The sequence below is a fragment of the Pteropus alecto genome, unplaced genomic scaffold (assembly GCF_000325575.1).
Source record: "Pteropus alecto unplaced genomic scaffold, ASM32557v1 scaffold45, whole genome shotgun sequence".
NCBI classification, from domain to species: domain Eukaryota; kingdom Metazoa; phylum Chordata; class Mammalia; order Chiroptera; family Pteropodidae; genus Pteropus; species Pteropus alecto.
The window spans coordinates 19,750,878-19,818,013 of record NW_006442491.1 but is presented as its reverse complement, the minus strand read 5'-3'; the positions used below and the strand labels follow the sequence as shown (position 1 = coordinate 19,818,013).

Sequence of the window (67,136 nt, the reverse complement as noted above, 5' to 3'; positions counted from 1 at the left end):
CTTTACCCTCAGTGTCATTTTCTGTGGTTAGAGCTGCTGTGGAGGGAACTCCTGCTATTGGACACTCATGTGGCATTCACCCCTCCACGGTCCCCAACCTCTTGAGGGTTCGGTATTCTAGAAAGACACTCACATCGTCCACAAGCATTCTATAATGCTTAAGTGTGTTCCCACCTATCGCCTCATCTCCTCTTCTGGAAGGGCACATCCCCACAGATGAGGTAGCTGCGGCACTGAGAGATGGAGGGAATACCTAAGGCCACACGATGGGTCATGGTGGAGCTGCAACACCAACCGAGGCCTTCCAGGCCCCACAGTGCATGCTCTTCCCACCACCCTCTCCCACAGTGTTTTCTGATTCCAATAGATTTGGGTGGACCGACTGTGGAACCATGACTGGAGGGCGGGATTCCTGGGTTCTGCCCCAGCTGCGCCCTGGGGTGCAGACTGATTGCCCGCTCCCACCATGAGACCACTGAGACCATCACGCAGACCACGCAGAGAAGGCAGAGCCAGTAGGCATTCAGTCCACAGGGAGCCTTGCTCTTCATGATGAGTATCCACTACATATGGCTCATCCCCCTAGGAGGTTATCAGGTTCTCTTTACTCACCACAGATCCCCCTTCATCTGCCCCATATATGTACCTCCCACACCCCACAGCCTCTGTCCTCCAAGGTCAGTAGGCCCAGGGTTAGACACTACAGTTCACAGTGCACTTGAATAGGGGACAGGCCCCCAGAGAAAACCCGTCGAACCCAAGGCCCACATCGGAAACCTATTCAGCCCTGCAGGGGCCTGCTCTAGCCCAGAGGGGCTCATTCCTGGGGCAGCATCCTGCAGGAGAGCAAAGGTTGCCCCTAAGCTTTGCTCCTCCACTCCCATTCCAGGTCCACAATGCACAAGGCTGGCAGCCTGCCCACCATTCGGCCCACCCGCTGGACTGGAGCAGAGAAATAGGCAGGCAGCCAGCCAGGGTGAGAATCAGCAATCCGTGGTGACCAAAACAGAGCCGGAGGTACGGAGTGCCAAACCACCCCCAAGGTCCCCCGGAGTGGCGCCTCCGATAAGCCTAGCTGGAGCCCAAGGATTTGAGCTAATCCGCTAATCCCTGGACACCAAGTAGAGCCAGGGCAGGAGGGCGGGGCCTCAGTTTCTCTGAGACTCAGAGACCCCTGGACCAGTGAGGAGACAGAGCATTAGGCCCCACTCCTGCCCTGTGCTCCCTCACTATGTGATCTGTAGGGAGTTGCCCTCTTAGCCTCAGTTTCCTCATATGCACCCAAGAGATGCTAGTCCTCACCTCTTCCCAGCCAGAAGTGGACTGGGGCCCCCAGGATTCTGGTTTGAAAGGCCCTTGTCACTGTGGTAATGAGTGTAAACCCCTCACATATAAAGTGAAGGAAGTATCACGTTCTTTATTTCCTCAGATTAAATCCGGCGCTGAGCCCCCATGCATGCAGCCCAGTGGGAAGTAGCACAGTGATCATTCGTCAAGTCACTGTCACCCTCCCAGGGCTTCCTAGGAAGAAGCAGCCAAGGTTGTGAGTCATAGTGCATCACTGTCACAGTAGGGCACCTAGACACCCCATCAATCCCTCTTTTCGACAATGGGGTCCAAGGGCTTATGGGCCTGGAAGGCTGGCCCAGACTCCGGTGCCCGCAGAAGCTCCCTCTACCCCTCCCGGGTCTGTGGACACAGAAGCTGCTCCTGCCCTCAACAGCAGCAAAGAAACTCCTGCTCTGTTCACTTCCCAGGCACTGGCCTTGGAGCAGTTCCCTGGGGCTGGGTTCCAGGAGGGGTCTGACCTGAGGAAGGAGAAGCTAGGCCAACTTCCTGCCCAGGGTCAGTGAGCTTCTGTCCCCCAACACAAGTCCACTGAGCCCCTCAGCTTTGGCAGTGGGTCTCGAGTGGGAAAGGGGAGGAGGGGGAAGCCTGGTCCACCTCCAGGGCTCAGTATGGCATTGCTCCCCAGTGACCTCTCCCTTCTTACCTGCCTGCTTGTCTGCCATCAATACCACCAACCAGCCATGTGGCCAAGTGAGGGAACCACTTCCTAAAGTCCCAGGATGGCCCTTTCCAATGAGCACAGATATGTCAGGTGGCCCAGAAGGCTCTGAGGCCCTGGGCTTTGCAAGAGAGATGAGCAATAAAAATGACAAATAACTAGCATCCTTCACAGAGGGCTCACCCTGCTGGGCCTAGGGCTGGGTGTTTGCTGCAGATCCTGTCTATTCTCCCTACAGCCCTGTGAGGGAGGCGCAACGGGGGGAAGTGAGGAGGAAGTTGCCTGCGAGCAGCTCATACAACTTGTGAGCTGCAGAGCTGGAATTCAAGGTGGCTGGCTAGCTCTGGAGTCGCTGCTGGTGGCCTGTCTCGGAAAGGAAGGGCTGGTAGGAATAGGGGTTTGTGGCTGTGGGTCCACAGGGAGTATGAGGCAGAAAGCCTTAGGATCCCTGCAAGCTGGTCTAGCTGGGTCTTTCTTGCAGGCTCTGCGAGAAGCTGTGGGAACAACCCCACTCCATGTTGCTGGGCAGAGCTGAGCCAGAGCAGGAAGCCGAAGTGGATGCCACCCAAGGAAGGACTTTCTAACAGTTCAACTCTGCAGGAGATGTGCAAGCCTGTCCCAGGAGATGTGCAAGTCTGTCTCAGGAGATGTGCAAGCCTGGGTGGGGTGGGGTTACTTGAGAGCTCAAAATTCTGTGGATTCGCTAACCTGGTTTTAGATGTGGCTCCTTCCTGTCGGCCCTGGGCTGTCTATTGAGTGTCACCCATTGGGGCAATGACATTTATTTGAATCACCAGCAGGGAATGCCTCCCTTTCTAGATGAGGTATGAAGAGATTTAGGCACCAGCCCATGGTCACTTAGCCAACACAGGGCAGAACCAGGAGGCACCCAGGACTACTGTGGGAGAGGGGAACCAGGCGCAAATCCTGCTCTGGGCTTCCATACTGGGTGACCCTGGGCAAGCCACTTCTCCTCTCTGAGCCTCTACTCTCTTCTGTAAAATGGGGAACAGACCGCCTACCTCTCTAGGAGTTCAATGCGGATCTCAGTGCACAGGGCCTCAGGTCCAAAACCAGGGAGTTAAGCGAGTGCCTCCCCTCCGCACACTTCTGCTCTGCACATGGGCACATCCCGCCACCTCCACCTCCTGAACGTGCCTCCCCGGCCGTCGCCCTCTACACGGTGCCCGCCATCACCCATAGCAGCCTCCTCCAGTCTGACCATGTCACTCCCCAGCTCCACACCCAGAAATGGCTCCCAACTCACTAGGAGTAAACTACAGATTCTTTTTTATAATGGGCAAGGTCGACCTCCTCTCCTCTGCTGCTCTCCGGCTCACTCAGCACCAGCCACCTTGCTGCTCCTTGAATACTGGCCTCGCATTCATGGCAGGCCATTGTCTCAACCATGCTCCCACCTGGAACTCTCTTCCCCCAAATATTCACCCAGCTGGGTCCTCTGTCCTGCAAGTCTCTGTTCAGATGTCACCTCCTCAGACAGTTCTTATCTGATTACACCCTATCTATTGTGTGTGAGCAACTCCGTCACCTCCCACCCTATTTTCTTTCCCACACTGTTTATTAGCTTTTACATCACACATTACTTGATCATTTTTACTGTTCTTCCTTGTTTACCGCATGTGAGGTACCCGAGGCCAGGCACCATGTTTGTTGGTCTTATTTCCACTGTGTCCACAGAGCTTAGCACAGAGCCTGTCATACACTAGGTGCTCCATAAACACAAGCTGGGTGAGTAGACAGCACACAGGAGGGTTGCTGACACCAGGACTGCCTGGCGGTGCGGACGACACAGGCTCAGACTCTCGGAATCAGGGAACAAACAAAGACGATTATTTGCAACAGGGCACTGATGTAGTGTGAGGCCCATTAAGGGTGGGCAGGGCTGGCTTAACCTGCTCCCCCGCAAGTCCTGAGTGGTCACAACTTGGGCATCCTCACCAAGTCTGGGGTCAGGGTCACAGGAGCAGCATTCTCTGGAGATCATGGTTGCTCAGATGGGAAGGAGGGGGACAAGGGTTGGAAAGCGGGAAGCCTGGGGCCCAGGCAATCCCTCTCTGGCCTCGGTTACCCTGTCTATACAATAGAGAGGCTGTTTCCTGTCCTTTGGCCTCATCTGGTTGACGAGAGGTAGGAAAACCCTTCAGAGAGGCAGAATGCTGCCATTTCTCATCAGGAGAAGTGAGGCACCATGGGCCAGGATCTAAGAGAGAGAGCCCTGAGCTCTTGCGTGCAGGCAGGCTGAGAGTTGGCAGGTGCCCACGTCACGGGCATTTCCTTGGACATTCTTCACAGTGGCGCCACCAGCTTGATACCCAGGATATTGGACTAAAGGATCCTGGCAGCAGGCAGCCAGCAAGGATCAGGCTTTCGTGCAGGCTGGGTGCAGCTGCCTTTCCCAGCTCCTGACAGCTTCTTCCCTACAAGTCCCTGCTTATTTAACCACCATCTCTCTTGCTCCATCAATCCTCCCAGAAGCATCATCACCACATGTCCGAAGGTCTCCCTGTCAACATTTCCTGTCCTCACACCTGTCAAGAAAAGCTGGGTATTACCCAAGCCAGTGCCTTCTCTCGCCAGGGGGTGGAGAGCAGAACAAGGAAGGAGCCATGAGGAACCCCAAGCTCCAGAGTACGACCAACTCTGCCTGTTGAGAAAGAAACACCAACCCCATGAGAATCTCAGTCCACGAGGGGGCGCTCCCTCCCCAGCAGGGATGCCCTAACTGCCTTTTTTCTATTCTAGGATATATTTATCCATGTAATGCCAGCTTTCCAAGGGGAAAAAATTCACTGAATGTGCCCATCGATTGTGAGACACATCCCAATTTCTTAAACCTTTTTTTAAAAATGTAATACAACTTTAAAATTATATCTGAGAACTGAGGAAATCTGATAGTTAAAAAGCTCTAGGGGTCTACGGCCATGCTACCCTGAACAAGCCCGATCCTGTCTGATCTCGGAAGCTAAGCAGGGTCTGGCCTGGTTAGTACTTGGATGGGAAACCTCCTAGGAAGGCCAAGTACTGTAGGCGTAAAAAATTAAAAAATAAGAGATTGTAAACTGACAAGGTCCTTGCAATCTGTGAGGTCAACCAAGGGTTGCCTCGCCTAAAAAAAAAAAAGAAGAAGCTCTAGGGGGGAAGGTTTTTAAGGAAAAGAAGCCCAGAGTAACCCAGAGCTCCTCCCCTGCACACCTCAGAGACTCCCACAGCCAGCTCCTGGCATCAGTATTTGCTACCCTCCTGGTCCTAGCCACACGACCCCCTATCCCCCACCTATCCCAACCCCTGAATCTCCCAGGACCACTCCTGCCTCCACAGTCCATCCCCACTAAGACAGCCAAAGGAAGCTTTTCAAGACACCAGTGAGACTATGTTGCACTTTTTATTGAAATGCCCTAGGGATTCCCAAGAGAAAAAAGCCCTGTGTGACTGGCACCTCTGGGCCTCCCCCACAGCTCCTCCCTCCCTCTGTCACTTCTGTGAGCCACAATGGCCTCTTTGCTGCTCTCTAAAAATGCCAGTTCATTCCGACCTTGGGGCTTCTTCCCTGGATGTTCCCTCTGCTGGAAGACCCCATCCTTAACCACCCCCAAAAAAGACCTGGGGGCATTCATCTGGAAACAGCCTTCACAAAGCCCAGGTACCACTCTTCACCACAAAAGCACCTGTGACTACAGGCTGGGCTGCCTCCAGCAATGAACTCGTGAGGGTGTATGCATGTTCTGGGGGGCAGGTGACCTATTGTTCTGGATCTGCCTCTTGCTCCCAAAGCACAGTCGCTGGTGGTGCTGTCCCCTCCGGGAGCTCAGCCACACAGAACACCCGCTAGCCATCACATCCTCTTGGGCCCCTTGGCTGCCTGGAAGGGCCCTACTTGATATTCAGGCCCTCAGAGCAAGGCAACCCCCAGCCTGCTTCCCAGGTTCCCCTCATTGCTCCGCCCCTTAACCTTTGCCCCTACGGTGTTTTTTGACTAACACCATCCCTTATTCCCCACCACTTGCCAATCCAAGACCTCCCTTCTCTTCCAGACCCTATTCAGGACCCAACCAGCATGGAATCCAGGACAAAGCCCGGATGCCCAGAGCCAGTCAGGTCCACTGCCCCTGCCCAGCATCTCTGCCAAAGGCTTGGGGGTCACAGACAGAGTCTGCAGTTCCCCTGGGGAGGGACACTCCAAAATCCAGCTAAGGCCAGTGAATAGGGACACACAGCCCAGAGAGGAAAATCAAGGTGAGATCAACCTCAGAAGATCTCCCAGTGGAGGTAAACTTTGAATAGTCACGAGTATTTATTGGACAAATAGTTATCCAGCACCTGCAGTGTGCTAAGCACCGTGCCAGGCATGGCAACCATGAACAAGACAGACCTTGTTCTGCCCTGGGGGAAGAGGACACAGGGATAAGGAAACATGCAAGGAAATGCTGTGATGAGATTAAAGCAGGGCAGGGCTTAGAGACAGCAGGTGTGTCGGGCATTGGGGGGATGTTTGAACAGGGCATAAAGGAGGGGCCCTTTGATCTGGGGGAAGAGTGGACAGCCAACACAAAGATCCTGACTGGCTCTGGGCTTAAAGGCTTTCTCCTCCGGAAAGCCACCTCAGATCACTTCTCCTGGTCCCCACTGTGTCTACACGTTGTCCCATGAGCTTCACCTGCCTCCCCCTAGATGCCCAATGCTCATGCTCAATAAGATAAACTGATGAGAAGATGCATCCACATAACAGAATGATGTGTCCCCAATGGGAAAGGGCTGGGTCTTCCTGATTCTGATGTCCCTAGTGCCCAGGACAGCGCTTGGCATATAGCAGGTGCTCAGTAAGTGGTGCCAGAAACATGGAAGGTCAATGATGCCTTCTCTCTGAGGACAAGACTGTCCCCACAATCCCCTCGGTGCCCTCGTGCTCTTGGTGGAGGGGCACACACCCTTAGTCTGCCAGTGGGGTCATGACCCCTCAAGCCCAGCCTGGCCCAGGAAAACTGCTCCCCTGGAGATAAATGGTTGCTCTTTTCTGATTGTTAGCAGTACATGGGCAAGGGGCAAACAGGCGTGTGCCTTCCTGCTCCTCTCAAGAGCAGCATGGCAATGGCCCCAGAACCTGAAGAGGTCACCTGGGGAGGGGCTAAAGGCAGCCATCATGGGCGAGGTCTACAAGTAATTGCAGCGACTGGCCATTCGCATATCATATGAGGATGCTGCCTGTGAAGCTTTAATGCCATGGTTATAGGTTGTGTGGGTGTGAGTGTATGAGGGAATCGATGAGTGTAAGTGTGAGTGTACGTGAATGTGAGGGTATGAGTGTGTGTGTATATGGGTATGTACACAGTGCACATAAAGACAGAAAAAAAAATCTAAGAGAAAATGCACCAAAATATTCTCTGGGATATAGAATCCAGATGGTTTTTATTGGCTTTTATGCTTTTCTTTCTTTTCCTGATTTTCTGTACTCAGCCTGTGCTGCTTTCAGAATCAGAAAATAGTTAAAATACGTCATTTATTAAGGCCATGGATGCAAAAAGCAGAGAAAAGGCAGAGAGGAGACAGGGGTGGCTCCGTGGACACCTAGGCCTGGGGAGAAGGGGGAGGGCGCTGTGGGGGCACCACAGGCAGGGCCTCCCTGCTCTCTCACACCCAACTCCTGCGTGACATTGGCTTCCACTTCCCCACCAGGGTTCTCAGCTCCTTCTGACCCTGATGCTCAGGAGTTATCTGCCCGGTATCCCAGGTGGGAGGGTCAGGAGGGCCTGGGTGTGGGCAGTAGGCGAGACAGAAGTCACTCACATATTAGCTAAGCTCAGCCCTACCTTTTATCCTGGCGCCTGAGATTCTGCATTTTGGGCACCTGCCTGCCACCTGGAAGGACCGCCTGCGAGCTCTGTGGCCAGAGAAAAATCTCCATGGCTAGCTGCAGCTGGGGTAGGAGGTGGGATTCAGACTCTACAATTAAGTGCCTACAACGTGCCAAAACTGAGACATGTGGGCAAATGCAGTAAAAAGTTGTTGTAACAGAGCTGGGTCCATTGAGAGAAGGCTCACTGAGTCCCAGAGTCAGGCAGAGGCTCTCCCAGAGGTTAGCATGTCCTGGCCATGTCAAGATCTCGGGGCCTAAAGGGCACCCTGAATCTCCCTCTGGGTCAGCGCTGTGCAGAGAAGCCTTTAAGAAAATCTTCCGAGGTCTGGTAAATGCCATGTCTCCTCGCCCCACTTCCCTCCAGCTCTGGGTTTCAGAGGGAGTGTGGCCCTGCCAACACCTGGCCTTCTGGCCTTTAGACCTGTGAGGCAATACATCTCTATTATTTAAAGCCACGGGTTTGTGGTATGTTGTTACGGGAGCCTTAGAACGTGGATGATTTGGGGGTATAGCATGCAAATGTATTTTGGCTTCAATAATCCCGTCTCCTGGGTGCCCCCTGACTCCTTACTCCAAGAACCAAGCCTTGGAGAGCTCAGGTCATAGATTCTCGACTGCAGAGACAATACAGTAGCCCTGGGGAGGAGGTACAGTGACATAGGAGACTCTCTGCAAGAGGGTAAAGGAAAGCCTGTGCTTTCAGACTGGGAAATGTGAAAGGGAGAAGCAATGGAGAGAGAAGTGAGAAGCCACACTTTTATCTCTCAGGGCTGAGCTTTGGGCTGGGTGGGAGGGGCCGTGGGAACACAGGAATTAGAGAAACGCTCAAGAAACCAGGCCTGCGGCCCACCTCCCACCACTTCAGCAAGCCCCCACCTAGCATGGCACTGTGGGCACCATGGTGCAGCAGCAGTGGCTGCTCTGCCTCTCCGTAGGCCACAGATCATGTGTCCAGAGTCTCCACGTGCCCCAGAATGGAAGGTGGAGCTACCAAGAGGGCTGGGGGCCTAGCAGAGGCCTGGACGGGTGCCTCTGAGTCAGAGAAGGACAATGAGCCCAGATGATGAAGAACTCCAAAGCCAGATACTGGCAGAGGCAGGCTGGGGTGCCACCCACCACACTTCTGAGGCTCCCTTATACGAGGGCCAGAACAGGTTGTAAACACAGGGTTCCATGCTGGTGAAGGACAGACACACAGCAGGGGCAGGAGAAAAACAGCCCCTACCCCCTCCAGATGGCTGCTGGTCTCCTCTTGCTGGGAGGCTGAACCAAGTTTCACAACATCCCAGTGGCATGACCCAACCGCATCGCCACGGGGCCTGAGAAGCCCCTGCTCTGGGCTCCGGCCTGTCTCGAGCCAGATAGCTTCGCCAGCTGTCCTGCAGGAGGGACTGTCCTTTCTGCACCCATCCAGGGCTTTGCCAGGGGGACATGACCTGATCAGAAATACAACCGGGCACCTAAGGGGGCGAGGGACACAGCTGAACCTCATGGCCTGTGGACTCCAATATCTGTGAATGTTTATTCTCCAGAACTCTGGTAAAGATCAAGTTCATCAAACAGGCAGAGTGAGGACAGCCAGGGGAAAGTCAATATTCTCTGGGCCTGGCAGGGATATGTCAAGAACAGACAGGACCCCATGGGTCTGGTCACCCTGCTGGAAGACAGAAGGATCTGGGGCCATTGCCATGGAGGGCACCCGAGCTGGGAGCTCTTCTTCACAGAGAACAGAAGGTCATCCTTCAGAGGGCTGAAGACCTGCTCCAAGGAGGAGGCGAAGGCATGGGCATTGCTGACCCCTGAAGGATGTACCTGGACGTCTGAACAGGACTGAGGGGGCAGACTGGGCTGTGGAGGCTGATCAGGGCCGCTGGAAGGAAAGGGAGGACTGGAGCCTTGGGGAGGTGGACACGCTGGTCAGGAACCTGGAGCCTGAGGCTGACGTGGAGAACAAGGAGGAGGGGGAGATGGTGGAAGTGGGCATGCTGGCCATGGTGTCCAGCATGGTCTCCCTGTCAGGATCCACGTCCTTCCGGCTATCATGGGTCACCAGGTTGGTAAGCCAGCCCTTCTGGTCTAGGACCTTGTGCACCTTGAAATCAGGCTGGTAGGCAGGCGCCAGTTCATTGAATTGCAGGCTTTGGTAGATTTGAGGTGAGATCTGTGGGGAACAGAGCAGAGGAGTGTGAGGGCAGGAAGGAGGCCACCAGGACCAAGAGCAGGTTCACAAGAAAGATGAGCTCTGGGGTCTTCCCATGCCAAAGAAGTCTTTCGAGTACTATGGTTGTCACTAATGAGCACCGCCTGTGGGCCTGCAAGCCACTGTGCCTTAGGCCCATTACCCAGCCTCTGTCTTGGTGCTGGCAACAACCCCGTGAGGTTGGCCCTGGACTGTCCTCATCTTAGAATGAGGTCTCAGGCTAGACCCCGAGTGGGGCTCAGGTGCTCCCAAACATGCTCTCACATCTCCCATTAGCATTAGCCAAGCTGTGCTTTGAGCCCATCTTCAGAGGAGGGTACGGAAGCCAACTGGTCCCTTTTCACATCGACTTCTCCCCAGCCTGGGACAGAGGAGTTACCTCACTTATTCTGAGTCCTCACCACAGAGGCAAGGAGCTAGGTAATGCCCCTGTGGCAGATGAGGAGGGAAAGACTGGGAGAGGCTGAGATCTGCCCGAGGCAGGATGGGGCTCAAAGTGGGTCTTTCTCAAGCCCTTGCTCCTTTCACTCCCCAAGGAGAGCCCCTCCCATTCCCTCCGCCTCTGACTGTGTGCCTGGCACCATGACACCTGTGTCTGCTCAGGAGCAACCCCACTGTACAGAAACACAAGCAGTAAACACACTACCAAACGAATAACCACAGACTCTGAGAAATGCTCTGACGGCTGTCAGTGGGTGCCAGGCCCACAGAGAACCTCCTCCCATAGATCCAATGAGGTTTGTCCTCAAGGACAAGACCTGTGTCCATGGCTTCAGCCAGAGCCTTGGGGGACAAACCAACCGGACCAGCTTCATTCTGGAACTGTGGCTCGGAATCCTATTAAAGGACGAATGTTCCCTTCACCCCCACCAGAGGACCCCATGGACAAGAGGGTGCCACTGATGGAGCCTCCAGCTCCAGCCGCACCTGGAACTTCATCCAGCCATACTGCACGTTGGTGGGCCAGAGGAGTCCAGGACTCCGTGACCGCTCCTTGGGCTTGTACGCTGATCCAAGAATTTTGCTCACCTGCAGGAGTCAGGGGCAAGAGTGAAGGCTCAGGGCTGAGAGCTGGGGGCCCCTCAACTGCCTGTGTCCGTCACCCAGCTTCACCTGCTTTCCGTTGGACTCCCATTTGCACCAGCTGTTCTCAATTTCTTCTGGGGCGCGCTCTCCAGCCCATGGGGACATCAGGCTTATCTTTTGCAGCTTGGCCCAAGCTTCAGCCTCCGTGTTCTCCTTCCCTTTCAGGAGAGCCATGAGTGCCACCTGCTCCCGCCTCTGGTACACCAAGGCCTCAGCAAAATCCCGCTCCTCCCTGATGTGAGGGGTTTTCCTTCATAAGATGCCCTCCACACCACAAGGTAGCCCTCCCAGGAACCTCAAGAGGGCTTCTCCCCACTGGGCCTGATCCTCACCAACCTTCACATCCCTCCACTGAGGCCAAACTGCCCAGGGCCCATCATCGTCATCGGTAAAGCCAAGGTTAAACTAGCCCCCAACAAGTCCTGTGACCCTTCCCATGAACCTGTGTTCTCCTCCCTGGAGGCCTGACACCCCATCCTGACCTTACCCAGGACTTTCCTTTCTGAAATACTTAAACATTCTCTCCCTCCAGGGAAACCCTGTCTCTCCCTTGTTTGAGATCCCTTGTTTGTTATAAAGATGTATGCCTTGACAGGAGCATAGGAGCCGTAAGGACTCTGTGGGTGCTGGGCAAACTCCTACTGACATGTCAAAACTCAACTCTAAAATCTCTTCTCCTATGAAGCCTTCCTTGCTTGATCTATCCGATCAGGTGATTGTCTTCTGCCATCCCTGTTCTTAATAGTCCCATCACTTATCACATAGAACAGTAGCCAGGAGTTTTCTATTTATCTCCCCAAGTAGCCAGGAGTTTGCTGTTCATCTCACCAAGTAAGCAGGGCTGGTGTCTGGAGTGTTTTGAATCTCTAGAACCTAGCACAGAGCCCGGCAATCAGCAAGACCTCAATAAATAACTTTTTGAATGACCCAAAATTATCTGAGACTTGGTCAGGAATAAGAGTAAAACATGGGTGCAGGAGGAACCTGTAGAGGAAAAAATAAGTAGCAAGCAGTCTGCCTTCCTCATGGCTCAGAGAAAAGATATAGTGTCTGTTCAGGACCAGAGCCCTGGGCATTCTGGCCACATAGAAATGGTCCCTGCAGGGAAGCCAGCCCTGGCAAATCTGAACCTGGCTCTGGGACAGGGTCCTATCTAAGGACTTGGGTTTTTATATTTTCCTCTGGTTTGTACTGCTCAGTCTTTCAGCTGAACTGGGCTAGAACAGAGCCTTAGGCTCTTAGACCACAACTGCCGACTGTAGAGTCATGTTGCCTGCAAGTCACAAGCCTTTGGCCTTCCAGGGCCCCCTGAATGTGCCCAGCATCACCCAACCCAGGTGAGGCTGCTTAGGACCTGGGGAGGCATCCCCCTCCTCAGGCCAGAGGAGACCAAGTGAGCTATGATGACTCACTGCAGCTCTTTATAGGCCTTCTGGGAACCGTCTGTGGAGTCATCCTCTTTCTTTAAGCCTTTTTTGAATTCATGATCACCAAGCATCTCAGCATCCTGCAGCTTCTTCCAAACACTCAGGCCAAATGTCCCTGTGATTTAACCAGACCCAGCTCAGTAACAAGGACTGGCCTAGCCTCCTCCTCTGAACCCTCTGCCCCTTACCTTCCACCCTCAAAAGTCAGCCAGCAACCCCATACCTTTGGCCCACACTTCATGATGTCCACCATACGGCAGGCATTATGCTGGCTACTCAACAAATATCTGGAGGAATCAGACATTAACTTTAGTATATACTTGGAGTGCAAGCCTAAAGCATCTTGCCCCACATGTAGGCTGAGATGGAGAGAGTACTATGGCAATGACTGAGTAATCCTCATTTGGGCTTCAAGAATCTCACGTATAAAATGGCAATGGCACAAAATGATCAGGCGTCCATCGGACATGAGGTTAGGGATGGGGCCGGGGAAGAATGAGCCCGGAGTAGAAAGTAGGTAGTGAGAATAGAGAAATATGAGTCCCACTTCTGGGAGGAGTACAGTAAGTAGTATGCCATTTGCCTGCTGCAGAATTTTTTAAAATTAAGAAAAATAAAACAGACATGTTACAAAATCATATCTTTAAAAATCATTAGAGAGCTGAAGAATCAAAGACAACCAAATTAACTAAAATTACAGAAAGGGAGATGCCTTCTTCTCTGGGAGCATTTTCAAGTCTGGACACAGGCTGAGTGAGAATGAGGGTCGGCTTAGACAGAAAAAAAACTACTGGAAAGAAGAGAAACCAACACAGCTTCTGACAGCCATTCTGGTTGGCATGATGGATTAAGTCTAGTGGAGTTGCAAATACAGAGATAACTCTTTTTCCCACCAGACATTTGCTGAGTAGTAGGGGAGCTGAGGGTCTAAGGGTTGGGCTAGAAAGGCATAATGAGATTATTGGGAGAAAGAGTCCCACTAGAGGAAGAAGCCTATAACAGACACAACAGGCTTCACCCTTGAGACAACTGAAGACAGAAGTAAACTGAGTCTACCTAAAGCTGCAGTCCAGTCCTAGCTCAGTTCTTGATTACATTGAGATGAGCAGCCATATACACAGAAAAGAGCGAATGTGCTGGAGGAAAAGCATATCAACTTTAGTCTCTATGGTTCTTTTATACAAAGTCCAGATAAGTATTATGTTAACATTTTTTTGTTTTTGTTTTTGGATTTTATATTTGCTTTTTTTTTTTAAGTTTTTTTATGCATCTGTCATGTGAAAAGACAGGAAAATATATCCAATAATCCAAATATATCCAAAAGAAAAAATAGGCATTAGAATCAGACTCACAGATAATTCAGACATTGGAGTTAGCAGATAAACACTTTAAAATAACTATTGTAAATAATGTTAAATAAAATAAAGAAAAATATTTTTTAAATGGAAGAAAAAGGGAGAATTTCAAAAAGTGAATTGGAATCTACAGGAAAGGACCACATGGGTATTCCAGAACTAAAAAATACAATATCGGAAATTAAGAATTAATTGGATGGATTTAACATTAGGCTGCATATAGAAGAAGACAGGATTAATAAACTGGAAAGCAGGTCAGTAGAAAATATCCTAACTGGAATGTAGAGATTAAAGAAAAAATGGAAAGAACAGAATAGAGTATGAGAGTTATGGGGTGGAGTCAAATGTTCTAGAGTACATGTAATTGGAACCCCACAATGAGAGGAGGAAGAGAATAGGCAAAAGCAATGTCGAAGAGATAATATCTGAGAATTTTTAAAACTGATGAAAGATAGCAACCCACAGATTGAAAAAAAAAAAAAAAATCAGTGAACTCCGAGCAGATGAATACAAATAAAACCACACTTTGGCATATCATAATTGAAAGCCAAAATCAGTCAGAAGGAAAATTACCTTCAAAGTATCAACTTACAAATGGACTTTTCAAGAGAAAATATAGAAGCCAGAAGACAATGGAATGGTCTTTTTTTAAGTACTGAAAGAAACTAAAGTGCCAGCTGAGAAGTCTATGTCCAGTAAAATAGTCTTAACCTTTCAAGGCCAAATAGAAATGTTTTCAGAAAAATAAAAGCTTAAAGAATGCATCGCTAGCAAATCAACTCTATAAGAAATAATAAACGAAGTTCTTTGGATTAAAGAAAAATGATTGCAGACAGAACCCTAGCACTTCAGGAAAGAATGAAGAGCATCAGAAATGGGAAACGTGTGAGTAAATATAAAATCAATTATTTACAGTAATATTAATAACTATGCCTCGGAAGTCATAACACACGTAGAAGTAAAATATCTGCTAGCAATAGCATGAACAGCGGGAAGGGAAATGTAAGATAGGAAGTGGTATCAGGTCAAGAGTGAATATTATAATCTATAGGGTAACCACTAAAAGAATAATATAAAACATACAATTAAAAACTAACAGAGAAATAAAACAGGATAATTGTTTAAATACTTGATTAATCCAAAAGAAGACAGAAAAAGAAGAAGAAAGGAACAAAGAACAGATGGGATAAACAGAAAACAAATATCATGTAATAGACTTAAATCATATAAGTAATGTCATTAATATTTAAATGGACTAAACATCCAATTAAAAGGCAAAGATTGTCAGACAGGATGAAAAATAAGGCTCAATATAAATAATCAAGAATATTTAAGAATAAAGACTATAAAATGAGGAATTTCATTTTAGAACAGAAACAAATTTAAACTAATTAAAAAAAAATGTAAACCCATAAGAGAGGTGAAAATTCAAGGAAACCTAAGCAAACTTAATTTAGAGAGTAATAAGCCTTTGACAGGAGAAAAGAGACCAGTGGCTGCTTTCAGTCTTGACAGAGGAGGAGGAGGAGGATGAATCCTCCACAGGATTGATGAGATGAGGAGAAATTAGATGAATTTTTAATCAACTTTTAACAACCTCATATGATATGACAGATTACAATTCAGAACATTCGAACCACAGAGCAAATCTGCAGCTTCTACCAGCACACTGAAAGGCTATTCAGCAGTAATTACTGAGACTCAATATATATTTAGCAGTTCCATGACTCTCATGTTCTATTCTGTTCTGTTATATATATATAACAGAAATACACACATTTGTTCACCAAAAAAAATCTGTGTAAGAATGTTCATAGCAGCATTATATTTAATAGGCAAAAATGTCCAGAAACAACCCCAGTACCTACCAACAGTAGCACAGATGAATAAATTATGGTACATCAACAATGAAATATATTCAGCAATAAGAACAAAGAAATTACTACATTCAACAAATGACTGAATTGCACAAACACAATAACATTAAGAGAAAGTAGCCAGGTAACAAAGGAGAACCCATCAAATGGTTCCATTTAGACAAAGTTCAAAACCAGACAAACCTAATCTCTGGATTTAGAAATCAGGATAGTGGTTACTTTTAGAGAGGGGTAAGTAGAGATGGTTGGGTGGGGGGATAAGGAGAGCCCTGAGGGCTGGTAGTGTTCTGTTTCTTGATATAATGGTAACTATATGGGTATATCTTTACTTCATGAAAATTCACCAAATTGAACCCTTTTGGCCTGTGCATTTTTCTTTATATATGTTATAATGCAAGAATTAGGTTTATTTTTAAAAAGAGAAAGGAATATACCTTATCAGATATATGATTTGAAAAAATATACTAAGGCAAATAATAACATTGGGTGAGTGGGTAGATCAGTGGACAGATAGTTGATAGATAAATGGACAGACTGCCAAATGGACAATTGGATAGACTCACATCCTGCAATACTATATGAACAAAGACAGCTGCTGTGGCCTGAAACCCCCACCCCATAAGACATAGGTTTATGCCAGCTTATATTCCAACACAGAGCCAAGCATGGCTGAGCTTCGGCAGAGCCCCATACCAATGGCATCACCGGAGAGTTTCCAAGCCTTAACGTCCCGGTCCTGACCAGCACTGATCACCAGCTGAAAGCTATCCACATACAGGATGTCGACCACACTATCCAAATGGCCCTTCCAGGTAATCAGAAGTGTTGGAGGAGCCAGGGAAATGGTCTGTCCGGCCACAACCTACAGGGGAGAGTACAGGAGAATTACTTAAAGCAAAACCATTATGCAGGCTCATCAGAGGGCACCCAGGACTGGTGGAAGCAGAACCCTCTGGAAGGACCTTAGGCCAGGGGCCAGGGTTCTAGTTCTGGACACATTCTCTCATTAACTTTCTGGTGACCTTAGGTAAGTTCCAGCACTTCTCTGGCCCTCACTGGCCCTTTTGGTAAAATCATAGAAAGCATTTGCATATTGCTATATTTTTTGAAGTCTTTATGTGGACATAAGATTTCATTTTTCTTGGGTAAATATTTAGGAGTGGGATTGTTGGGTCATATGGTAACTCTATGTTTAACTCTTTGAGAAATTGCCAAACTGTTTTCCTAAGTGGCTGCACTATTTTACATTCTCACCAACAGTGTATGAGAGTTGTAATTTGCCCACATCTTAATCAACACCTGGTATTAACTGTAGCCATCTTAATGAGATCTCATTATAGTTTTGATATGCATTTCCCTGATGGCTAATGATGTTCAGCATCTTTTCATATACTTATGAAAAATATACATCATCTTTGAAGAAATATCTATTTGGATCCTTTGTACATTTTTAATTGAGCTATTTGTCTTTTTTATCATTGAGTTATGAGTTCTTCATATATTCTGGATATTAGTCTCTTATCAGATATATGATTTTCAAATATTATCTCCCATTCTATAGGATGCCTTTTCACTTTCTTGATGGTGTACTTTGCAAGACAAAAAATTTTAATTTTGATGAAGTTTAATTTATCTATTTTTTTCTTTTGTTGCTTGTTTTTGGTTGCATACCTAAGAAACATTGCCTAACCCAAAGTCATGAAGATTTCTCCCTATGCTTTTAAGAACTTTATAATTTTAGCTCTTACATTTGGCCTATGATCCTTTAAAGTTATTTTTTGTTTATGTCATAAAGTACATTTTTATGTGTTGTAAGTTTATTCTTTTGAGTGTATTCTTTTGTAGTTTTCCCAGCATCATTTGGTTAAAAAGGCTGCCTTTGATTGTCTTGGCAACCTTGTTGAAAATCAATTGGCCTGAAATGTGAGGTTTCATTTTTCCATTCTTAATTCTATTCCATTGACCTATATGTCTATCCTAATGCTAGTACTACACTACCTTTACTGTAGCTTTGTAGTTAGTTTTAAAATTGAAAAATATGAGTCTTCCAATAATATATTTTTTTTACTATTCTAAGTCCCTTGCATTTCCATATGAATTTTAAGATCAGCTTGTCAATTTCTGCCAGAAAGAGAAAAAAAAGGCAGTTGGGATTTTGATATAGATTTCATTGAATCAGTTTGGAAAATACTGCTATATTAACAAGGTCAAAACTTTCAATCCAGGCATGTGGGATATGTTTTCATTTACTTAAATTTTCTTTCATTTCTTTCAACAATGTTTTGTAGTTTTCAGAGTATAGGTATTATACTACTTTTGTAAATTTATTTCTAAATGTTTTATTCTTTTTGATGCTAAATAAAATTGTTTTCTTAATTTTTTTTTCAGATTGTTCATTGCTAATGTATAGAAATATACTGATTTTTATATATTGATCCTGTCCATGCAATTTTGTTGAACTCATTTGTTAGTTCAAATAGTTTTTCAGTGGATTCTTTAGAATTTTCTATGTACAAGATCGGGTTATCTAAAAATAGAGATAGTTTTCCTTTTTCCTTTCTAGTCTGGATGCCTTTTATCTCATTTTCTTCCCTAATTGTCCTTTATTATAATGTTAGTAGAAGTGGCAAGTGCAGGCATCCTCATCTTGTTACTGATCTTAGAAGGGAAGAATTTAATCTTTCACCATTAAGTATAATATTAGCTGTGAGTTTTTCATAGATATCCTTTATCAAGTTGAAGAAATGTCATTCTATTCTTTGTTAATTGAGTGTTTTTATCAGAAAGGGGTGCTGGATTTTATCAAATGCTTTTTCTGCCTCTATTGAGATGATCATGTGTCTTTTCTTTATTCAATTAATATAGTATATTACATTAGTTGATTTTTAACATTAAACCAAGCTTTCCTTCCTAGGATAAGTCACACTTGATCATAGTATACAATCTTTTTCATATTGTGCTGGATTTAACTTGCTAGTATTTTGTTGAGAATATTTACATGTATATTCATAAGGGATATTGTGGTTTTGGTATCGAAGTAATGCTGGCTTCGTAGAATGAGTTTGGAAGTGTTTCTCTCCCCTCCCTTGATATTTTAGAGTAGATTAAAGAGGATTGGTGTTAATTCTTCTTTAAATATTTGGTAGGATTCACAAGTAAAGCCATCTGTATCTGGGCTTTGTTAGAAATGTTATAACTAATTCATTGCTACATTCAGATTTTCTATTTCATCAGATTTTCTATTTCTTCTTGAGCTGTTTTGATAGTTGATATCTTTCTAAGAATTTGTCTATTTTCTATTATTTTTTGATAGTGAAAAATTAAAAACTGTCCTAATGTCCAACAATAGGTAACAAGTTAAAAGAAAGATTGTACCTCTATAAAGTGAAAGATTATTTAATCATTAGAAAGTCTGATTTTTTAAGAATATTTGATGATGTAGGAAATTCTAGTTACACAGACCATAATCCCTATTTGTTTAAAATATATCATTATAAAACTAAAAGCAGATAGTCAGAGGCACAGATTCTGGAACCAGAAAGACTTAGGTTTACTCCCAGATCCAACACTGGCAGTCATGTGAACTCAGACACATCCCCAGAGGGGATGTATGTGAGCTCTTCAGTTTCATCTTCCTCATCTGGAAAAAAAAAAAACCATCTCCTTCGCAGAGTCATTACAGAGACTCAGTGAAAGGATACATAAAAGCACTTACACAATCCCTGAAACATAGTAAGCAGTAAATAAATGATCCTTGTTATTATGATTGTATTAACATTATAAATTCTTCATATACTGAATCCATGGGTGACCAATTTCCAACATATGCTAATGCAGTGAAATTCTCTTCTTACTAAAACTAGACTAGACATAATATATTTGTGCAGAAATTCAATAAGGCACCTAAGATTGCAAGGTGGCTATCAAAATTGCGAATGAACAGAACTCTTTGACCTAGCAATCCCACTTCCAGAAATTTATCCTACAGACATTTTTTTCACACATGTAAGATGACATATTCATCATCCACTTTTCTTTAACTGAAGATTGAAAATGACTTCAATTTTCCTTCAAAGGGACTTATATCAATAATATATCCTATGGCTTACTACACAACTACAAAAAAAATAACGTACTGATATGCAAAGATCTCTAAGATATATTATGGAGTAAGAAAAGCATGGTGAGTACCACTGTGTATGACCTGCTACTTTCATGTAAAAATAAGGGGGAAATGACTTTGTACATGTGTTTGCGTAACTAAATACTGGAAAAGTAACCAAAAATCAATAGAAGTGGTTCTTTCAGGAAACAAGAATTGTTTGGGGGGAGAACAAGAGTAGGACAAAGATCCCTCACTGTAAGCTTTTTTACATCGCCTGATTTTTAAAATTTTCGCTGATGTGTAATATACATATAGAAAAGTGTACACATCATAAATGTACTACTGAATAAATTTTTTATAAACGGAACATGACTGTACGTTCAGATTCAGATAATGACAGAGCATTGTCAGCCTCTCAGAAGTCCCTCTTACGACTCCTTTCAGCCACTCCACTCCCCCAACGAAGATAATCATTTCTAATAGGTTTGTTTTGTCTGCTTCTATAATTTACATAAATGAAACATACAATATATACTCTCTTATATCTGACTTCTTTCACTTAAATTGTTTGAAAAACTACCCATTTTGTAGCATTTAGTTGTAAACCATTCATTTCCAATGCCAGGTATTATTTTGTTCAGTATATATACCATGCTTTATTCTTCTGATTTACAGTGATGGGCAATTGAGTTGTTTCAAATGTGAAATTATTACAAATAGTAAACCTATCAACATTCTTATTCCTATTTCTCAGAGCATAGATTTTTCTTAGGTATAAACCTAGGACTGGAATTGCTAGGTTACAGAGCAGGCACGTCCAGCTCTGGTAGCCAATGCCAAACAGTTCCCCAGTATGATTGTACCAGTTTACATTCCTATCAGCAGTGGAAATCCCAGTTGATCTGTATCCTTGCCAACACTGATATTGCCTGCCTTTTAGTTTTAGTCCTTCTAGTGGGTGTGTAGTGGTACCAAATTGTGGCTCTAATTTGCATTTTCCTGAAGAACTAATGAAAAGGTTCTCAATTTCATTAGTCATCAGGAAAATATTAAGTGATTTTTGAACTATGTGAATGTATTACCTAAAGAAAATATACAAATATTTTTATTAATTTTAAAAAGAATGCATGACTCCAGGGCCCTCGCTGCAAAGATCAAAGCCTGTGGAAGGTATGTGTGTGTGTGTATGTGTGTATACATGTGCATGTGTATGCATGTGGGTGTATCTGGTGTGTGTATGCTTGTGTTTTACTGGTTAATGACTTCTGACTAACTTTCCCACTCCAACCAGACAATCTTGAACAGGAAACATGATAGACTCAGAGTCTCAGTATGAAAACTGTGGTCCCAGCTCATTAGTGGAGCTCAAAGGGACTTTTTAAGCAACCATCCAGTACTCTTCCTACCTCCTTCTTTTCCAAGGGGATGTAGTGTGGGGTGTTGATCTGGATTGGTTCAGGAATTAAGAACTGGAACTTGTTTGTTCCACTGGGTTGAGAAAACCGCCCTTCAGTAGATATGCAGTAATTCTTGATGTCCCAGACCTAGACACAAAGTGTGGGTTAGTGGCCCAGCACTACTTCACTTCAACACCAACTCACTCCGTGGACCCCTCGCAGATCATCCTTCTTCATTTTAGGCAGGCAATTCTTATACACACCTCTGATATACCCAGATGCTCAGGGCCAGAAGGGGCCCAAGGAATCTTCTAGGTCAGACCCCTTAGCCAGCAGGCAGAGACGGTGAGACTGGCCCAAAGACAAGATACTCTTGCCTCATATCTCACCACAAGGCATGAAATCAGTTCCTGAGACAACTGATCACAAAGTACATGCATGGCCGGGGGACGAGGGAGTTGTAGGGAGACGATGATGGTACACAAAATTCACTGGGAAAGAGGCCTTTTGAACTGAACCATCACTCATTTCACTGGGCACCCAGAGCAGCAGAGGACTTCTCAGGTAACCCACTCTACTGTCCACTGTTCCACAAATGAAACCATACCCAGAGGGAGTAGGGACTAGACTAGGGCTACATGTGGCAAAGAGGTGACCATAGCTTGGCTGACGCCAGCCCCTCAATCTCAACACCAGTTCTTCCTCACCTTGATGTATCCTTTACAATCCCCAGTGATAAGGATCTGGTCATTTTCATCAGTGGCCATGGCACCCACAACCACATCCTCGTTGTCTTTGATGTCTGTGGAGAACTTCCCCAGCAGGCCTCCATTCCCGTGGATGGACCAGGCATAGATGTAGCCGTCAGCGCAGCTGCTCAGCAGGGCAGCCGTGTATGGCAGGCGAGGCCTGCTCTTCAGGAAGATTATCTGTGCAGGAGAGGTGGGCCCTCTCAGCTGGTTGCTGTCACACAATGCTAAGGGGTCCACCCAGGTAAGTCACCACTCTGACTTTGTCTCCCAATTTCCTAGATGCCCAGTGAGAATGGTGATGGGATACCACCTTTCCTACCTGATGACCAGAAACATTTTGCTAGACTATGAGCTTTTTACAGGCAAGATTTGTCTTTTTGTTGTTGTTGTTCACAACTTTATTCTCGGCAACTACAATGGTGCCTGACACATGGTATGCAATCCATGAATGGTTGTTGAATGGAGACATACAAGTTGGATTTGTCCTGAGGCTCAAACAAAATTTTCTAAGACCTATAACTCAACTCACAGTGATTTGGAGGACGAAATCTTTCCCCTTCATATATATCTACAGTGAAATGTCCCTATTTTCCAACCATTCGCCAAGAAATCATTTTAACCAAATTCTTCTTCAAGTCTTATTTGGACCCTGCCCTTTGCTAATCCCCTACTCTGCTCAGTCTTACCTTACCTGTCACTCCTGTGGCTCATGTGGGGATTACAGTGGGGAGTTACTCTGCGTGGTGAGCCTGTGAAGAGAGCTACTCACCTGGCACCCACCACGTGTGAGGCAGAGAAAGCACAGTCAGGGGGCGTAGAACAAATCAGGCTAAAGCAGGGGAAACTGAAGGCTTTCCCACTCATGCTAAGTCAGAAATTACAATGTGGTAGCTTACGTATACCCAAAATATGTCGCTGCCACCACCAAAAAAAAAAAAGAATCTCAATTATCCTTGTTGTCATAGAGGCCCTAAACAAAATGCTCAACTTGCTTCCCATTGGCCCAAGTGCCAGCATCACAAAACCAGTTGTCCCTAAATTAAAGACAAGAGACCAGAATTTCCCTACTTTTGCAAGTGTATTGGCACACTGCATAAAATGTGGACAGCACAGACAGATGAAAAAAAATAAATCGCCCACAGGATCCCAATACCCAGAAATAATCACCATTAAGATTTTACACATTTCCTTCCAGTGTTTTTCTAATTGCATTGTCTATAAAGCCTTTTATCACATCTTTTAAAACTCCAAAATAAACACACAAGAATAGACAACTATTCGATAGAGAAGGTCCACTAGAGGAACAAAAGAGAAGGTCCAGAAATTGATTATAGAAGACTATAATATATAATAATGACAGAATTTCAAGCCAGTAGAGAAAAGATAAACTATTCAATAAATGATATTGAACAACTGGCTGCCAGTTTTAAAAAATTAGATTCGTATATCACACCATATACAAGGTTACTTAGATGAAACAAAACCTGACTAAATATATACAAAATTATAAATATCTAGAAGAAAATACAACAAAACATTCTGTGATCATGGGATAACAAACGTCTTTCTTTATTGTCACAAAGAAATATAACAAAAATGACCACATAAAAATTAAAGCCTCACTGTGATACCACAAGGGCAGATGAGGTGAAAACATTTACAATACACAACAGGAAAAGGATTCATTTCCACAGCATATAAAGAGCTCCAAGAAATCAATACAGTGATAGAACTAAAAAAGGATATGAATAGACATTTATTTCATTAAAGAAATGCAAATGTCTAACAAATATACAAAAGCTCACTATCACAAGTAACCAAAGAAATATGCCCCAAATGCTATTCTCTGTCTACTGGAATGGCAGAAATTAAGAAGAAACTAATGTACACCTCTTCTGTGAAGCCATCCCTGACCACTCCATTAAAACAGCAGCACCCTCTCCACCTTCCATGCTGTACTTTCTACCCTGTTGCCAGTTTTCTTGTTCCCCACCGTAGGTGCTCGCCCTGTGACCCACCATTTATTTTACTAGCTAGTTTATTGTGTGCCTCACTTAACGAGAATGTCAGCTCCATGAGGGCACAGGGTTTTGTCTCTTTTATTCACTGCTGTCTCCCCAGTGCCTGAAACGAGGTAAATGCTCAATGGATAACTGTCTGTGCCCTGACAATGAAATCACCAACCCCAAAAGTGGGGCTTTGAGTTATCTACTTCAGTCAGAGTCACAGATTGAAAGGGATGGGGTCTGTTGGGCAATTCTGCTTCTAGGAATCCATCCCTTTGATATACTCACACAAGTGCACAGAAATATATGTGCAAGGATGTCCAATGAAGTGAGGCTCATAAAAGTTAAAAACTGGAACTAACCTACCTGTCTGTCAACGCAAGCTTGACTGAATAGTTTATGGTACATCTAAACTATAGAGCACCATGCAGTTATTTAAAAGAATAAAATTTAACAAAAGAATAAGCTGAGTCTAAATTACTGATGTGAAAAAATATCCATGATACATAGTTAAAAAGAAAAATAGCAAGTGGCAGGACATAGCTATGATTTAGCATAATTTTACAGTACTGTTCTAAAAATAAAAAGGACAAAGACTAAACCAATCTGTTAGCAGTGACTGTGACCACTACTGTTGGGATGGGATGAGACTGGGGAGGAAGACACATAGGGGACTTTTATTTTTTTTGCTTTACACACGCTTCTTTTTTTTAACAAACTAGCATTATTTAAAATAAAAAAAAAAAAAATTTTTTTAACTTTTAAAAAAATTCTAAGGCATTTTTAAGAGAAGAAAGCACATTCAGAGCCTGGAAGAGAAGATGGCCAGCCACTTGCAGCTCTCAGCTCCAGCCCACAGGACCCGGCTCTTCAGGGCACTGCTCCCGTGATCTTGAGACCCTGGTCCCCTGGGCGAGGGGGCAGCCCTGCCACACCTAACACAACTATGATTTGGATTGTCACTGGGTTCCTAGCAGGGACTTAGGAAACCCATACAGTCTCTAAATTACCCTACCTTTGCAGATTGAAGCTGGAATGGGCCTTAGGGGTCACCCAGTCGGGTTGGGGGAGGTGGGGGCTGGGTGACAGCACAGCAGGGAGTATCCAGGGCCAGAAAGGGGAAAATACAGGAGGAAGTGAGAGCAGAGGTGACCCAATTCTCCTCACGCATCATACAAAACACCCTAGCAGGGCACAGGAAGGCATGTAACAGTGGATTCTGGAAATGTCATTTCCCCTCCCTCCCAGTCCAGCCCCGCAACCAAGAGGTGACACTGCTCCGCTTCCTAGACCACTTCCCCAACCCAGAAGCTGCCCCCAGACACTGTAGTCCCGAAGCCAGAATCCTGAGCAGTACCATTATCATCATGCCTCTGCGGGCCCTGGAGGGAACCAGGCTGCCCCGCCCCAGACCCCCAAACTCAAAAGCACTGCATTTCCCAACCCGGTTCCACTGTTCAGCCCTGGCTCACACCCCAGACCCTGCCTGAGCATGGCTGACCTTCTCCACCGACGTATTAAACTTCAGGAGCATCTCCTTCTGCAATTCTCCTTGTCTTCTTTCGGCCTCCTGGAGGAATGACCTTCTGCCATAGGACATACTTAACGGCTTGACGCTGCCAGCGCTGAGAGGTTTCTGGAAAGCAAAATGGGCCTCCCAGGTCATCATAAGGGGGTCTCTCTGCCCTAGGGGGGCACAGAGACCAGAGGCAGATGTTGAAAGAGTGGCCACCCCAACCCCACTTAGTAGATACACCACCCTGTAAAAGGTATAGCTGGGAGTCTAATGGATCTTGGAGCTAAAGACACACAGAAGCTCTAAGGGCAGAGACCTGAGTTTGTCTTTGGAGAAGATCCTTCCTTTGTCCTAGAAGTGATACCGTTGCTAAAGGTGAGGATAAAAGGGGATATATACCCATTGCTCTAGGAGATTTGAATGCAGTGGTGTAACCCCAATACTTCAGAGATGGCATGAGTGCCTTATAGAAATATCTACTATCTGCACCTTACAGCAGAACTGCATCCTAGCAAGTCATGTGAGATCCAGTTCTAGATTGCCCTGTGCCTGATGGGCATACTGTGTTTGGGCAAGGTGGAATTTCTCATTCAAGCCTCAGGTCCCAGGAATAAGAATCAGACTTCAATTGAGGAGACAATATGACTGGCTCCCAAGCTCCACACAAGAGATCACATCTTCTCTGTAGGGTCTGAGGCCAAACCACCCCTGGTGAGTAGGGAGAGAATAGCGCCCCTGCTCTTTCTCCCTAACCCCCGCCCCTTCTCCCCCCCCAAAAAAATAAGACCATCAGTCAAGCCTGGGAGGGTTAATCACAGGGCAGAGACCAGGGCTCAAAGGAGGAGGGAAGTGTTTTGCCTGCACCTGGGAGTCTGGCCTTCTGGGAGGTAGGCGGCCCCATGGCTCATCTCTGCCAAGGCAACGTGAGCTGGAGGACTGAGAAAGCAGCCCAGGATCTAATCTCTTGCTGTAGGTTCTCTGGATTTGTAGACATCGATTCTGGTATTGGCTGTGCTCTGGGAAGGGACTATGCCCAGGCTTGAGGCAGCAGAGTGCATTAGATACTAGGGGCCTAATCAGGGAGATGCCCTGCCTGGTCCAAAAAGCTCAAGATAAGTGAGTTGACAGACCTAAAGGTGTTCTGGAGAAAGCACCTCTGAATAAGAAAGCAAACACATCAGAGGCAGACTCAGGTGGCTATAGAGTGAGGGTGGCTGCCTGGTTCGGTTCTGGCTCCCACCTTCACAGACGCAGGCCCATCTGGCTCCTTGTCTCTGTGGTGTCTCATCACTGGGGGTGCCGATGTCAGGTTCTTCCTCAGATGGGTGTTGGTCGCAGTCTTGGTGCTGGGGCCCAGGGGCCACCTGGAGGTTTTATGTGCCCACTTCTCCTCACAGGGCTTGCTGGGCCTGTGGCTCTCCGGAGAGCAGTCATCTCTTTCTTGCACCTATGCCAGGGAGAGAGCAGCCCCTGGGGCACAGCAATGTCCCAGAGAAACATGCAAGTTCTCCCCGGCCCAATGCCCATAGCGCAGGGCCCTCCAGGTGCCCAGGGCATGCCTCCCCAAAACCGAGCACCCTTGCTGAACCAGAGCCTCTGACCCTCTCCCTGGGCCAATTGTTAATGCTCTCCGTACCCACACACAGGAAACTGCTCCCCTGAGGGACTCAGTCTCCCTGTTTCTAAAATGGACAGTGGTTTCCAAATTTTTAAGGTTGTTTTTAATCTTAAGGAAAGCTCCAAAGTGTAAAATAGATTTAAAAAACAACAACAACAACAACAACAAAACTGCTGCTCTGGGAGAAGGCTCTGCAATAGTCTCCAAGCTCCTCTCCCCAACATGTATGGAAATTACTGGATGAGGTGACTTCGAAAGCCCTTCCAGTTTTAATCTGCAAAGAGGTAATTCAGAGAGACTCTATGAGTTTCTAAGTCTCTGCCATGAGCCTAGTGAGCCTAGAGTGATAATGTGTAGTAGTGATGGGTAAGATGTGATCCACCTTCAAGGAGAGAATAATCTACTGGAGAGAACGAGATTAGCTCCCCCAGGCCCTGGAGTCAGACTGTCTGGGTTTGATCTATCACTTCTTGGCTGTGTGACCTTAGGCGAGATGCCTAACCTCTCTGTGCCTCAGTTTCCTCATCTGTCAAATGAGGATAATTATAGAAACTACCACCTACCTACCGAGGTCTCAAGCTCCTCCAGAACAAGTCACCAATGTCCCCTCTACTTCTCAAGCTGCTCCCTACCTCCCAGGCCCCACGTGATTCTGGCCCACAACTGAGAGAAAGATGAAAGGGAAGCATGATCCTGTTGACCATACCCTCTTAGGGAGCAAGGGCAAGGGGCTTTCGGAGGCGTTGAATTTGAGGATGGGCTTGAACATGTTGACGTTCCAGAAGATGATGTCCCCGTTGTAAGAAGAAGTCCCAAGGAACTGGTTCTGGTACTTGGCCATGCTCAGGACATCCTCCCTGTGGAAGGTCTGCCAGTGGTAGCACAGGAGCACCGGCTTGGTCTTGTGGAACCTGCACACACGGCCAGAGGCAGGAGGACTGAGAGCTCAGCCTTGATGCCCACATGGGGAGAACACTGACTCACAGGGAGACACTCAGGTGCTGGAACAGGGCTGATGCTCTGCCTCACTGACCTCATTTACTAAGCACCTATAATGTGCCTACTATAAAAGCCCTGTCCTGGGGCTTTATATAAACGAATCTAACAGAATCAGGCACCTGAGTAAGGATTCAGGTTTAGAGAAGGAGAAAGCCTGGCCTTAGAAAGGCCTTCCAAAGAGGAAGGGGCCTTGCACACACGTTTCCCTCTACCTGGAATATTCCTCCTGTCCCAAGCCTTTCACCGCTTCACTGAGACCCCTCCTGTTCATGTTTCAAATCCCATTCCATCCACGAAATCCTCGGATGAGCTTTTCTGACCATGCCTGAGACTAAACCAAATTTCTGTCTCCCCTCCATAGAAACCTACACTCCATAGAATTTATCATGATAAATGAAGTTATTTGATTAGCATCTGCATCCCCCGTAGAAGCTCCAGGAGGCGAGATAGAGACTGGTTTATGCTCATACCCAGCACCTGGCTAGAATATATTAGTCTCAAGGAGTGATGAATAAATGGATGGATGAGCGGATGAAGTATTGGGCATCACCCACCACTAATCTCCTGCTTGATGTTCCAACCACCACCAAAGCTAGGAATGGAAGAACCCATCTGAAGTAGAGAGGATAGTCAGATGCCCTCATCTACCCACACGCACCCTTGCTACGCACATGAAATGAGTGATTCTCTTACTCCACCCCGTCACGTAGAACACTTTGTTCATATGGACGATCCCACTAATCTGTTGAAGGTAAAAGAAAACAGAACACTAAGGCACCTCAGAGATGGCACCGGGTCATGAATGTCTTCCTAATGTAACAAGCAAGAAGTCAAAGCTCTCCATGTGATGGGAATTCCCTAGAGGTGATACCATATATTTCCCAGGGTACTCTCACATCTTATTATCTCACTTAGTGGCTTTGGAAGTAGCAGCTTGGTAAGTATCCATGTCCATTTTATAGGAGATAACTGGAAAACAGACAAGTGACTTGGCTAAGGTCAAATGACTGAGTGATCGGATCTGGATCAGTACTCAAACCACTGGCTTTTTGGCCAGCTGCTCCTTCTGAGTGAGTTAAAGGACTGTGCCATAGGGAGTACTGATGAGCTAAAGTCCCGAAGTAGAACGGCTGGCTTTGCTCAATGCCACACTCACAGATTGCCCCTATAACCACGTTAGGCATTTCTTAAATAGGGGTAAGCATAGGTGGCTCCGAATCACCCGATGCCAGTGCTGGAAATGCTATCCCAAGTTCTCATATGTGGGGTAAGAAGTGATAATGAACTAAAAGCAAGAGTAGCTAACATTTGTCAAATACTTGTTAAGGACAGATGCCACTCCCTATCTATACGCAGGGACACAAAGGCTCAGGGAGGCATGAAGCTAGGCAGTCTCTGTGCACAGCCTTTCAGGGAGGCATAAAAAATAGTGGGTTCCAGGGTCACAGGAGCTGTGCTTTGCTTCTCAAGAGCCCCCCAGCCCCAGCTGATGGACCAGACTGACCTCCAGCTTGTCCGGGTTGGGGAAGGTCAGCAGGCATTCGCCAGTGCTGTAGTTCCACATCTTTATGGTGCCGTCACGCAAACCCGTGAGCAGGCACCGCTCAGATTCATCCAGGGACATGGCAGTCAGCTCCACGTGCTGGTCACCGGTCACTGAGAACTCCATCATCCTCTTGCCTGTCACGATCTCCCACACACTCACCATGCCTCTCATGCAGCCACTCACCACCTGCAGGGGAGCACATGGCTGGGGCTCATGCATAGGAGAGTGCCCCCATTCCCAAAGGCGGTCCCCATCTGTCATGGCTGAGGCTAACCCAGCCACACCTCCATACACTGGGAAGACAGGCATTCAGGGACCCCTGCTGTAGGATTAGCCACTCTTGAAAACGGTTCTTCCTCTACTCTGTAGCACAAGGCAATGCAACATGGCACAACTCTTTTAGAAGGAGTTGGTGCGGTAAACGCTTTAATTCAGAAATGGCATTTATCAGGATCTGAGCAGAGAAAATAATCTCTAACTCAGAAAAAAAAAAAAACATTTGTTAACTAATCTTTACTCATGGAGGAAAAAACACACAAAATAGACTAATTGCAGCCTAAGAAGGGGAGTGTCGAGAGCCAAGATGGTCACTCCACTCAATGTGACATTTGTTGCCTTTACAAGGATTAAGGTGCAACAGTAGCAGGTGAGGCTGTTTCACACCAACCCTCCTGCTGAGGACATCAAAATAGTTGGAGGGTGTGGGTGTTCAAATTGCTTGAAGGCACCGAAGAGCCCTAAGGTAGGCAGGATGACAGTGCCAGGAGCCAGGATGAGCGAGAAGTGCTGAGAGGCGAGCTCTGGTTTCGTGTGGACCAAGGCCACCTCTACAGGAGACACAGCCTGCCCTGCCCAGAGCCCAGGACAGAAACGGGGTCTCAATGGAAGTGGGCAGAAAGCCCGAGGGCCCTTTCTGTCCCCATACCTCAAAAATCATGTGCCCACACCATGTGCCCAGTTGCCCTGCCCAGCCCAGAGGTCTCTACTCAGGACTAGGGTGCTGCCCGCGCCCTGAGCCTCCCTCCCTTCCCACAGTGGACGAAGCTGAAGTAGGGCTTCCCTGGAAAATGATGCCCAGGAACAGCACCCCTACCCCAGGAACCTGCAGAGCAGCCCACCCCTAGTGCTCTATCTCACACCCTGTGTAAAGAAGCCTCACTATCCAGAGCCGACCTGAGGCAGCAGCCAGGGGTGCGCAGGCTCAGAGGAGTGAGACAATCTGCTAACCAAGTGGTAGGGCTCCAGTTTCATCTCGGGCTAGCCCCTCAGACTCCTTGTCCTCACACTGCTGCCCCGACCACCGTCGCAGCTGTGAGAGTTCCACGCCACCCTGCCCCTGAGCTGACCGCCCCTTGAATCTGGACACATCTGGAGGTCTGGGTCCTTCCCCATGTCACCCGGCACTCCCGCTAGCCCCAGAGACCAGCTCCAACCCACTCACCTGCTTAAAAATCTTGCTGTAGTGGACAGCGCACAGGGGCGTGCCATAAGTCGTGCTCCTCTCTCCAGTTTTCTCAGGCCCTTCGGTCTCCATGTACCCTTTAAGGATCCCAATCTGTAGTAAGGAGAGGGGCAGACAGCTGGACAGTCCAAAGGACTCTGCCCTCAGTGACTGGCCCCAGGGAGAAACTTCCAATAAACTGAGACGTCAACACATCCTGACTGTACGCTGGCTCAGCATGGCCCCTCGGCTCCTCAGCATGCCTGCTGAGACCTTTCACCCCTATTTCATGGCTCCCCACTTCCTGAGATCAGGGCTCCTATACCCAAGTGTTCCTAGAACCCCAAAGTCCAAGGTCCCTCTTGTAACTTCTGAGAAACACAAAGCCTCAATCTGGTATCCCCTCTTCCAGGAAGCCTTCCCTGACTACCCCACCCCAGAATAGGCTAAGGATCCTTTCGTTGTGCTCCATGAAGCACCTAGCATACATCTCCATCATAATACATTGCATTTTCTACTGAAATTATCTGTTTTCCTCTCCACCATAGGTTCCTGAAGGGATGGGACAGTGTACAATGAATATATTCTCTGCTCCTAACAAAGAGCAGGGGGCTGATAATGTTTGATGACCAGAAATAAACTTCAAAGATCTACTTAATTCAACGAATGCTGGCAGCCAGTCTGGCATTCATCAGAGATTAAGAAATACACAACCCCCCTTCTCGAGAAATCTGCCATCTTGGGGAGAGCCAGCCAAGGGCACAAGCTGACATATGTGTCCCCTGCCAGTGTGGCCACCCTCCACAGGCAGCCACGACGCCACCTCCTTCCTGCGCAGCACTCACTGAATAGGTACTGCAGATGAGGGTGTTGTCATTCTTGTGGAAATAGGCGCTGGTGATGGGGAAGTTTCCCAAGGCAAAAAGCTTCCCGCAGAAGGACTGGAGGCATATGTAGTCCTGCATGTCCCACACGCGGATATTCTGAGGGGTAGGAAACAGGCAAAGAGGCTGAGATGCAGCTGGCACCGGAGGCCTTGGGATGTGAGCAGGGCCAGGGGCACACGGCGCAAGCACTTCCAAAGAACATTCACTACGCTAAGTGTCTGCCGTGGATCATGACCCTACAACAGAGATGTTCTCACATTCAGATGAGAAAACTGAGGCCCAGCTCTCTTCCCCTCACCCCCAGCCTTCCGCCAGGGCCTCTACCCTGCTCGAGCAGTGGGCGCTCAATGGTGGAGGACCAAGCAAGGCAGCATGTGACCCTACAGACCCTCACAGCTCCCACTCCAACCTCCTCAAGCAAAGCCAGGTAAGATACAGAGAGCACTAAGAATTGATCTACCTTCTGATCCAGCAATCTCACTACTGGGTATTTACCCCAAAGACTTGAAAACCCATATCCAAAAAGATATTTGCACACCGGTGTTCATAGCAGCATCATTCACAGTGGCCAGGACATGGAAGCAACCAAAGTGTCCTACGATAGATGACTGGCTAAAGAAGCTACGGTATATGTATACAATGGACTATTATTACTCAGACATAAGAAGAGATGAAATACTGCCATTTGCGACAACATGGACCTCGAGATAACCTTGCTAAGCGAAATAAACCAGACAGAAAAAGTTGAAAATCACATGCTGATCACTTATGTGTGGGATATAAACCTAAAAGCAACAATTGAACAGGACAAACAGAGACTCAGGGACATGGACAATGGACTAGTGGTTACCAGAGGGTAGGGGGTGCGGGAGGAGGGGAGAGGTGAACAGGGTAAAGGGGGTCAAATATAGGGAAATAGGGGGAGTGTGAAGTGGGTAAAGGAAAAAAAAAAGACACAGAGAGCGGTTACCAATATTGTTCCCCAAAGGCCAACCAAGCCCCCTCAAGCTCATTCCAAGTTGAGGAATTATCCCTAGAAAGGCCTCAGGGAAGCCCTACCATGATGCTCATGGCTCAAAGGCATGGGCAGCCAGATGGAAAGGCATGGACTTGGAGTCCACACCCTGGCTCTGCCCATCGCTGACCGTGAGGATTTCAGCAAGCTAGTCCCTGTCCCCTCCCCGCTCCAGCCTTGAATCTTCAGCAGGGGCCATGATGCCCAGGGCTGCCAGGAGAATTCCAGACAATAGCAGGTGTGACGATATGTTGGGAAGGGTAGCCTGGGTGACCAGAAGGGTCCTGCCAATTCTCAGTTACTGACTTCAAACTTGTCCCCTGAAAGAGGGCACCCGGAACCGATGGCTGCATCCCCTCATTGGCCAGAGCCGCCCAGTACCCCGAACCAAGAGATGCAGAAGAGCAAAGGGACTGGGGCCCTGAGCTGGGGATCCCTGGACATTGAGGAAAGTCCCGGTTAGTTCCTGACAGCCAAGGCCGTCGAGAAGGGGTCGCTAGGAGAGCGAGAGGTGCACATTTGGTTCTAAGGGAAGGGTGAGGGCGGGGGAAGAGCTCCCATGTATTGTATACCTACTATGTGCCAGACATGACACTGCTCTTTCACCCCCAGCTCTCTAAACCACTCTACTCATTCTGTGGATGAGGAGACTGAGACTCAGAAAAGAGAAAGGCCTTGCACAGGACCACAAAGCAAGCAGCAAGGCTGGGCACCCATGAAGCCAGCTCTGCTGGACCGCTTAGAGCTGGGCTCAGGCTGGCTCCTCATTCTCCACATGGGGCACTTCCCTCTAGGACTTAGACCAGGTGTGAGACCATGGGCGGGGAGATCACGCCATTCCCCTGGGCCTCAGGCTTTTCTAGTTGCTGGCCCCCTGGCTGGCCAAGCTACGTCATCATCCCAAGGCTAGCATCTCTGCCATGAAACAGGAACTGGTGTCCCACGAGGCAGCACCTTGTCCTTGGAGATGCTGAAGAGGATGCTGCTGCACTTGCTGTTCACCAGGATGTGCGTCACTGAGGTCTGATGACCCTTCATCAGCCACACAGGCTTTTTCGAGAAGAAAGGGTTCCACAGGCGGATGACAGGGTCATAGCCACCAGTTACTGGAATCGAAAAATGAATATCAGCCGCTGGGGGCCCACACTGGGACCTTCTCCTGAGGCCAGGCCTCAGACCCCAGCCAAGCCTGGCAGATGGCAGGGTGGGCTATGCTACCATCCATTCCTCTGCCTCTCCCACCCAGGCCCCTCCACTACCATGCCAAGCAGAGCATGTGTCACCATGCCACCCCAGGTGCCCATGAGTAGGGACCAGAGTGGCAAGAGAGGAGGCCAGAAAGAGGCTAGAGGCTGCAGGGCCTTCTCCTCGGCCCTGATGCTTCCCACGTCCCCAGCCGCCCTCACCCCAGTTCTGCCAGGCCAGCTGCTTCTGTATGACATGAAGATTACTTACCCAAGAAATTCTTGTCTGGGCAGTAATCAAAGCAAAGAATCCCTTTTCTTAAGTTCAGCACTGAAAACCTACAACAGCAAAGAGGGATGGCTGTGGGCTGGGAGTGGCCTCAGGGGAGCCTCTGAGCCTGGGGTGGGGAAGAGCTACAGACAGGGCTGGGGGGAGGCAGGAAAAGTCACTACCTCTTCACCCAAGGAGAAGAGCAGCCCCAGAAACCCTGCCCAGGGCTCACCCTGCAGCTGAGTCAGGACCTTGGGTCTCAGCCCCAAACTACCCCCTCCTGGAGGGGGCGCCCACCTCTCACCATGGGTGAGAGCAGCCCAAAGCAGGAGTAACTACTTACAGTAGTAATACATTTGCCTCATTGCAAGGGCAAATCTCACTTGATCTTCATCTCAACTTTAGTGGGATAGGTGTCCGCCCCCTGCCCCCAACCCACAACACAAATAAAATAAATAAAAATAAATAAATAAATAAGGAGGGGTTTCCAGGGCCAGAAGGAAGGGAAAAAAGCTCCTGGGCACCATGCCCCTTCTCCATGCTGGTCACAGTGCTAAGTGCAGTCTTGTACATCACCTGGACCCCTCGCACAACCCTGAAAAGGGTCATCGGCCTGTGCCACGATAAGGACATGGAAAGGAGAAGTTAAGGAATTTGCCCAAGGCCACATGGCTGGCAAGGTAAGGGATCAGGATTCAGAGCCAGGTTGGGCAGGAGGCTCAGCTCCAGGAAAGGAAGAGGTGCAGCAGGGCTGGATGGGGCTCAGGAGAGCCAGGGTAACCAGGGCAGGGGTTCTGGGAAGGTCAAGCCCAACAGCCCTCGTCGGCCCACGAGTCCTGGAAGCTCAGTGCTTTTGCACATGCTATTCTCTATTATCTACACATCCCGCGCTGCCAGCTCCTTCTACTCAAAACTCTCCCTTCAAAATTCACCCTCTTCTGGGTATCTAACCAAAAATTTTGAAAACATCTAATCATAAAGATATATGTATCCCTACATTCATTGCAGTATTATTCACAATACACAACACATGGAAACAATCTAAGTATCCTTCAACAGATGAATGGATAAAGAAGATGTGGTACATACATTTAATGGACTACTACTCCTAGCCATAAGAAAGATGAAATACTCCCATTTGCGACAACATGGATAAATCTTGAGAATGTCATGCTAAGCAAAAGAAGTCAAATGGAAAAGAACAAGAACCATATGATTTCATTCATATGTGGGATATAGAACAACAAACAAACAAACAAAACAAAAAAACAAAACTCACAGACACAGACAACAGTACGGTGGTTACCAGAGGGGGAGAGGGGTGGGAGAGGTTAAAGAGGGTAAAGGGGGTCAAGTGCACGACGTGGCGGTGGAAGGAGACCTGACTCGGGTGGTGAGCACGCAGTGCAGTATACAGATGGCGCATCATAGAATTGTATACTTGAAATTTACATAATCTCATTACCCAATGTAACCGCAATAAATTTAATTTTTTAAAATCTCAATTCAAAGGCCCCCACTGTAGGCACCCCAGCCCTCTAATGCAACATGCTCCCCACTGAACTTGCCTCTGAACTGGCTCCTCCACCACACCCTGAGGACCTACACCCGTTACCCCAGTGTCATCCTGGAGGCTTCCTCTCCTGCATTCCCATTATCTAGTCAGACCCCACATCCAACGTCCCACCACAGCCCTGGCCTCAGCATCCCACTTCATCTCTGTGTCAGCTGCCTGGCCGGCCTCGTAACTTCCGGGTCTTGCTCTCCTCCAATCTGCTCTTCCCTCCGCAGCCGGGATTCCTTGAGAAATCAAAATTTCAAGACCTATCGAATGCATGAATTTCATTTATTGTCAGATCAGATACACCCTTCTCCGCACAAATATATGCAGAGAAATCTTCTGGAAGAACGGTCACAAAATGTTACTAGAAATTATTTCTGGCTGATCCACTTATTCATTCGACAAAGAGTTACTGGCTCCTGTGCCCTGCCAGGATCACCAGAGGCGTGGACATGACGCCCAGCCTTCAGGCAACTTTCCTTCCGGAGGGAAGCATCGTGAGCAAGTAAATGAGCAGAGACAGGGAGAAGGACGTTTACAGATCATGGCAAGTCCTGCAGGGAAATCAACAGGTGGCTTCGACAGGATAGCTGAAAGAGACCAGGTCTGCAGATGGCTTCGGTGCAGAGAAGGGCCTGGAAGGACAGAAGGGACACAGCAAAGAGGCCACTGCAAGCCGTTCACGTGGTAGATGAGGGCGGTTTCAACCAGGTGGTGGTGGCAGAAATGAGAAAAGAGGGGGGAGGCAGGCGAGATGCTGTAAGTTAGTCCACACACTCAGCACAGGACCCTTTCACCTAGGCCCTGGCTCCTCCATCAGATTCACTGTTGGTTCCAATCACTTGAAGCCCTCAGATCAGCTGGCCGCCAGACCCTCCAGCCCACCCTGCCTTGGAGGCCGAGGCCAACTCCAGAGGCAGAGTTTGAGTCAGCAATGCCATGCCCCACCTGCAGAGACCACGCCCTAAGAGGCCACACAGCCAAAAACCAGGAAACCAGCAGCGGTCAAAGGTGCCATTTACCATCCAGTATGTGTGCTGCACTCAGACAGGAAGAAAAGGTGTATGTGCACACATGTATATTCTCCAACCTACCCCCAGAATACATCTCAGGTCCTTTCATCTCCAACCGACGGGCCAACTCCAGGCCACCATCATAGGTACCCTGAATTATTTCAATGGCCTTCTCACTGATGTCCCCATCTTCACTCCTGCCTACGTAATTCTACTTGCCACAGAGCAGCCAGTCAGTCAGTCCTACGCGTCAGACCTCAACATTCCTCTGCTCGAAATCATCCTAGAACCCTGTTTATATCTAATTCCAAATAATTGTGAAAAGGCATTTTTGAAGCACTTGAGGAAAGATTAACTTAGACTATGTACTAATGATACTAAAGTATTATACTATTTTCTCTATAATTTTTCATAATAAAAATGTTTTAAAACAAAAACTATTATTTTAAAAAAGAGCATACCAGGCAGAGAGGAGCAGTGCAAAGGCCCTGGGGCAGGAGCATGCCAGCACCTTCACCTTCCTACTGCCTGCTGTAGGAAGGTGAAAGGTGTGATCAGGAAGGCAGCAGGGCCAGACCACAGAGGGCCTCAGGGCCACAGTGAGGTGATCACACCGATAGCCACCTGCTGTGAGACCCGAGGAAACCGGAAGCTGAATGAAACACGCATCACAGATATGAGGTAGTACTACCACCAGAGCAGAACCTCAGCAGTTCAGCTCCAAGCGACATCCCACCACGCCCCACTAGAAGCGCCAAAGGTCCCCAAGGTGAACCCATCCCTGGCAGGGATGGCCACAGGCTACTGAAGCGAAGCCGGGCCTCTGAGGCACTGCCACCACTCACCTTCTTCCCGGCCCCACCAACTTAGCCTGATGAAAGGTGCTTCTTACTTGGGATTCTTGGGAGTTTTGGATGGCAATATTGTCAGCACCAAAGAGGAGTTGTCGATGACCGAACAGGAGGCCACCAGGTTCATCTGGGGAATGAACTTGACCTGTTGACACCAGTTGGAATGGAGAGCCTGGAAAGAGAGCGGCAAAGGTAGCAGACTCAACCCAGTGACAGCCTTGTAGGCCCAGCCCCCAGAATGTGGCAGGCATTGGGGCTGGAGGGACCTGGAGATCATTAAGTCCAATGCCTTTCTAGTGATCACAGCTCTGACAAAGTGATACGGCCTGCAGCCCTAGCCCAGGTCCTGTGACTAGGGGTGACTAGAGGTGTGTGGCCATCGATTGCCAGTGAAAAGGCTTAAAAGCACTCAAGCCTGCTATCATATGAATTCTTATTTATAACTTAGAGGACAGGCAATCAGGCCCATACTAATATTGCCTGTTATTTTATCCTACAGTAGGAGAAGGGATGGATTAGAGTGTGTGTAGCCCACGGTCCCTGTTACCCATAGGAGCCCCCCACAGATTAACCTATGCTTACTGGCCCCACCGCTGCCCTCCATGTTTGTCAGGACACGGTGTGGAGTATGTTATCTGGTGCAACTTGGGCAACAAAGGTCAAGATCTATAGGTCAAGGGGGTGGCCTGGCTGGACAGGCTCTGAATTCTCTGGCTCTAGGACTGTGATCAGACCTCATGCTTGGCCTCCCAATCCAATGATTTTCCTCCCTGGGACAAGATTGGAAGAAGTGTGTTGGAGGAGTCATCAGGCACTGAGCTAGGTTTTACATGCACTGTTTCACTGAGTATCACAGAGAAGGCTCCAATCCAAGGCACTGAATGGAACCTGGGACACTTAGCAACTTACAGGGAAACGAAGCCCAAGAAAAGATTCCCACAAAACACAGAAAAAAGAAGTGCTAGTGTGTGACTCTTCCTGAGAGGCTCCCAGGGCCTGAACAACCCCACCTGCTCAAAAAGAAGCAGGTGGGACCATCTGACTCAGACTTCCCTGAGTGTCAGATTCATTCATTTGTTCAACAAATGTCCTGGAAGCCCACCAAGGCCAGGCACAAGAGACAGAACAGAAAACAGAACATGCTAAGTTCTGTCTTCAAGGGGCTGTCAATCTCATAAGAGCGACAGGACAAGAAACCAATGGATAGAAAATACAAAGGTGTCAATATTGGTGATAGTACAAAGGTGTGATATTGTGATTTATAATAAGAAATATATATATTTGATCTTTGTCCCCAATTCTGTCACAGAGCTCCTAAAATCTTGGAACTTTCCTATGCGATGAGCTATAAAGGAGTCTTGATATTCATAACAAGCCCCTCTCAACCATGACCGAGTTTATGTTAAGGAGGTGACTTTTGAAAATCACCTAAGGATGGGGGCTGGTCACCAGGGGAACCAACCATGTGACTGGAGAATTGACACTTTCAGTCCAGGAATAGGAGAGGAGCTGGAAGTTAAATTCGGTCACCGATAACCAATGATTTAATCAATCAGGCCCATGTAATGAGGCCTCCATAAAAAGTTCAGAGAGCATTCGGGTTGGTGAACACATGGAGATTAGGGCAGAGAGCACGGAATCTCCCAGTGCCTTCCCACATACCTTGCCCTATGCATCTCTTCCATCTGGCTGTTCCTTTTATAATATAATCCACACTCTAGTAAGTAAAATGTTTCTCTGAGTTCTGTGAGCTGCTCTAGCGAATCAATCAAACCCAAGGAGGGATGGGATGGTGAGAACCTCCTTTCTATAGCCGTTGGTCAGAAGCACAAGTAAAAACCTGGACTTGTGACTGGCATCTGAAGTGGGGGACAGGCTTGTGGAACCGTCCCTTAACCTGTAGGAACTGACGCTATCCGCGTTGAACTGTAGGACACCCAGCTCATGCTGGAGAATTCCGGGGTAGTGCAGGAAAAGAAACACATTGTATTTGGTGTCAGAATCCTAAGAATTGCAGGGTGAAGAGATAAAGGTGGAGGCGGGCAGCAGGCCTGTTCCAGGTGGGGTTAGAGACTTGAAGGAAGCAGAGAGGAAGGCATCCAGGTACCTAGAAGAGAAGCTTGGCAGCCTGAAGAAACAGCATGTGTTAAGACCCTGAGGAGAAAAAAGGCCTAGTGTGTTTCAGAGAGAAGCTACTGGAGGATTGTGAGCAAAAGCGTGACATGACTGTATTTCATAATTCCTCTGGCTGAGGAATGGAGAAAGCACTGAATGGTGGAAGGACATAGGGAAACAGCTGGTAGCCATCCAGGAGAGAGGTGGTGTCTGCCAGACCAGGGCTGAACAATGAAAGCAGAGAGAGAGCCACATCTGAGATACAGTAAGAGCTGGGAGGATCAACAGCTGCTTCCACCCCGTTCCCAGAGACCAAGCCCTTAGTCCTAAGACTGAACCCCGGGGCAAATCCACTCTCCTATTTATTTTTGAGGGGTCTATGTACAGATAATTACTATGTAACAGGCCAAGGAAAGCTACAGTTTACCTTCAGCCGGTAACTTCTATACAAAGGAGACTTCTCATTTAAGAGCTTCCGCATGGAAACAATGATCCAGGTATCTGATAGAGAAGAAAACCAAGGTCCATGTCACCAGTTCTCCCCCCTTTGCCAGATGAGCAAAACCTCAGAAGACACCTTGAGTTGGTTTGCAACTCTCATGCCTCTCAAAAGGCTTTTCCATCCAAATACTAGTTCGAGCCTCATGTGTTCTGGTGACATCAGTGGGGGTGAACACAACACCAAGAAAATAAACCTAACAGATTAACATCACTGCTCAAAGTTCTCGTACCAGCTCATGGCAGAGCTGGAACCAGATTTCCAGGCCTCTCACCCTCCCCAGCTGCTACAATCTAAACCAGCTGATACTCCATCAGGGACCTCCAACTTTGCTGGAGTGCTGAATGCATTGGGATCCTAGGCTCTATTCATTATGGAAATAAATGGAAAATCATTTGGGAGTTTGCTGTCATGCGTCAAATTACATGCCCCCTTGCCCAGTGAACACAAGTTCCAAGGAAAATTTCATATATGCATCATAAAACAAGCATGTCAGAGGCAATGGCACTGGGCACAGCCCTGCCCTCGTGGAGCTTAGAGTCTCCTGGCCGCTGAAACCTCCCATGGCAGGTGGCTGAGGAGCCTCCGAGAGAAGCACTCTCAGGCCCCTGATGAAGCACAGACAGGTGGAGCCAGCGATGGCAGGGGACAAGCAGGATTCTACCTGCAAAGCAGGGTTTCAGGAGGTAGCCTGAGAAACTGCCAGGTAAAATGGAGAAAAGAGAGGGGAGATCTGGGGTCTTATGCCAAGCATTTCACTGCTGCAAAGTCACCAGCCACAACTTGGAGGAAGCTTGAAAAGGAAGTCCCAAGGGGTGGAGTGTTACTCAAGTAGCTAACGTGGGGCAGGCTCTGCACGGGCACAGGAGGTGGGAAGCTTAGTTCTGGGCTGGGCTTAGTTAGCATGTCAGCCTGCCTGCTGCGCCCACTAGGCTGGGAGGCAGGGTAAGCAGTCATTGGGCACTTATGTGCCTTACACTGTGCGCTCTCCTTTTATCTTATAGCAAAGACATGAACTGAGCATGTTCATTCCTATTTGAATGAAGGAACTGAGGCACAGAGAGGTTAAGCAGCTAGCTTGACGTCACACAGAGCTAGTCTTTCCAACTCTTCCCAAGTCAACACACTGCTGGGCTCCCTTTATGTTTGTCCCCAGCCTTCAGTCAGTACATGGCATGGAAGGACTCGCGTCCAACTCCAGCTTCTTCTGCTACTTCTCCAACTTCCTCACCTCACAGACCATCACAACCTTCCTACCGTGCCAATTCCCAGGGTGGCAAAGAGTGACTAGCACCAGAGGTAGAAGCTGATGAGGCAAGGACTTAGCAGGGTGCCAGCCCACTGCTGTGTCCAGGGCAGGATCCATTTTCTGTCTGGCTAGTGAGAGACGCTGCCCCAACAAGCTTGTCAGGAGGTGTCACCAAGGTCTAGGAGCCCCTGGAGTGTCCTGCTCAGAAACGGACTGGAAGCCCAAGGGGCTGCTCTGGAATCCTGGATGGATGGAGTGAGCTGGGGCCCCTGTTTGCCTCGGCTTCCTCTAGATGCACTGGGACAGTCTGGAGGCCCAACACTGCATTGACAGTTCGATCCTGAACAGGTTCCACATCAGATGACTCCCCAACTGCCCTAAGCCCTAGGAACTCAGGATCTAATGCCCCGTGTCAGAGCATCTCCAAACAGCATCCTTTAGCATTTAGTCAGTTTGGCAGACAGACAGCCCAGCAAGTGATTCAAATGCCAGGCTGCCTGCCTCAGATCTCAGCAGCCACTGCCACTTATCCACTGTGGGTCCTATGCAAATGATTCACCCTTCTAAACCTCTGCTCCTCCTCTCTTAATGGGCTGTGACAACAGCAGCTCCCTCCTAGCAATGGGTGGGGTTTGTAGGAGGTCCTGTGCCCAAAGTGCTCAGCACATGAGCGCTCAATAAATGTGACTGTGCTTATTCATGTTTGTGTGAAGCCAGGCTCCACAGAGCCCACTCTCAGGGCAGCCTCTCTACGCCACCCCTACCCACCCAAAGACAGCTCATAGCCAAGGGAAGCAGAACCCTCCTCACAACCATGGAGGGAGTTAGCACCATCATTCCAAGGCCCAGAGCAGGTGAGTGACTTCTCCAGGGTCACACAGTTGGCAGAGGTTTAGTCTCCCTGAGGTGAGGATGATCCTGAAGCCCCACCCTCCCTGGCCCTTACCTACGCGACCACCCACCTTCAGAGAGATTGCCGTCTCCTCAGTCCCCTTTCGTCTCCTGCTGTCACCCCATCTCCCCACAGGCTGCTTTGAGCTGAGCATGTGGGTACCCTGCTGCCTGAGCTTCTGAAAGAGCCAGCCCTCCCAGGGGCTCTTAAGCAGAGGAGTGGGGAGAGGGAAGAGCACCCCAGGGCAGAATCATTTCCCCCCCTTCCCCGGCATCTTAGCTACCCCATTTGGAGGTCCTGGGGAGGATTCGGGGGTTGAACAACCCATTGACCACATTTTCAGAGGTGAAGACAATGACGTTGCCTTTGGTGTCCCCAAAGCAGAACACACCTCGATGATAGTCGGACCTGGAAAAGACAGAGACAGAAGAGGCCATGGAGTCAGCTGGGCACACCCAGGTACAGTCCTCCACTTCTTCCCTGGCCTCTGACACCTCCATCCACCTGGGGAGGGAGGGCAGTTCCCACACGACTTTTCAACCTTGCCTTCAACAGCTGACAAACATGAGCCCAGCCACCCAGATCAAGACCATTGGTGAACCAGGTCCAAAAGAAATCGATATTTTTTAAAAACAAAATAAACGAATCCTTGGTCCTCCAGCTGCTCTTTGTCAAGTCATCCTACTGATGGACCATGACGTTCCCAGAGTCCTCAGCCACAGCAGGACAAGCCTCTGCCAGGGTTTGAGAACTGACTAGGCTGAGAAGGGAGAGGAAGAGGGGCCGACAATGACTCTGAGGACTGAGTGACTATGAAAGGTGACCCCAATAGAGAAGCAGCTCGAGGGGGAGGGGACACAGTCATGCAGGGCGGGAATCCAGGGCTGCCTCCGGGGAGGCTTTCTGGGTGTCCCAACCCCACCAAGTGATGTGGCCACTGCCAAAACCTTCACTGATCTCCCATGACACTCACCAGTAGTCCATGACCAGGACACAGCTGTCTAGGTCAACGAAGGTGAAGGCCCGGACACACTTATAGTTACCAATATCAAAGAACTCTGGGAAGAGACAGAAGGAGAGGCAATCCATGCTCACAGCCGGCTCGGCGACAGACCTCTCCAAGTGCAAATAAATGCATGACTCCCAATGGCCGAGAACACGCCAGGGCAGCCACCAGGGGCTCACCTATCTTCTGGTCAGTAGACGCAATTGCAACCAGGTTCATGTTGTGGAGACACACCATGTCGATGACCCACATCTGCTGGTTGTGGAGAGGCGGAATCTGGTTAAGCTGACCAAAGGAAAAGCAGAGGAGACCTGGAGGCTCGCCCAGGAGAGCACGCCAGGAACACAGGGTCCCCATGAACCCTCTGCTTCTACTCAAGGCCCTGGCATCCAGCAAAGAGCTGGTATGAAACACAGTGCAACCACCAGCTACTGATAGGGCCTTGGATAAACTCCCTAACCTCTCCCTGAGTCTCAGCTTCCACATCTGTAAAATGGGCCTAAAGAACCAGTATCTTCACGACCCCTTTTTAGAGCAGTTTGCCAAGCTCGCCACAGTTTTAAATGTGCATTGATTGTGATCCCAGGATCCATTTCCAAGACACGTTGATGGATATGTTTGCATCTACTCACAGAGAAGTACACACAAGGGCAGGTGCTGCTCATGGCTGTGATGGCAACAGGCCGGAGCCCACCTGGGAAGGATGGCTTACCCAGGGACACCGCCCAGGCATTAACAGTGAAGGAGCTGTGTACTTACCCATAAAGAATAGTTACCAAGATCCACTGTTAAGTGAAAAAGCAGGGTGAAAAGCAGCATTATAATGTGCTGCCATTTGTATATTTAAAAAGAATGTTGGGATGTATGTACAGGCTATCCATGGAAGAGTACCCTAAAAGTAGTTACAGTAGTTGCCTCCAGGGAGAGGAATTAGGGTCTAGGGGAGAGAGACTGACTTTCTACTGTCTGCCCTTCTATATGCCTGAATTTTCTCCCTGCCCAGTTTTACTACAATATCATTGACATATAACATTGTATTCGTTGTATTTGTTTTGCCTGAATCTTGTTTATCATCTGCTGGTGTCACCTGGTCTAAGTGGCTTATTAAGGAAAATTCATCCTGCCAGGTTGTGAGGAATGAATGGAATCGTGAAAGCTAAAGCAGCAGGGGTGCTGCCCAGCACTCGGTAGGAGCTTGGCGGGAATGGGTGCCCTTCCGTGCCTCGGTGCCAGCCTAACCCAACATTTACGCAGACAGAATTTGAAATGGCCTTCCAGGAGGCGGATGCCATGAGCAAAGGCCTATCCACAGAAATAAGCTGCTATGTCCAGGGAAAGATTCGAAGATGGAAGATGACTTAGGGATGGCTAATTTGTATTTTACTCCCTGAATAGCACCACAGGTTTGATCTGAAGAAAAGGGATGGGAGGTTTTAGGGGGATATTCAGAAGGTATGGCGAAGGCAGGGGCAGGGAGCAGACTGTTCCATGAGAACGCAGAGCAGAGGCCTGCATAATGGCTGGGGCAGTGAAGACGATGGACCAGGGTCCCCACCGAGGCCCCTCTCACCCAGGGCTGGGTCTAACTCACACACAAGGGAGATAACAGTAACACCCATCACCCCCATGTTCAGAAGAGAAATCCAGAGCCCTAGGAAGTTTCAATGACTTGCCCAAGGTTGCATAGCTAATAGGTGAAGCCCTGACCCAGCCCCAAACTCCAGGGCTTTCCATCTGCATGACCATGGGTGTGCAGCCAATGGTCAAGGTTGGTGCCTGGAGCTCACTATTGACATCTACTTGTCAAAGCAGCCCCTCAAGGAAGAATGCCCAGGTCTTCTGGGCCTTCTGGGGGAGCCTCCATCCATCCTCCTTGGCCCTCCTGGGCTTTGCCCCTTGAGGGACACTGAGCTGACCGTATAGCAGCCACAACCAAGAGCTCAGGCTATAATACGCACCTCTGCCCAGTAAACACAGAGACAAAGAGGGTGGCATGTGCCAGAAACATGGCCTCAGAAACATGAGTGTGAACCGCCCTTGGTCCTGGGCTACCGAGTGCACCCAGGAGAGTCACCAGACCTCCCCAGACCTGAGTTCCCTCCCGAGGCAACTGGAGTGGGGAAGGGAAAGAAGGGACCATGCAGAACCCTCCTGCTCCAAGGCACGACCCCTGATGCAACCACGAAACACTCTGCTGTTACAAAGTGCTGGCAAAAGCCTTCATGGCTGGCAGCATCTCAGTAAAACTTTCTTCTCTGAAGAGCTGTGCCTTCCTCATTTGCTGGAGGATTCTGGATTAGTCTGGCAACACAAGTACACAGCGGATATGCCCGAGTGTTTTATCGCTCATTGCACTTGGCCAGGAATTGATGGCACAAAGACAATAATGATGTCCCCTGTTCTTGGGTACTTGCTGTGTGCCTTGCTGTACTTCAAGCACCATGCGTGTATTATGCCCTGTGAGGGGGTACTATTACTACCCCATCTGACAGATAAGGAAACTGAGGCATAGAGTTATATAGTAACTGGTCCAAAATCACAGAGCTGGAAGGTGGTGCAGTTGGGATTCTAAGCCAAGAGGCCAGGCTCCAGCATCCATGCTCACAACTACTGTGATTTCCTACCTGGTGCAGGCAAAGGATTTGAATCAGCAGGAGTTGGTGATGGAGTAGGTGTGACAAGGAAAGGAAGAGAGGCTGATCTCTATCTAGCCTGGGAACGTTGGTGGATGATAATACCATTCACTAAGATGAGGGCACAGGGGAAGTAAGCCTGGCAGGGAGGCCTACGGTGACATTCAGTTTGAACAAATTGGGTTTGAGGTGTCTGTTGAACATGCGAGTGGAATGGACATCGAGGTGGAATCCTGCTTACAGAGGAGAAATGTGAGGCTCACACAGTCCTACAGTAAAGCCAGAACCTCAGCCCAGGAGCCGTGACTGCAAGTGCAAGCTGCCTAGCCCACAGATCCCAAGAAGGAGCCTGCTAGGGTCCCGGGTGCAAAGGCAGAGGCTCTCTGACCCATCCCGTGTATGCTCCACATGTGGATCCCACTCACCTTAAAGGAATCGATCAGCATGAAGGACTCCGACCAGAACTGCAGGATCCCATCCTTGGTGACAGTAAGGAAATACCCAAACTTCTTGAAACGCTGGGTTAAAAACTCCACTTTTATGACCTCACATCCGTGATTCCTGTGGGAGGCAATGAGAGAAGGGCCCAAACAAAAACAGAACAAAGACACAGAGGAGGAAGGACAGAGCAAGCAGGAGGGGCTTTGCTCACATGCATGCAGGCATGCACAGACACAGACACACACCACGGAGAAACTCTAGCAGGCTCTGTGAGACGTGAGACTCTGCCCCTTTTCCAAGTGGACTGCTGCCATTTTCAACAGCGGCCAAAAAGAAAAGAGACCCACGTATGATGCTGGTATGAGACAGGGCTCCTAAAGCAGTAAGCTTGTTCTATGAAATAGCCAGTCAGCTTCCTCATGATGGGATGGGTCAGATGAGACAGAGAACAGAGAGAGGTCTTTTACAAACCTTTTATTGAAAAAATGGCCCGCAGAAGGCAAGCGGAGTGGGACTTGTGACTGAAAACTGTGAAACGACACTGACTCCAGCAACGGCTCTAGTGCTCCAGGGTAGAAAGGGGAACAGGGTCCAAGAATGAGAGAAAAGTAGACAAGGGCCCCATGCACACGACTCTTCATCTCCAAGGACATGCATGCCCTGAGCACAGCAAACAGTTCCGGGGGCAGGCTTCCCAGCACAGGCAGCCATGTCCAGTCTTCCCAGCTAGCTTCAACGCTACCTTCCAGTGGCTTCTTTCCTGCCCCAAAGTTGGCTAAGCCAGCTATCTGGCAATTAAAGAGTACCACTATTTTGACTTCCTGACAGAGCACACTCTCCCATCTGATGTGCCCACACCTCTGGGCCCCAGCAGGGCAGGTAATGTTACTTCACCTTACAGGGAACGGGGGCATAACCATTTGCTTTGAGTTATGTCCTGGTTACCAGCAGAGCTGGAACTGGAACCCAGGTACGTTGATCCCTACTCCAGCCAGAGCTCTGTCTAAATGATGTCACCTGTGGCTTAAGAATCACCCAATTACTGCGAAATTCTACCGCATTACAATCTCTGCAGAAGAGAGACGTGTATCTGGACACCGCTGTCCTCTCTCTCCTGCCCTCACCCACAGCCCTGTCCAGATCCTGATGAATATTCTCAGTCACCCTTCATTGTCATCTCCAATTCTGCCTGTCAGGACCAAGAGACTGTGAGGAATGGACACAACAGGTGAGCGCTATGAACGAGGAGAGCCCCAGGAACTATGACCTCATGAGGTCTCGCTTTCCTCATCTACATGACGATAGCACCTCCACCTCCTTGGACTGCAGTGGGATCAAGGAGATGGTGCATTTGGTGAGCTGGATGCAGGCTCAGTACGGGTGCGCAAACCTTTAAAAGCTACCCTTACATGAAGATAATTAAATGTTATTTGGCTATTTTCTCCACCAAGCTGGAAATGTTCCCTGGGTTTGCACATCGAGCAAATAAATAGGAGAATATAGGGGCAAGCTTCTTGACATTTTGAGTTCAGGCCCTTTAAGCACTCTTGGGAATCTAAATGTCTCGAGGAAATAGACCAGTGAACACTTGGCTACATCAAGCAAAGTTTCCATGTCAAAATTTATGATTGTAAAATCTTCCGTCATTTATATTTATTGGCTATTCCTCAAATTTTGACCAATTTTTTTTAAAAGTTACTCTTTCACGGTTTTCATTTAAACTATCTTCTCTATCAAATTCCAGGTTTCTGAGGCCAGGGACTGCCTTTTAGTTTGTGGTGCTTCCCATGAGATGCTGTGTGTGGGATCCCCTAAGGACAGACCCACCATAGCCCTTCCTAACCAGGCCACAAACGTCAGGCACAATACCTTGTACCACAGGACCCTACTCCTGGCCCTGGCCGCCTGCAGCAGGCAGTTGGTGCTCAAGCGCAAAGTGAGCTCCAGTAAGAGAGCCAGGGGCCTATGGGCTGCCCGGCTCCATTGGCCATGGCCAGCAGGCCAAAACTACTGGGATGCTCCTCATTCTTAGAGTGTTTTGAGGGGTGGGGCAAATAGGGTTATGGCACCGAGAGAGGGTGAAGAGAACATTCAGAGGGCTTAGGGGGTTGGAGCCACAAAGAAGAGCAAGCAGGCAGGGTCAAGAAGTCAAGGCAGGGATAGAGCTGCGTGCTCCAGGAATGACGGAGGGGCCCACTCCCGAGGCCTGGGATGGGCTCGAGGATCAGTTTCCTGCAATGGCTCTTACTCTCTGTCACCTCAGGGGAAAGCCCTGACCCTACTATGTGAGGCGTCTGTGTCCTGTGCATGAAACCACCAGACCCACTCAGAACTGGCCACAGGAGGAAGTAGGAGGAGCAATGTCAGGAGGGTAGAGACAGGGAGGGGCACACAGAACAACCCCACCACCTCTGTTTGAGTTCTCCAAGTGTCAGTTTCCTTATCTGTAAAATGGGGACAAATCACCTACCTAAAGATCACACTCACCTACAGAGGCTGAGAGGAGTCAAAGGACAACAAGCACCAGGCCCGGTGCTGGACCTTTGGTGGCCCCCACAAAGAGGGGCTCGGGGATTTTGGAAGGGGTGTTGCTGCAGGGCCAGCACAGCCTTGTTCAGACACACCCCTTTGGTCCAGGGGGAGGCTCCTTACAGGGGGATGATCCTCATGGGCAGGTGGAAGCGCAGGTGGTACTGGCTCTTCCTCATCAACTCCTTTCCTTGGAACTCACGAATCATGTGGTCCACAAAGTTCTGCTGCCTCCGGAAGAAACGCAAGGAGGGAGGGCGTTGGGCCAACAGACTGATCCCTGGGCTTTGGAAATCCAAGCCTGGCTTCCAGTGTCTTCCCTACTCTCTTCCAGCCCATTCCAAGGGGCTCCGGGAGCCAGCCCCCTGAGGCTGCCAAAGGAAGCGGCCAAGCAACAGAGCTGTTCTCGGATCTGGATTGGGCGAAGGGCCTACTGGCAAGTGTATATGAGGACAGCATAGCAGCACCTCCTGCCTTAATGCATTAGCTTCCCGCCCTATGCATTTCTGTCATGTTAGATACATCTTTACATCATTTCCACATCTGCAGTCTCATCTGAATCTCTTTATTCACCGCACTTTATGAATAATAAGACTGTGCCCATATGCATATAGCTAAGTTGCCCCCGCTCAGATATCGAGTTAACGGAAAGAGAGGATCCATTCACCAGGCCAGTAGGGCAACTATAGACTCTACTGATCAGGTTTATGAAAATATGGCCAAGGCCAAAATGGGCCACCAGGTGACGCTATAACAAAAAATAGGGAGTTATTAAGAAAGATCATTGTGTCAATGGCAGAGAATGATGGAAATATGTTTATTATAGAATATTAAGTGAAAGGAAAGGAAAAAAAACCCAAACAGAATGTATGATAGGTATGATAGAGCAGTTAACGCATGGGCTCTTGAAGCAAAGTCCCCAGCTCTGAGACAGGCTCACCTGCTAACGAGTTCTATAACCCTAGGCAAGGTTCTTAACTTTTCTCTGCCTCAGTTTCCCAATCTGTCAAGTGGAGGTAAACAACAGCACCCACCCATGGGATTCCTGTGAAGTTTAAGTAAAATAATACATTAAGTGCTTAGCACAATGCTGGTGTAAATGCTAGTTATCACTGTCATCATCACAACATCGATGTGGCAGGCTATATTTTTGTATTTATCTGTATTTATCTGTGAATTCTTAAATGCTCTACAGTATATGCTCTTCGTAGAACATTTAGAATCAGGAAAAAAGACATTGTTATTAATATATTCTAAAACCTGACATTTTTGGATTTAATAGCCACAGATTTGCCTTTTCCTGAGTGACCATAAAGGGCCATGAGATGACTGTAACACTGGCTAGAAACTCCTACACTGGATTGGAGGAGGCTGGTACGCAGAACGGCCACGAGGCAGGTGGCATGGGGCGGAGGGTTGGTTGCTGCTCACTGCTGGGCACTCAGTCCATCTCATGCAGGGGCCACTGACATTTGCTATATACTCTCCTGAACTCCAAGAGGAGAATAAGCTGCAGTGATCCCACAAAAATCTCAGAAGGGCTCCCGAGAGACTCTGAGGGCTCCTTCTACCCAGCATGTACCCCAGAATCCATAGAAGGCTTTCTAATGTTGTGACTGCCCCCATCTTCAACCTTCCATGTGACCAGCTCCACTGACCAGCCAAGGCCTGTACCCTGCAGCCTCCCTCCAGCTACCCGAGGCAGCAGGGGTGCCCTCCTCACCCAGGTGATGAAGCCATTACAGTCTATGTCCACCTTCAAAAACATCACTTCTAACATCTCGTCTGACATATCACTCAGAATCTTCTTCATGGACTTAATGAAAGTCTTCATGTCCAGGGCTTCAGAAAAGAAAGAACATCATCCACTTCGTCACAACTCATTCGGCCCCACCACCGGCCACAGTGTTCTATCGTGTGTGGGTGCTGAGTGGGGGGACACACAGAAGATCACGTTTGCCTGGCTATCTTTCACATCATCTGTTCAACATTCGATCACCCCACAAATACTGTTGGCATGCCTTCCGCTTATAAGCGCTGTGTTGGCCCCATAGTAGTGGTGGGAAATAGGGTTTGCTAAAAAAGATCAGATCTCATTTCTGAACAAATAAGACAGACCAGGCATCAAGACAAAGAAAACGGATGAAAACTAAAAAAAAAAAAAAAGTAAATAAAAGCAACAGAGACATAAATTCAAACATATAAAGGGAGAGGTGAAGTACATCTTTTAAAGGCAATTAAAATACAAACTTTGGCAGGAGGGAACGATGAGGAGGGGAGGAAAGGGGAGGAGAAGGCAGAGATAAAATATTCTCCTTGCGCTGGGTTTTGTGGCTCTAATGGGCCAATAATCCCGTCTAGAATTTTTTTAATAATAAAGTGCTTCTCAAACGCCCTCCAAGTCTTTGGAGCCCTTGCCACGGCCTGAAGGCCATGCATGATCTGGCTCCTCTCATTCTCACCTCGCATCACTGTCCCCAGCCATGAAGTTGTTCCCACGTGGTTGCTCACAACACCGAGCGCGCGCTCACTGAGGGCCTTTACATCGTCTGGTTCCCCGCACAGGAAAGCCTTCCTGGGGACTATCAGACGAGTCCACCCACCCCCACACCTGACCGCACTGTCCTCTGACATTTCTCATCACTGCTCTAGCCTGTGAGCTCCGGGAGTGCAAGGCTGAGTCTGTCCCTCCGTGACTGGGTCCCCCGAGTGTTTCTGTCAGCTTTAAGATGTGATGGCGATGATACTGGGTGCCAGTCTCATCTCTGTTTATTCATACTGATTACCTAATGAGAAGGGGCTTACAAGGTAACTGTAGCACTGTGAGGTGAGGTTGCACGTCCAAGGTCACATGTCTGGGAAGTGGTGGCACCCGAGGCTGATTCCAGCAACTTCGTCCCAGAGGTCCTGCTTTTAACCCACGCTATGTTCCTCATAAAACACCCAGCACAGTACTACAGCCACGATTGTTACTATTTATTGCCAGATTAAGGAACAAATGAAAGCCTGAACAAAACATGCCCTGCTTAAAGAAGGACCCGTCTCGCTTATCCTAAGCTGTAGCCAAGAGGCTTATGTATTTCGTGTGGCATTTCGTGGTCCTTCCATGTATATCATGGACATCAGATGACAGTCCGTGAGCACACGGCCTTCCCCTCCAGACAGAGCTGGGAGTCAAAGGGCCTTCGTGCAGCATTTAATGGACAAACTCCTCGTGAGGATGCTCTAGGAATCAAGTCCTTTCACAATTGTTTAAGAAGCCGTATATATTGTTCACTGCCATGTTATTTTAACATACTTCTTGCAAACAGTTTATCAAAAACTTGTTTGAGAAAAGTGAGAGAATAGACACAAAGGTATTTTGGAAAGGAAACGTGCGCTGTGGGGGCCAGGTAGAACACCTGGCCATCGCCTCTGAATGGAAGTGCTCGCACCGCATGGTTGATTAAGCTCTCAAAGCGTGAATGTGAAAAGATCACTTCCCTGGGGAGGGGATCGCTACTAGGATCAGGCAGGAGGGAACTTTCCGGGGGGCTCCCTGACTTCTGCCAGCCCACTCCACTGAGCCACCAGTGACCTCAAACCACACCTGACAGTGCCTTTCCTTATCTTGGGGCCTCCGCCCTATGAGCAAACCCACTGGCCACTTCTCTCCCATGTCCCTGACTCTATTTCCAAGTGTCCCCCTGGACCTTCCAACTCATGTTTAAAATCTAATTTATCTTTATCCCAAAACTGGGATAAAGTTTCTGCTAATGGTGTCACCTCCCCTAGTCACCCAGTCACCCAGGCTGAAGATGTGAGGAGGGGTTTCAATGTCCACCCTCCTAAATCCTCACAAGACTCTTATGATCCCAGAGTGGAGGCACTGTCCTCCCCATCTTACGGATGAGGACAGAGAGGCACTGATAGGTTTGGGATCTGCCCAAGGACACACGGTGGCACAGCAGTGATTTAAAACCAGAAGCCTTCCCTCCTCTGTGTTATAAGCTCTTCCACCCAATGTAGAACCGGCACAGGGAGCTTGGGCTCTTACCAACCCCGGCCTCCCACGTCCACCTAACCTCCTCACCACAAGGACACTTTTCTCAAACAGGTCTACATGTGTCGCCTCCTCACACACCCCACTGCTGGAGTTCAGGGGTCCTCCTGACCTGAGTCACTCCCCATGGGCTCCTTACCCCCCACCCTGTCCCTAGGACACCCTTGTCTCTCTCTAGCGCAGAAGCACCCCTGCACCTCGTCTATACCATTTCCTGCGGGAACTGCCCTCCTGCCCATCTCCTGGGAGACGCCTACTTCCCCTTTCCAGGCAGGTTTCTAACCATTCACACTTATTCCCAAGGGCCCCCACCGCCTCCCACCCCCACTCCCACCCCTTTCTCTTCTTCTCTCATTCTTTCTTTGTAATGCCTAGAGGTAGGATTATGGACTATTTGTCTCTATATTTGTACATATTTGTAAGCATTTTTAAAAATAAATACTAGATTAAAAATATTTAAGGAAAGCAATGTTATTTCCTAGCCTCCCCTCTGCCCTCCAGGGGGAAATAAGCGCAGGCTCCGCGATGCTCTGTGAGAGGGTAAACCCGCCTTCTTAGAACACGGTCACAGAGATCGGCCACCGTGCTGCACGGCCACACACCTTTCTTCATTTACTTTGGTATCTGGGGTGCTCCACATGGTGTGGGGTGCCCAAGAAAGCACAGGCTTCTGGGTCAAAGGCCCCAGGCCCCTCCATTTGGGCCCATTGTTGATGTATGCAAGCAAAGCCTCAGGCTCCTCACACACAAGCTCACGAAACCACCACCAGCTCTGCACAGCCCCTCAGCTCAGTGCTACTCCCTCAACCCCCTGAGCAGCCTGCAGGCCCCCAGGGGTGGTAGGGCCATGGGCACATGGACAGTTTCAAGACCTCCCAGAGAAAATTGAGTGCTCTTCTTGAAGAATCACAGACCCAGCTGAAAGATCATGTGGTTCAGCTGACAAAAATAAATAAATATGCCTGGGGGAGAATCCTGGCCTCTCCCTTTTCCGCTGAGGCAGGCACAGATAGATGGTCAGGGTTCCCAATAAATGGTATCAAGCCCGTGCTCAGAAGCCACCTTTTTTAAAGACTTTGAAAGAGAAAAAGGATCCTATTTTTCTTTACCCTACATCAGCTAATGGTAAATTTCCTCCATTTAAAACCATGGCCAAAGCAGCAATATTCACAGTGGCCAGGACATGGAAGCAACCGAAGTGTCCTACAATAGATGACTGGATAAAGAAGCTGTGGTACATATATACAATGGAATATTACTCAGCCATAAGAAGAGAGGAAATACTGCCATTTGTGACAACATGGATGGACTTTGAGATAATCATGCTAAGTGAAATAAGCCAGGCGGAACAAGTTGAAAACCATATGATTATCATTTACACGTGGGATATAAACCTAAAAGCAACAAACAAACAGGACAAACAAGCAGAGACTCATGGCCATGGACAATAAACTAGTGGTTACTAGAGGGGAGAGGGGAAGTAGATGGGGTAAAAAGAGTTAAATATGTGGGTGGTGAACACACAATGCAAGGTATATATATGCCTTACTGTTGAATTGCATGCCTAAAACTTACTGGATTTCGTTAATCAATGTCACCATAATAAAAATAAAAATTAAAAAATTAAAATTAAAAAATTAAAATAAAATCATAGCCAGTTTTTTTTTTTTAATGAGGAAGTTCTTTTTTGCATTGATATGAAAAGATTTCCAAGACATCATTTAAAAAGCAAGAAGGGAAACTTGGTAACAATTTTTTTTTTAAGCAAGGAGTAGATGATTGTGGGGATCCATTCACAATGTACACTGGAACATTGTACCCTTTAAATGCATTACAATTTTATTTGTCAATTATGCCTCGATAAAGCTGGAAAAAAAGCAAGGAGTAGGAAAGTATGGGCAGTAAGCTGCCACTGCATATAAAAAAAAGCAGGGAAAATCTATACACACTTCTGTGCTTGTAAAGGTCACAAGAAACTGAAAGCTGTCACTGCCTGAAAGGACGGAACTGGGCAGCACGGGTCCCGCTGAGGGACATATTTCTCTGCATACCAAAAAGGTATCACAGGGAATTGCCTTTTGAATTTTGAACTGCAAGAATATATTACCTATTCAAAACAAACATAAATGCAATCAAAATTGTCGCCAAAGCTGGTGCTGTCAGGGTCACCCAGTGGTGACAGCTCCTGGCTGCCAAACATCAATGCCAAAGAACTCCAATTAGGAATCATCTCATCTTCAGATCAGACACAAATGGTCCCTCTCCGGCCTCGCTTTGCTTATTTGTAAACTGAGGATTTGTTATTCTTTCCTGCCCACGTCACAGTGTGGCTGTAAAACTCAGAAGAAATTGATGAGACAAATAGACAGGGCCTCAGTGTTGATAGTCATAGTTCAGTGGGTATAAATAAAGATTGCTTTAAGTATTCCTATTATTTGACTTTCTTTGTAACATCCCAAGGGGAAAAATCAAGCTCTAAAGAGAGAAAAAGTTTGATGCACAAAGAATGTTTTTCACAATGTTATTTAAACTCAGTAAAACCTAAATGTCCAAATATAACGGAATGGCTTGGTCAACCAGTAGAACATTTGCATTCATTAGTAATGACGGTTTGGAAGACCACATAGGTATATAAAAAAGCCCTTAAGGCATTAACATTAAGAGAAAAAGAAGAGTCTAAAATTACATACATAGAACAAATATAGACATGTGAAAACACACAGAGCCATACGTGGCGGAGGCCTCGTGATGTCTGCCTCCTAGTGTTCATGCCCTCCTGTGATCTCCTCCCCTGGACTGTGGCGAGACCTATGACTTGCCTCTAACCAATATGGCAAAGGTGATAGAATGTACAGGACTGTGTCACATGATTACATGACTATATTATAAGATTGCAGCACCCCTCTTGGTGGAGTTTCCATCTCCCTAGTTAGCTTGAGCGTTGCAATCAGCCACAGTAGAGAATCCCACATGGCCAGGAACTGTGGGCAGCTGTAGGAGATGAAGGCAGCTTCCAGCTAACAGCCAGGAAGAAATAGAAAGCCTCAGTCCTGCAGCTGCAACAAACTGGATTCGGCCAACAACCTGAATGAGCTCAGAAGTAAATTCTCCCCCAGTCAGGCCCCGGATGACACCCCGTTGACACCTTGATTGCATCCTATTGAGATCCTAAGCAGAGGAGCCAGCTAAGCTGCGCCTAGACCCCTGACCCACTAAAACTGTGAGATAATAAACATAAGTTGGTTTAAGCCAGTAAGTTTGTAAAATATTGTTATGCAGCAATAGATAATAAGCCATATGTACAAAATTGTTTGGAAGAAAATATATCAATATGCTGACAGTGGTTATGTTTGGGTGTTTGAATTATAGGGATTCTTTTTTCTAGTTTTCTAGGTTTTTTTCTAGGTTTTACAATACTTATAAACTAATAAAAAGTTTTAAAAGAGACACTGATGCAGAAATGTCAAGTCTGAATCCACCACATAACCCAGGTACTGGGTCCCACCCTGTGCAAAAGCCAAGAGACTGAGCCCACAATGCAGCTTTACCTTCATTCGTGTTTACGTTGTCCTTAAACATTTTCTCTATCTTGGCCAGGTGTAGCTCGGTAAACAGCTGAGACTCTTGTTGGAAGTCGGGCATCTGGCTTAGGATGAGAGATGCTGTCGAGGATCTAAGAGCCTCCTTGCTCATTTGGAATCTACCTGGGGTGGACACCTGGAACAAACATGACTGCAAGAACCAGGAACTGAGAGGGTTGGTTTCCTGGCTAAACATTCATAAGCACACCTTTTTGGAACAGAGACAGGGGGAGGACAGAGTATGAAGTGTTATGGTGTGTTACTATGATGCAAACAAGTTAAGTCTTAACCACTTTCAGATCCAGGAAGACCAAGAAAGATCTAGACTGCCTCCCCTAACTCTGGCGAGGCAACCATCATTCTCCTTTTACAGATGCCACAACTGAGGCTCAGCAACGTTAGCAGACACAGGCAAGGTTCCACCTCACACATAACAGGAATTGAATATGTAAGATGCTTCAGTTCAGTAACTATATTCTTTCAAATATTCAGCAGTCAGAATTCAAGACCACAAGGAATCCAGCTCCATCTTTCCCAGACAATTTGATGTGGTGCTGACATGCCCAGACATCCCCCTGAGTCAGATCAGATCATCTGCCCACACACCAAAGCTCATGCAGACCCCTCCGCCAGGGGCTTGCAGCTTCCTCCTCCTACTGATCTCTCCACATCCCCCAAAAAACCTTCCCCACCCCTCCATCCCTCAACAATCGACAATACTTACTCTCTTCAGCACCTACATGTGACTCATTTTGACACTTGGCACAATACTTCAGGTCACTAAAGACTCAGATCATCCAAGGCTGCCTCCCCCAAAAGACTGCTAGTGTGGGCCGTGGGATAACCACTGAGTGCTGCTCACTGAGATCCACTGCTTTGCGCCTTGGGCAGTCAAGAAGACTTTGGTGGAGATCGAACTGCTCACTCTCCCCATCTCAGCCCCACCAAACAAGCAAACACGCTCATCTCCTGTGAACTTGCATCTGATATTCACTCACGGTCTACCCAAAATTTTTGAGTGCCAGGCACTGTGAAGACACAAATAAATGGAGTGGAGACCTGCTTTCATGGGACCCACAGGATGAGCTAGTTAATGCTCTTCCCAGCCATGCAGGTCCTCAGATTAGAAATCTCAGGACCTTCTTTGGCTCTTTCCTCTTCCTCCTTTGCATTCTTACTCTCCTATTCTTGCTATGATCCATCCTCTACATCTAAACCCTTCTCTCTCACCTCCTTGCCCCACCCTGAACCTTGGCCTTCTGCTAAGACAAGTACAATGGCCTACCTTAACTAGGACCAGAGTTTGGCCTTCCCTCCCAATCCACCTTCCAACACTAGCACCAATCATCTTTCTGGAAGGCAAATCTAATAGGCTCTGACACTTTCCAGGCTACTCCCACCATCTCCAATTCCTGAGTATGGCATTAAAAGCCCTTTGCAAGGTAACCCTGACCTGTCTTTCTAGTCTCAGTGCACACACCATGGTCCAGGCACACCGGCTGCCCTCCACCATCCCCAGACACAGCAAGCATTCCCCTGTTATTCACATTGTTTCCTCTATGTACTACAGACCATCCCACCCAGAGGTAAACTACCTATTCTTCAAAGTCCGGCTCAAATGGCATCTCCTCCAAGGACCTTTCAGGTGAGAGTTATCACTGCCACCTGTGTGCCCCCGAATTCTTTGTTCATATCTGCCATGCATGTGTGATACCTGTGTGTCTGTCCTTACAGGTAAACAGCAAGGTGTGATAGAAACATACAACTGTAGAGTCCCAGAGCTCTGGGTCAGGATTCTGCCTGGCTCCCTACTTCCAAGCTAATTTATTTGGGGCATATCACATTACTTCTGAGCCACAAGTGTCCTCATCTGTAAAAGAGATCCACAGTATCCGTTTGCAGGGTTGCAGTAAGACTTAAATGACATCTGAACACATGTGAAGCCCCAGTAAACGGCAGTTACAGAATATTGGCTCTTGTTCTTGCTCCCCATCTCATAGTGAGCTCTTTGAAGGCAAGGACATATTTATCTTAATTTAATCTTAATTTATACTAATTATCTATATTTCCCAGCCCCAAGCACATAATAGACACTAAATACTTATCGGGTTTGATAGTAATTTGTACAGCCTGTCCCACCATTATCACAACGTGGCAACAAAATTAAGTATAATCCGTGTAGAGACGGCAAATGTGTAGCCTCAGATTGGCTGCATTTGCCCCATGCAGTGCTTTAAAAGGAAGAACCAGCCTGCCTCAGCACACACTTCAGTTACCTACCTGGCCTTGTAAATATCTGAGTTTGTAACCCCTGGTGCAGAGACTGATACCCAATACAGACTTCTATGCTGATGACTGATGTTTGGGTGGTTCTGGAACATCCCCACACACCATCGAATGATGGTTTTCTTACCTTTCGAGGTTGAGGGCTTTCTCTCAAGTCCTCAGAAGACACTGCTCTTGACCTAGAATAGGGAATCAGTCACTTTCACTTCAGTCTTTGTAAGGACCATGTGGGAGGCTGACTTAGTTGGGTCACAGGAGGGTTGAAGTCAGGGTCAAGAGAGGGGGTGGCTGCCCCATGCCCACGGACACCCCAGCAGGTATTTGATGAGCCTCCTTTTTCCCATCAGGGCTTCTCCAGCATGGAGCATTTCCCAAGCACACACCTGTGAGCCTTCTTTCCCCTGACGGAAAACAGTTGTTTTACTGAAGCGCTGGGGCTTCTCAAGTTACTATGCTCTTAGATTAACGCCAGAGGCTTCCTAAAGGGGGTCATCCTTTTTAGAGAATCAGAATAGGCTTAGGAGGCCATGAGGTTGTCCAACTCTAGTTCACAGATTAGGTAAATAAGGTCCAAGGTTGGCACATGTCCAAAGAGTAAAACACATGCACCAAAGGTAGGGCAGGACAGGGCCCTTAATTTCCACTGCATACACCACCCCCGCCATCCGCCCCTCCAATGCCCTTGGAGAAAGGACTTCTTTGGGAAAGGTGACATGGAAGCAAAGGATCAGGGAAGAGTGTGTGAAGTCCATTCCATGGAGCTTTGCTCTGAGATCTAAAGGGCACATTTCCACTGGGTCAGTGGCACCTCCACAGAAGATGGAAGACAGTTTTGTTAGGATTATTGGAGAGTCGATCCACCTTATCAGCAAGTCCACCAGCAAGAATCTAGAGAAAATTCTAGGATGTCAAGGGATGGCCAGGAAGAGAGTGTCAAGCCCCACACATGCTCAGTGGACAGAGTACATGAGCCACCTTGGCTAGACAGGTGAGGGGAGGGGAGGAATAGTGGGAGAGAAGAAAAAAAATGGAAGCAGAATGTAAAATCTTCTCATTAGGGAGTCTGAACAGGATGAAGGGCAATTATGAAAATTCGTCAGCATAAGATAGAGAAGGGAGGTGGAGGAAGATTGAAGATCGGCCAATGGTGTCCTAACCTGACAGTGTTTTAGTGACAGCTCGAATGTAAGGACGAAAGAAGAGCCAAAGGAAAGGCGATCTGGAAGCCAAGAACCAAGGTAACTGAAAGAAATGCCAGAGGTCTACAGCCATGCCACCCTGAACAAGCCCGATGTCTGACCTCGGAAGCTAAGCAGGGTCGGGCCTGGTTAGTACTTGAATGGGAGACCACCTAGGAAGACCAGGTGCTGTAAGCATAAAAAAAAATAAAAAAAATTAAAAAATGCCAGAAACATTTCCAGAAAAGGGAACAAAGAGGGAAAGTGGCTTAATGCTGAGCTATCCAATTAGAAATAAAAGAAAAAACACCTGGAAAATGGGGACTAGCTACATTTAGGGGATAGAAAGAGGCAAAACACACAAAAGACAGGATGAGTCAGGTAGGAGGATGGGATGCTTCAGAATAGGCCAAGATGATAAGAAAAAGGCCACTGAACATGGCAGTAAAGGTCACCGCCAATGAAAAAAAGCTACAGAAGCAGACTTATAAATCAATTTCTGTTAAGAATACATGAATGTGTATATTGGCAGATGTGTAGAGAGCCTGGAAAAATATACTCCAAATATAATGGTCATTATCTCTGGCAGGTGATTGCGAAGGATTTCTAAATCATATATTTCTCTATTTTCCTTTTTTTTAACTCAAAAGAGGTGCATGGCAATCTTTATAATTTATTTCAGTAGAGTGGATGGAGTGATGGGTATTGATTTAAATTACTCATCTGTGCAAGACCACTGTACAAGAGTGGTTGCTGCTGCACCATTCATAGCAAAAAATAAACAAAATTGCTATCAGAAAAAGAACAGCTGAATAGACCAGTACACCTGTACTCAGAACATTACCCACACTCAAAAGGATGAATCTGAATCTGACCTCCAGCAGATGACTAGGAGGGATTTCCATGAGACGCTACTAAGAAAAGATGCAGAAGAATGTACGATGTCAATTTTTATAAAAGAATGACAAATAGGTATGTTTATACATGTAACTCTGTATACACACACATATGTAAATATGAATATCCTTATAGGACCAATGCAAGAGAATATAGGTCAACATAGTCTCATTATTTCAAACGTTCATAAATCAAAATACTAGTAAATAAAATATATTCTATCCTACCTTGACAAATATACTTTTGTAAAAACCTGAGAGACCAGTTTCAAATTTGAATTCTTAGAACTCCTCAGCTCAGTGCCAGAATTAGAGGGGGAGCTGGTCTCTAAGCCCTCTGCCAATCCCACACCCTCAGCCCTGCTCAAGGGGCTTGTGGACTGCGACGTATGCATGGACACCCCAGCCCACACACCCAGACTGCACCTTCCCTTCACTTCCACTGTTCCACGGCCACAAGCCTAGGGAGGGCTGCCACAAAAATGATGCACAAAGACTCTGGAATCGGGATCAAAGCCCTTTGGGCAGAAATTCCAGTACACAGAGCAGTGGGGGAGGGGAGCCTCTGGGTGGCCAAGCCTCTTAGCCCCTTGGATTCCTTACCTGGTGGAAAGAGACATGACAAGAAGAGATCTCAGACTGGGGGAAAAAGCCCCAAGGACCATGATTAGGACTGTCACTGACATCTGAACACAAACTCTACATTCTTAGATAATACTAAGAATACTAAGAGGGACACCCCAAAGCTCAGGGCCCAGGGCAGGGGCTCTTCTTGCCCGAGTTTAAGGGAGGTACTATAGTATCGGTATGTACAAAATAAGTACGGAGAAAAACAGGACACACTAGGATAAGGGTTATGAAGAGTTGGAGGCTAATGTGGTGGAAAAGGTGGGCAAAGAATAAAGGAATACAAAAAAAGTCTGTACTAACCTAAGGCACATGCATCGTCACATTTATATAAAGCAGGAAAGCATGGGTATGTATAAAAAAAATGAGTATGTTTTCTTTTGCCTTAAAGTCTTGACAATTATAGTATCATCAGTGAGGAAGCAAACAGCCATTGCACGCTTCCTGGTGTGTGCACTCAGGACCCATCACTTTGGGAGTATTACTGACGAACACACGCAACCAGAACCGAATCAGTAGGAACCAGATAAACCCAAACTGCAGGACATTCTACAAAATAACTGGGTTGGACCCCAAAAAGTGTTGTGAAAGACAAAGGCTAAGGAACTGTTCAATTCAAGGTGACTAAAGGGGGCCAACAATAAAGACAATGCATGATTCTGAACTGGATCTCAGACTGGGGGACAAAGCCCCAAGGACCATGATTAGGACTGTCACTGACATCTGAACACAAACTCTACATTCTTAGATAATACTGAAGTAACATTTGCCCTGTTTTTGACTACTATACTGTGGTGATGAGAGAACATCCTTATTCTTAGGAAACATGTAGTCGAGTATTTAAGAGTAAATGGGCACAATGTCTGTAATTTATTCTCAAATGGTTCAACACACACAATGATAAAGCAAATGTGGCCAAATCATCACAATTAGTCAATCTGGAAAAAGGGGAATTCTTTATACTATTCTTACAACTATTAGAAAATTTTAATTACAGAATATTTTATGAGAAATATGTCTTTAACCAGAAGAGAGGAATTCTGTGTATGATCATGGACTGAGGCAACAAGTGAAAAAAATATTGATGGAAATACCCAACAGATGACAAGAGTCAGAAGCAGAGAAGTGCTAGTGCTCCAAAACTGAAGGGAAGTAAAATTCAGACATAGAAATTTGTTTAGAATTAGAGAATAAGATCAGGGAAGTTATGCCCACTGGCCTCAATCCATTCTTTACAGTTTACCTGCTTTGGGGCGGGAGAAGGCAGGCACCGTACAAACCTGGAAACAGAAGTGGGAACAGCCACTAGCCACTAGAAGAGCACGCTGGCGGGGGTCGGGGGGAGAACAATTGGTTTGCTGAATAATGACTTTATAAGAATTTGTAGGGGCAGATGACATAAGGCAAAAACGCAGGTAAGCTATCCTGGAAATGGATGAGAGGCTCTCCTGTTCAGTCTCTGATCTCAGACAAAATGAATGCTAGAGTCCAGGTGTCTAGTCTTTTAGAGATGATTTTATCCCCAAAACCTCACTCACCCTAGCCCAGTTTGCCTCCCCAGCTTAATCTCGCTGGCCATATCTGACACAGGCTTATTGGTTTTCAACTTCTGTCTGGAGTAAAACATCTCGGTAGCTGATCAAGTCCAAAGTAGCTCCTCTATGAAGTCACTTGTGGAACTCTGGGGGCTTCCACCTAACTGCAGAGTCAACTGACACATCGAGAACTGGGAAATGAGACAGAATTCCACATGCAGAACACAAAATGGAGTACCAGAATCCATGCCACAAACCATAACAACGCAGCCATTTTGTTCCATCCAATTTGAGACATTCTTTTTATTGATGAAATTGAACTTCACAGCAGACAGTGACAGGAGCTACAGTACACATAGCCAGGACAAGTATGATTACAAAATGACCCATAGGACAAATATAGCACAGAACGCCCCTCTCATGGAAACGGTGGAATATGGCAGGGAGCCTTATGACAAAGCAGGATTCACCAAAACCAGAAGGCCAAATGGCCCCCATAGTAGAAACATGGAAAGGCACAGCAGCTCTCTTAACATGCCCTCTGCATGGGCTCCAATTCTTTGAAAAGAGGAAGGCTATAAGAGCATTGTTTGTGACATGGGAGTCTCACAAATCCAGGAGTCAGAGTAGGCCTGGACGTGGTGCAGCACTGTGCAATCTTAGTCCATGGCACAAACAGTAGGATGAGTTAAATCTCTTGGGGAATTTCAACCAGGGACATGTTGCCGATTTAAAGCTAAATTACATTTCATGATGAACTGGCTGTTACTGAAATGCTAACTGACCAACACATAAGATACTCTCCCCAGACATATACTACCAAAAGAACACCAACATACAGAAAATATTTCGGCTCCTATTCATCAGTAATGGACAGAAAAGATTTTGTCACATAATAGACTATTAAAAGCAGAGTGGGTCAATGAAATGTTATAAAAGACACAGGTCTTTCAAATCAGTTTTATTAAGCCAGGTATTAATAAACTCGAAGAATTAATTTAAAAAGAATGAAAGCACTACATTTGACTCCCACATTTTTGGGGGGTGGGGGGGGGTCAGTGCTTTCATTCTCCAATCCAATGTTATTGTTTCTACTTAGACTAACTTCTGCATTTACCAATATTTTTATGTGGGCCTAAAATATGCTATGTTGTCACAATAAATTTATTTTTCCTTCCCTGGGACAAAACATAAAAAAATGGGGGAAGGAATATTAAGATGCATTCTATCAGGTAAGGAAAGGTTAAAAAATTCTCATCTAGGAAGAGTGAAAATATTATCAATAACTCAGATTAAAAAAAAAAGTAGAGGAGGGAGGGCATTTAGAAGGAAAAAATCTCCTAGATAGACCTGTGCACAAAAATAATTCTGGAGAAAATTTCCATGTCCCACTTGAGGCTAGTTCAGGCATCACTTGCCAATCCTAGAGGAGTGTGATCCTTGAGGGCAGATGTGATGCTGCCAGAAGGGGCAACTGAGGCAGCCAGGGCTGCAGTGACACAGGCAGTTAACTGCTCCAGGAAAGGCACCTCCACTCCACTGAACAGCGATGCCAACGCTGTCCTCTCTTCGGTTTTACCGCTATGGGTTTTAAAACATCAAACCTGTATCCTAATATACAACTACATGTGTCAATTATCCCTCAGTGAAGTTTTAAAAAAAATTGTATCCTTCACAGCTTTTACATAAATTTTTCAAAAAATTTAAGATGCAACCTGATAACCAAGAACAGAGGCTTTTTCTTTTTCAAACATGAACAAACGAGACAGATTTCAAAATATCATGAGTCAAGAAAAAGGTAAATTGTCAATGTGGCTACTTACCCATTTCCTTCCCAAAATAAGAAAGAAAAAAAAAAGCACTTCTTAAAGATTGGAGGGAAAATATTAGGTTAGAGTTAAAAATTCTTAGGAAATTTTTTAAAATAATTATTTCGTTCAACACTGAATTATTATTTCTTCTCTCAGCCTTTCCAATTAATAGGGAGGGAGGTACACACACAGGAACAAGCTGGGATAGCCTATAACTACCTGTAAAAAACAGATAGTTCATTCCATTTTTCCAAGCAGGGTTTAAAATATCAAAGTAAAAACAGTAGTCATATGTAATTACACATTTAACTCACGTTATTTTGTAGAAAAATATACAAAATATCCCCGAAATAGCACTATCAGGTTAGAAACCTTTAGAACGCTGAAATCCAGGTGACTGAGGTATGCTGGACCTTAAAATCACTAGAACTACTTAAAATACATAAATGGGCCCCATTACGAGATATAAACAGCAACATGATAAAACAACTGTGAGGCAAGCAAGGAAAGAAACCTGAATGTGTCGCTCAAGCTTAGACTAGGATACACCACAAAAGACATCGGTACAATACATCTAGATTCTTGAACTAAAATGGCATTTGGGGATGGATGTTAGCAAATCTCTCACTGCAGCTTGCAGCCTGTAGAAAAAAAGCCAAACACATTTGTTGAAATATTTGTTACTTCTGTCAAAGCCTCTACTTTTAGAGTCAAAACTTTTATTAAAACACAAAAGCTGTACACATCACAATTTCATTGTGAGAATTTTTTTCAAAATCTCTCATGTAAAATGTAGTTGATGCTGAGAAACGTTGTGCTTTTCTTATTGGGCACTCCCCGACTCTTTCCTGCTCCAATATCCTACTGGCTTTTACGACCTAAGTAATTTTTTCTGGCCCAGAAAGGACCTGAGAGGAAACTAGCCTCACTCATCTCCTCCTTGAACCAATGAAGAGCCATACTCTGCAGATTGGGGAAGCAGGGCCTGGAGGACCTAGTCTCAACTCCTGGTCCTTGGCCTCCTGACCAGGGACATCGGTCTTCTTTGTTCATTTTGGTAAAGATCAGAGAAGGGCTCTAGCCACATGATTCCTTTATATATTCTGTCTACCCAACTTGTATGCTTGACCTTGGACTTTAATAGTCTACACTGCAATTTGTGAATCATCCATTAAGGCCAAATCTTAGAAACATCTGCTCCCAATGTAAAACTAATTACGGCCATAAAGCCGGCTTTGTTAAGACTTTCCCTGATGGACTGAAATTCACCTACCAGCTTCCCGAATCTTTCTACCACCAAAACAGGAAGTTAAAGATGGCAGTAAATGGAAGAGATTACTCTTCCTCTTCCTCATACCTGCATCCAGCCTAGCCTCACCAACAATTCTTGCTGACTATGAAAACCATTCAAAGTAAACCAGGAAAAAGTTACAGGAGAAAAAATTTTTAATTTTTAAGGTAAGGCATCTCACAGAATTCCAAACTGCTGAGAGATCACTTTGCAATCCTAAATCTCTTGACACAAAGTTCCAGGCTTTGGTGGCTAACCTGGTTTGCTTTCGAATGGTCACAGGCCAGATTTGCCTCTCCCCACCCACAGAAACATGTCTGTGAACACTATTTTCATTTTGTATTTCAGAACCTCAAGGCCTCCAAAAGAAAACACAGATTTAAATTTTAATTACATGTATATATAAAGTAGAATTTAAGGTCCTGGATTAAGGAGCCTAGAAACCCAACTCTAAGGCTAGACCTGCTTACCTAGATAATCAAATGAATGAAGCTACCTAACCACAACCTCAACAGAAAGTTTCTGTGCTCCAAAGACT

At 47.1% G+C, this 67,136-nt stretch overlaps 1 protein-coding gene and 2 pseudogenes across 1 annotated transcript; 2 read left to right on the top strand and 1 right to left on the bottom strand.

The window, feature by feature from the left end:
- Positions 1 to 4,940: 4,940 nt before the first annotated feature.
- Positions 4,941 to 5,059, top strand: LOC112471151 (annotated as a pseudogene).
- Positions 5,060 to 9,741: 4,682 nt separating this feature from the next.
- EFCAB8 (EF-hand calcium binding domain 8) lies at positions 9,742 to 63,588 on the bottom strand. Its single transcript, XM_025039720.1, has 27 exons — positions 63,500 to 63,588; positions 59,388 to 59,439; positions 56,942 to 57,110; positions 51,075 to 51,193; positions 49,475 to 49,578; positions 46,807 to 46,942; positions 43,928 to 44,033; positions 43,716 to 43,800; positions 43,026 to 43,150; positions 40,530 to 40,603; positions 38,029 to 38,159; positions 34,563 to 34,630; positions 34,062 to 34,213; positions 32,051 to 32,188; positions 31,206 to 31,319; positions 29,723 to 29,950; positions 28,890 to 28,960; positions 27,926 to 28,130; positions 26,842 to 27,048; positions 25,587 to 25,721; positions 22,035 to 22,256; positions 21,337 to 21,474; positions 16,519 to 16,687; positions 12,579 to 12,708; positions 11,194 to 11,398; positions 11,008 to 11,109; positions 9,742 to 10,041 (listed from the first exon to the last, which is right to left on the bottom strand). The coding sequence occupies exons 1-27, from the start codon at positions 63,586 to 63,588 to the stop codon at positions 9,742 to 9,744; spliced, it is 3,774 nt and encodes a 1,257-aa protein (XP_024895488.1).
- Positions 60,521 to 60,636, top strand: LOC112471187 (annotated as a pseudogene).
- Positions 63,589 to 67,136: the final 3,548 nt, after the last annotated feature.

Coding starts and splice junctions, on each gene's coding strand:
- EFCAB8 (XM_025039720.1), bottom strand. CDS start 63,588: ATGTTTTACTCCAGACAGAAGTTGAAAACCAATAAGCCTGTGTCAGAT. Junction 32,189..34,061: donor TCAGCATCTCCAAGGACAAG/GTGCTGCCTCGT, acceptor CCTACCCCTCAG/AATATCCGCGTGTGGGACAT. Junction 22,257..25,586: donor TTAATACGTCGGTGGAGAAG/GTCAGCCATGCT, acceptor TCTCCTGCACAG/ATAATCTTCCTGAAGAGCAG.